The sequence below is a fragment of the Lagenorhynchus albirostris genome, chromosome 9 (genome assembly GCF_949774975.1).
Source record: "Lagenorhynchus albirostris chromosome 9, mLagAlb1.1, whole genome shotgun sequence".
Lineage (NCBI taxonomy): Eukaryota > Metazoa > Chordata > Mammalia > Artiodactyla > Delphinidae > Lagenorhynchus > Lagenorhynchus albirostris.
This window is the reverse complement of record NC_083103.1, coordinates 87874075-87946163: the sequence shown is the minus strand read 5'-3', so window position 1 is coordinate 87946163 and position 72089 is coordinate 87874075. Positions and strand designations below refer to the sequence as shown.

Below are 72089 nucleotides of genomic sequence, written 5' to 3'. Positions count from 1 at the left end.
TAGGCAAAGCCCAGGATGCTTCTTGGTCCAGGGAAGGTTGTTGGCTCTTATCCCCTGAGTTCTAGCTCCAGAGCTAGGCTGCTTAGCTTGGTCTACCCTGCCTCAGATGCAATTTCAGGATGAGATTGAGGTGCAGGTCATCTGATCTGCTTGGGATGATTTCGGAAGAAGCTTTAATATCTCCTGGAGCAGTCAGCGTCTGGTTTCTGCCAGTCCCCCAGGACTCTGTACCTTAAGACCTGGATCAGGGGCAGCTGAGAAGCCTGCCTAGGAGCTTCCTGTCCCTAGACAACTGGACTGCAGCTTGCTGGTTGAGCTCTGAGTGTCTCTAGGCCACTCCAGTTGTCTGCAGTGGGCTTGTTCCACCCCCAACCACTCCCATACCTGCATGTCCCTGGGCTCCCCTGCGCTGAGTCAGCAACATCCCCCCACTGCCGTCTTGGCATTGGGTAGCCAAGCCAAGCCAAGTCTGGTTGCAATGAGTCAGTTCACCTGGAACCTCACATCCTGTACTCTTTTCTAATATGACATTTAGCCAACTGGCACCCAACAGTGAAGAGCAATCCTGGGAACTGAGGCTGCTCAGGACTCATGACCCTGCACAAACCAAAAGCCAGGGCCATGTTGAGGGGAAGGCCGTCCTGCTGCCAGGCCTCTCTTTTTGCTCCATGTTGGTTCCTGTCTAGCAGCACATGGCTTTGGCTGGCAGTCAGCAGCCCACTGCTGGTGCTTGCTGGTGGCTTGGCTCTCTTCCATTTAGCCAGGGAATTTGGACCTTTTTCTATGTTCTGCTTAGGAGTTTGGGAAGCAAGCCAGTGGGCCTCCTTAGAAATAGCCTCCATTGATGTCATTTCCCATTGTAGTCTCGAGGGAGACATGTCTCTTTATTTTTTTCCACATCGACACCTCTCTTGCCCTTGGCTCAAACACAGAAACCTCAGGTAGTATCAGTGCTGGGGGGAGGGAAGTGATAAGGGGGCTCATGTAGGAGGTGCGGATGGCCAAATCAGGTTATGTTTGGTCACCTGTACTGGGTGAAGCTTTGAATCTGCAGGGTTGTAAGTCAGCCAAGAGAGGAGATAGTCACAGTCCTATTTCTTGGCTCCTGGATTGATTGGCTGTGGCTTTTTGTTTTGTTTTGTTTTGTTTGCGGTACGCGGGCCTCTCACTGTTGTGGCCTCTCCCGTTGCGGAGCACAGGCACCGGATGCACAGGCTCAGCGGCCACGGCTCACGGGCCCAACCGCTCCACAGCATGTGGGATCCTCCCGGACCGGGGCACGAACCTGCATCCCCTGCATTGGCAGGCGGACTCTCAACCACTGTGCCACCGGGGAAGCCCTGGCTGTGGCTTTTATCAGGAATTCACTGGCGCTTCTGTGAACACCAGGTTGACCTCTGTCATGAGCTGAATTTGGTCCCTTCCCACCCTAATTTGTGTGTTGAAGTCCTAACCCTAGTACCTCAGAAAATAACTTTGGAGAGAGAAACTTTATAAAAGGTAATTAAGGTAAAATGAGGTCATATAGGTGGACCCTAATCTAGTATGACTGGTGTTCTTATAAGAAGAGGAGATTAGAGGGAATTCCCTGGTGGTCCAGTGGTTAGGACTCCATGTTTCCAATGCAGGGGGCTCGGGTTCGATCCCCAGTCAGGGAATAAGATCCCACAAGCCTTGTGGCAAGGCCAAAGGAAAAAAAAGAAGAGGAGTTTAGAGAAAAGACCATGTAAAGACAAAGAGGGGAAGGCATGCAAGCCAAGGAGAGAGGCCCTCAGAAAAAACTAATGCTACTGACACCTTGACCTTCAACTTCTAGTCTCCACAGTATGAGAAAATAAATTTGTGTTGTTTAAACCACCCAGTCTGTGGTACTTTGTTATGGCAGCTCTAGCAAGCAAATAAAACCTCCTCCAGACATAGCAGAGAAGATTTGCGGAAGAGCCAAGAGAGCAGTAGATTAGGCGACCCCATTTTGACCAGCTTCTTCACGGGCTCTCCAGATTGGTGGTATCCCTCTGGCTTTTCTATTCTTTCTTCTTCAGGCAGCCACCAATTTCATCTTGTTTTGGTGGTTGGCCAAATAGCCACTGTTACTGGTGGCTAATAAATAAAACATTTCAACTTTTATTTCCTTTTTATGAAAACCTTATGGTATGAGCCGCAGAATATCACTGTCACCCAGTGTGGCTGGTCCTGCCCGCTGGAAGCTCACATCCTATGGGGGAGAAAGTCATGGAGATCATTTCACTGCAGCATGGTAGGTGCATGCTAGCGGTCAGCAGAGGGGACCAAAAAGGAAGACAATTAGAGCCTGCCTCGGGAGGTCCTGGAAAGCTTCCTGGAGTTGATGGCAGAACTGGAAGTCTGTTACTTCTGTGAAGGTAGGAACTTGGTCTTGCTCCCCTGCCTTCACCTGTGGAATCTGACACAGTTCTTTGCGTATAGTAAGTGCTCATCTAGTTTTTTGGGTGAATGACCCTCTTGAAGTCCCTTCCAGCTTTATGAGTCTAGGATTCTGTGATCTCAGAGGCCCACAGCAGTAAGATGGTGGAGAGTGCTACTGGCAGACAGCATGAGGGGTAAACAGAGACGGGGGTTTGTAGTATGCAAAGTCACTTATGAGCAGTTAAACTGGGAGGAGGGAGGAGAGCATAATGAGCATCCTTCCCATCTTGGTGTCTCTGGGAGAATCCTCAGGCATAACAGCAGGAACCCAACCAGTGCACCTGCCCCACGTGCGTGATCAGAAGCGATGTCTCACTCTCCACAAAGCAAAGGTTGGTCAAGCCCCTGACAGCTGTTTTTCACAGAGAGGAAAGCCCCTAAGTTCCCAGGCAGTGTAAACTGACCGTGTGTTTATAAAACACGCCGCAGGGCCCAAGCACGTGACGCCTCAGACACACAAACCGGCAGCTGGTGCAGCAGGGATTCAAGATGCTTGGGAGTGGAGAGGAGGGCGTGGGACATGGCACGACTGAAGGCCAAATCAGCGTGGCTCTCTTCTGGGGGACACCCAAACGGATCTAAAGCCGAAGCTAGAAAAATAACAAACATCCAAGCCCTTTGAAACCAAACCGTGCCCAGATGTCTCTTAAAGCCGAGTGGTGGACCCCCAGACAGTGCTCTGAGGGAGTGGGTGCAGACCGCCCAGCACCCAAAGAATTAGGGGCAGCTTCTGCTCCCTGTCTGAAGGCTCCAAGAGTTTCAATGAAAAGCCTTTCTGCCTGGCTGTTGCAAGATGGAACCGAAAGAGCCCACTGCGGGGAGGACAGGAGATTGAGGAGGGCTGTCTCCCTCCCTGTACGGGGGGGGGTGTGTGGTGCCTTCAGATGAGCTGTTTTGTTTCACGCTGAGCTGAGCTCACCTGGGCGATGACCTTGTGACAAGAATACCCGGCCGAGTCCAGATCAGCAAAGAGAGGACAGGAAGAGGAAGAGGAAGAGAAGCAGAGGCAGCCATGCGAAGCAGTGATTGGCAGAAACCTAGTCACAGATGCTGGTTAACGTCATTTTTAATCCTTCAACCAGAGTTGATAAAATTTGATATGGACAAGTCCTTGTAGTTAATCTCTCAATCTGTAGAAAAGCTGGTTCATATCCAGGGGCATAAGACAGAGGCGTTGGAGTCACCAAATTCTGCCTAAAATATAGGCCCACCCTGAGGCTGCGCTGGGGCCCGAGCCCCTCAAGTTTAAACTAGCATATGGCACCGTGTGCACACCCACATCCTCAAGCGTTCGCTGGGACTTGGGAAGTGCTGGGGGACCCGCATCCTCAAAAATCTACTTTTAGAGAATTCACTGCAGGCCCAGTGAGGCTACCGATCTGGGGGAAAACAATGATAACGGTAATAAAAATAATAAGCATGAGTATTATTTATTGAGCGTTTGATCTACTCAGGTGCCGTGCTAGGCATCACAGCATCTCATTTAGTCCTGTCAAGACCATTATTATCCCCTTTCTACATTTGAGAAAATGAAGCTCAGAGAAGTCAAATGACTTTCTCAAGGTCACAGAGTACATGGTAGAGCCAGAATGCAAATCCAGGGGCTCTAACCCGAAAGTCTGTGGGTCAGTGTGACGTGTTAATGGGCAGAGACCTTCTGTTCCTTCTAAGGGTTCCAGGCTATGCTGGGAGGAGGCATGGATATTGAACGAGAATCAAGGTGTGCTCTGGATCTATCTGAAGCACACCAAATTATTCCTTTCCCTTGGCATGACTGACAAATTCTTGAATCTATTCTTCTGACCTGACCTCAGGAAGCCAGAGTCCCTTGAAGTCTGGGGTATGTATGTCTGGGGACCCCAAGTGAGGGGCACACCTTACCTGGGAATAAATATTTAATATATTATATATTTAATATTTATATAATATAAATATTATAAATAAGTATAACCAAGAAGAGGTCAGAGAGAGAGGGAGACTCGGTTGTTTATATCCAGGGGCCAAGAAGGCCCTATAGACTTAGTCTCTCCAACCCCATTCCCACAGCCAGGCTACCCCATCAGGACCACCCGAGCTTTCCCTTCCGCACACCCTCCGAGCCCTTCTCCCTTAACAGCTAGATGTCCTAGGTGGCCTGGAATGAAAACTGTCCTGAAACTTAACAAAGGAGCTGTCAGATTCCATTGTATTTCTAACCTCTGGGTCTCCGCTCCTTTACCTGCCACCCACCCCCCCCATCATCCCCCTCCCACCCCAGCCCTCAGGACTGCCACATCCTCCCTTTCCAGCTCTGTGACCTGATCGACTTCCTTTCTGGAAGCCAGTTTCTCTTTCTTGTTTAATGAGGTTGTGTTTTGGGAAGCTGTTGGGCTGCCAGTTTGTGGAGGACATCCCTAGGCCATACGGGGCCACAAGCCACATTCCCTCCTCATCCCCTATTCTTCATGCCGGGAGATACATAAGAAATCTCAATCTCCCTCTCTCTTCTCAGCCTGACCTCTGGGATGTAAGGTCAGGAGGGCAAGATTCTTTTTATTTGTTTATTTATTGAATTTTATTTTATTTATTTATTTTTATACAGCAGGTTCTTATTAGCTACCTATTTTATACATATCAGGGTATATATGTCAATCCCAATCTCCCAATTCATCCCACCCCACACTTCCCCCGCTTGGTGTCCATACATTTGTTCTCTACATCTGTGTCTCTATTTCTGCCTTGCAAACCGGTTCATCTGTACTATTTTAGGAGGGCAAGATTCTTTTTAAACTAAGGGAGAATCTCTAATTCTTTTACCCTTTATCCTTCCAAGCCCTCTACACAGTGCTATCTTTTATATTCTCTCTCTCTGATTTCTCAGGAAACATTAGCCTCAAAGTGACTAGTATTACTAGCTGTCAACTTATAAAACAAGGGGTCTAAAGTGGAATGAAAGAGAAGGAGAAGCCTTGGAGGAGGAAGGAGTGATCACAGTTACATTTCCCTGCTGTGGAGCTGGCAGAACACACTGGGAATCAGCAAACCAGTCACAGGGTTGTACTGAGCAGGGCCAGTTCTGCACTCTGCACAGGGTGAGGCCAGCGGTCACTATCTCTGCTTCCAGCTGGGTTCCAGAGGAATTAGTCCCTCTCTTAGGGCATCTTGCAACTGAAATCCGAGCCCAGAGCCAAGGGTTTGTGGGCATAGCCATTTATTCTTTTTAGCTGTTTCTCTCTCTCAAAGGATATATGAGTTTGTATTCTCCTTCAAGGATATATGAGTTTGTATTCTCCTTCAGTCTTTCCAGAGCAGTCTGCTCGCCTCTTCCCAGGCCCCCCAAAGACCCCCACTATTTGTTCTCTTTTAAGTACTCATCTCCCCCGACCCCTTAGAGCCTGGAAGGTGGCGGCATCTCCGCAGCGTCAGCTTTGAGGCTCCCTCTGTGAGGTACCGAGTTGACAGCCTATCCACATCAGTTTTTTCCTGAAGAGCTTCTGAGGAGAAAGGGAAGCTCAGAGACATTGATCTTGCCCTGTGTTCTGGGAAGCTGCGTTTTTTTTTCGCTGCGGCTTTCAAGCGACCTGGATCTCATTACAGATATTGAAATGGGGCGTGATTCTCAGGAGGCACCTGAGAAATGGGAACTTGTCTTGCTTGTTGCCTTTGAGGGTCTGTGGGGGAGAACCGCAAGCCTGTCCAGATCTTATCTGCTCAGGAAGGGGCAGGAAAACAACACAGCAAAACAGCTGCCAGCCGAGAACACCACCTAGTGTCTTTACAGCACACACCCACGTGTGGTGAAGTTGCCGTTTCCCATGAAGATGAAAGTGAAGAGTGTGGCACGGCAGGGATTCCCTGACCCCGAATGAGGAGGGGCCGGTCCTGGGACACCGACTCACTTAGCAATCAGGACCCATCACCTCCACCTGTCGGCTCTCCTTGGAGGGACCTGGGAGAGGCTGAGCTGCTTTTGCTCTCTAGAAGGGGCAATCCATCACCCCACGCGTATTAAATACACACTGCCTTGTGGTCTGGGGGATCCAATTAAATACAAGACAGTCTTGGCCCACGGGGAACCTAGTGAAAAGCTGGTGGGGAGACCAATCACAAATAAAGGAAAAGTTAAATAACATACAACACACACACGCACACAGAGACATCACACACAAGAGCGGTTGCAAGTGGTACATGACTAACTGGCAAATTAAAGACATTTTCACTCTCGCTTTGCTCCCACACTGACATTTTGCTGAAGAACGGAACAGAAGGAGGACACGTTACTGCAGCCAGCTGCGCTGGTGGAGGGGAGGAGGGGGTGCTCCCAGTGTGGCAGCAGGTCATGGCTGGAGCTACCTCCACGGTCCCCTGTTGTGCTGTCGGAAGGTCTTGTTTTCCGAAACGGATTTGGGGCCAAGTTTGCCATGCTCTCAGAGGCCTGGCCGTGTCTCCTGACATCAGTCATACCCGCTCGCATCTGCCCTCTTTCTTTCCATCCCTGCTGCAGGGGCCTTTCTCCACTGTCCACTGCAACACACTTTAACACATGCCAGCAGCCACTTCTCTGTTCATGTCTTGGCTAGGCCACTCTTTTCTCAGACCCTTAGGATGGATTTCCATCAAATCATTCATAGAAATGCATTGAATTTGAAGCAAATTGGTTTGGGAACAAATCCCAGCTCTGCATTCATTAGGCATGTGGCTGTGACAGTGGGCCTCAGTTTCCCCATCTGTAAAGTGGGTACAAAAATGATACCTTTATTATACTATTATTATGAGGATCAAAAGGGGTCATGGACGTGAAATGCCTGGTGTGTTCGAAGTCTCTTGCTGTGGGGAAATTCACCACAGTCTATGCTAAAGCGGTGCCTCTCAGACGGACATGTGCATTCATCACTGGGGATCTTGTTAAAAATGCAGACTCTGATTCAGTAGAAGTCAGTGGGGCTTGAAATTCTACATTTCTGCTAAGTTCCCCATTGATGCAGATGCTGCTGGTCCAGGGATCACACTGAGTAGCAAGGTACTAAAGGACTTTATGGTCAGAATCCTGCACTTCCAGGATTTCCTTGTGTGTCCACTGCTTACACTGACTCATGCCCTCTCTGTATTTGGAACATCCTGCTTCATCACTCTGGTCTCTGCTTTGCCCCACCCCTGTTCCTGAGCTTCTTGGCACTTTGACCCCTTTGGCCTCTGACTCTACACTTCTCTCTGCTAGGCTTTGCCCCCTAGAGTGGCATTGCACACACAGATACCCCTCTTTAATGTTTCTGGCTTCGTCTCACAAAGTTCTCTTACAATTTGCCAGAGGTCACCTTTGGCTAAAACCCATCCCATTTCCCTTTTCCCCTGGACTGTTAGGAAGCTCACAGCTAAGTTTAAGGTGAGTTTTAGCAGAGTCCTCTCCCCAAGTTTTCTGATAAAGTTAGTTTTTTCCCACGTGCCATCCTCCTTCATCCTTCTCTTCTTTTATGACTTGTTTCTTAAATAATTTATTTCTTGTTTTGTTGTATATGTTGCCATTTGCTAGCAGAGTGATCTTGGATAAGTCACTTCACCTCCCTGGGATTCAGTTTTCTCCCCTATGAAGTGGGGATAATAACAGTACCTACCTCATAAAATTTTGGGGTTGATTAAATGAGGTAGTATCTGTAGAGTTCTTAGAAGAGTGCTTGGCACATGGTAAGCACCACGTGGGTGTTATTTATTGTTGTTGTTATTCTATAAAATACTTTAAATCCTTTGGAAAGCAAGATGGGTACAATTGAAATTGTCACCATCATCATCATTATCATCCTCATCAACAGCATCATCAGAAAAACCATGCTGACATTAAAGTGTTATACAATAGACCACGAAATTATCATATTATCCTGGAGTACTTGAGTTATGGGACAACTTTTAAACTAGAAAAAATTAATTTAGAACAAGTTAAATAACTTGTTTATAGTAACTATTTCTTATATTCTAAAATCAGGTAGTTCCAAGATGGGTTGTAATGGAATGGAATTTGTCCTCCCCAGCTGTGTGCCTTTAAACGAGCGCAGTCCATGGATGTACCATAGAACTTCCGCAGCACACTGGGCTTTGAGCATTGCAGTCATGCTTGGAGAAATTTTCTTGAACGTGTTCACTTCTCTTTTGCCCTTGCTCTAGCATTCTAGTCCATTCCAGCTCCTGACTTTTGGGCTCACCTTTCTTATAATCCAAACTTCATTGGCCCTACTCATCTCTTAAACCTAATGACTGGATTCAGCTGAACTGATTTGATTCCGTTGCCTTCTCTGGCTTATGGCATTTCTGTCTGCTTCTGGAAGTCAACCTGTTGGCTTCCACTCGAGCTCCTAGGACTTTATTAGACGGTTTTCTGGGGTTCTTGCCATGCTTTCTCCATACCCTCATGCTTCCCTGATTCATTCACTCAGTGAAATTTATTTTATGTCTCTTCTATGCCAATCACTGATATAAGTCACTAGGGAAGGTAGAAGTAAACAAACAAAGTTCTGGCTTCCATAGAGCTTTAGTTGGGGGAGAGAAAAAAAATGAACAAATTAATGCATACTACGTACTCTATGTCCTTGCTACTCAAAGCGTAGTCCATGGGCCACGTTAGGTTGGAAACAGTCTCTAGACTGTTGATCAAGGAGGCAGTTGCTTTCATGAGTTCAGATTTATGAGAGACTTTTACTGGACTGTAATGATCATCTCTTCCAACCACCTCATTTCACAGATGAACGAGATGAGTTGTGTGAGGTGAACAGGCCTTGAACAAGGGCACACAATTAGCTGGTTGCAGAGCTTATTATTGATCTTTTCTACTCATGACACCCCATCTTTTCTTACATGGTGTCTAGGTCAATGAATTGGTTTATTTAGGGGAACTCCCAAACCTTGTGGGGTTGTGGAAGTATAAGAAAAGCCATCTCTGATATTTCCTGTCAAAGCTTCATTTCTAAATCAGAAAGCTCATGGGTTGACTCCCACGAGGCAATTCTTGAATGTCTAATCACATCGGTCCTAAACAAGGAACACTTAGGGGTGAAGGACAGTGATGATGCAAGTTCTTTTCTAAGACACTTAAAGAGGGCTCTGGGCAAACTGAGATTAAGAAAGGTTTCAGAGAGACTCATAGATTCATATCCAAATAGGGAAATTGAGGCTTAGAGAAGTTAAGTGACTAATTCAAGATCCCACTGCAGGTTAGCAGCAGGCCCAAGCCCAGAGCTAAGTCTCCTGAATCACAGTGCAAAGTTTAAGATCTGGAGCTGGAAGATCTATGTTTGCCTCCCATCATTTCCATTAGCCAAGTCCCTTCCCTTCCCCCGTAGACCTCAGGTTCTTCATTTGTAAAAGGGGGGGGGGTTGATCAAATGAAATGATTTACATAAGATTGTTTTATGAAACTTATTTTTTCCTACCATAACATACAGCATTTCTTATGTCAAAACCATCCAAAAGACAGGAAATAATCATAATCCAAACTTCATTGGCATTAGGAAGAGGACACTGACACGGGAGAGATGCACGAACCTCACTGACATATCTAGTCAACTCCTTTTTCAGCTCCCTTCATCTCCTAAAGGGATGATTTTTAAACCCTACTGTTTTCCATCACCTCTTCCATCACTCTCAGAGAAAACATTGGCTGATGAATGACAGTTCCTTCAATCTCCTGTAACTACAGCTAACAAACGTCTGCATAAACCTTCATTTCCACCTTTTCCTGTTTCTGAAATGGCATTATCCTGCTTCTTCCCTTGGTTAACTCCAGTTTCTACGTATCCTTCACAACTCAACTCAGAGGTCATGGCACCCATCCTTATCCACCCTCCCTTGGCTAATTGGTACCCCTCTTCTGTTCTCCAAGAGCACCCTCTCCGAGCATGGATCCCATTGTCTTACATATTTGTTTACTCGAAAACCTCCCTCACTAGAAGGTATGGATTCTATTTACCTCTCTATCTACCTAGTGCCTGGCACATATATGTTCTCAATAAACGTGTTTTTGGGTAAATGAATGCATGTGTAATGCTTATTTGGGTTGCCCTGAAGATGACTTCATCAGCTTCTGTTTTACCATCCCTGGTGGGTTTGAATGTCCTGGTGAGAGAAGAGTCTCCAGGTTGCCCAGGCTCTGTTTTGCATCTCCCAGCCTCAGGCAGAAATGAATGAAAGCAGAGGGGCTCTCTTTTGACTATGCCCCACTGTGTGCCCTGTGTCTGAAATCCTCTCTGGATGGTGGAGGTGAGGATGTTGAGGATGGCTTCTGGAGGAGGCAGTTCTGGCCTGGCCAGGAGTTAGAAGCTCCTAGTTCTAAACGTATGGACCCCAAGGGCGGAAAGTGGTGATGGTGGGATGAATTGGGAGATAGCGATTGACATATATACACTAATATTTATAAAATTGAAAAATAATAAAAACCTGCTGTATAAAAAATAAATAAATAAAAAATTTTAAAAAGATTATAAATTGAAAAAAGAAAAAAAGAAGCGCTTGGTTTTCCCAGCCGTAAGCCTGCTCTTCCTCTTTCTTCTGCTGGGAACCTTCCCTGAGGAGCTGCAGCAGCCTCTGCCCTCCAATGCTCTCTTCCCAGGGCCAGTGAGTCAGGCTCTGAGTAGGTCGTGGTAATTGGTATCAGTGATTGGTATTGAAGCAACCAAGAGACAAAAGACAGTGGAGGATGTAGGAGAGACAGATGAGAAGGGGGCGGGGATGGCTTCTTGCCTCCTACCACTCTGTCAATCAAGTGTGGTCCCAGCTCCAGTGACTCTGCACACCCATTTCCATCTGTCTTCCGGGACATCCATGTGGTGTACAACATGAACTTGGAGGCTTCAGATGGGGAGCGTTGAGTATTATGTGAGCCCGGCTTCAATAAAGGTGAGACTGCAGTTTGTGTGTGGGGAGCCTTTAGCATACTTTCACTTGCGCTGGCAGAGCCCCTTTGCCCCAGCACTATTCTCCGGCTGTAGAGGCCTCTGTGTCCCTTTCCATCCTAATTCCCACACACTACATTTTTCCTGCCTTTTGACCTGCATCAAAAGTCACGTGTCCTGAGGAATAAGGCAATAGCTTAATAAGGTTAGGAACTTGAACTCTGGAGGCAGTCTGACCCTGGTGTGAATCCTGGCCCCGCCATGGACTGCTATGCAAGTTACTTATCTGCTCTGAAGATTAGTTTTCTCATCCAAAATGTGACAAATATTATCCACTCATGGAGTTTTCTGAGGATTATATTAGATAATACTCATAAAGGACTTAGTATGTTTTGAGCTCTTAACAAATAGTGATTATTACGTTGTTTTATAACTATATCTGTCTCAGATATACCTTGTCAGAAATAATCACTCTTTCCTTGCTGTTACTACAGAACATTGTAACAATAATACATATTTATTTTGAGAATAGTGTATGTAATAATATGCCAAATGTAGGCTATATGCTCTATAGCAGGGGTCCCCAACCCCTGGGCCGCAGACCAGTAGCAGTCCACTGCCTGTTAGGAACCGGGCCGCACAGCAGGAGGTGAGCAGCGGGCGAGAGAGCGAAGCTTCATCTGCCGCTCCCCATTGCTCCCCATTGCTCCCCATCGCTTGCATTATTGCCTGAACCATCCCCCCCATCACTCTCATTACCGCCTGAACCATTCCACACACCCCAACAATTTTTCCGCAGAAAAATTGTCTTCCATGAAACCGGTTTCTGGTGCCAAAAAGGTTGGGGACCACTGCTCTATAGTATATGTAGAGTATATACTTATATGGTATAACTGTATATAGTATATATGCTACATACTCTATGTAATATATCCTGAGTATATTTAATAATATATAAATATATAATATATGAAAATAATAGTCAACTTTTATTAAATGCTTACTATGTGCAGACATTATTCTATGAGCTTTATGTGTATTAATTAACTGAATCCTCTCAAATAGGTATAATCGTTATCCAAATTTTATAAATGAGAAACTGAGGCACAGACAAGTCAAGCAACTTGCCTAAGGATATAAAGTTAGTAAGAGGAAGAGCAGCATTTGAAATGCGGCAGGTGGCTCCAGTATTAGAGTTTGCTGTATGAGGGCTGTGCACCCACTCCTGGCCTGTAAGTCTCACGGGTGCATTACCTGTTTCTGATTCATCTTTGTAACCTCCCCAGCGCTTTGCTCCAGGTTTACATTGTTTTTGGATGCCTGTACAAAGGAGGTGCCATCAGCGAAAACACCAGCTCTTCAGTAGCTAACTGCCTGGGGAGGGAGGATGCTGGCTTCCTGGTGCTCAGGTGCCCACCGCCCAGTGCCCAGTTGTCGAAGTCCCCCTGCTCATCCCTGGCAGCAGATAGCAGATTTTCTCGCCCAGGGAAAAGCACTTAGAGTATGCAAGGCTTTCAATAATGGGGCAAAATGACCACCAAGCTAATTAGAACAAGAAAAATAAAGGTTCATTTTGCAGCTAGGGACCGTATTTGAGGAGTGAGCAGAGGTGAGATGTGGGGCACAAGCATGGATTTGATTATGCGGGGGTCAGTCAATAAAGAGAGACGATCCCAGGATTCTATCCAAGAGCAAAACCTATTCAGGCCAGTGGGGCCCTGTTGAGCCATCTGTCCCTGCCCCTCTCCAGGCCCAGCAGGATCTGACCATCATCTGAAGACCACTCTCTGCACCATCATCAAAAGACAAAATGGTGTGGCAAACTGAGTGTAGCGTTAACAAGTCATTTAAGTCTCCTGATTTTAATTTTTTTCATTTCTGAAGTGAAGATGATAATAAAATCTGTCTCATGAGTTTGTTGGGAGACAGTGAAATATCTTCATTGTGAAGAGTGGTAAAGATAATTTATGTCTGCAGAATGTTTTAATAATAATAAAAATAATAGCAATAATAACACCTAACCTATATACAGCACTTGTTATATGCCAGGAACTCTTCTAAGTGCTTTTGTATATTTAATCCTTACAACAATTTTATGAGATGAGTAGTATTATATCCATTTTACAGAAGAAAAAATGAGGCACAGAGAGGTTAAATTGATTGTCCAAAGTCACATAGCTGGTAAGTAGCACAGCTGGCATTCAAAGGCAGGCAATCTGGCTCCAAGTCTATGCTCTTAACCACCATGTAAAGATGAATGTGAGCATTTATAAAGTATGCCTTTATCCATCATCTCAGGTAATCTTCCCTGCTCCCCATACAGGACAACTCATTGGCACAGGGGAACTTGGGCAATTCCTGGCACTGAGATGAATCCGCCTCTTGGAGAAAGGTCTTGAGTCTGCTACAGATCCCAAACCTTGGGAAAGCTTGCCTGATGCTTGCAGAAAAATACTGAGGGTCATCTTTGTTCTTATAGGTAGGACAGATAATCTCTGCAAACTCTCTGGGTTCCCATTGTTCTGGCATCTCAGTGTCCATCAGACAGGAGCTGACCCTGGCTGAGTGGAGGTTCCTCAAAAAATCAGAACTCAGATGTTCACTGGGCACCTACACCATGCCCAGCACAGGCATGTATATATCCTGTATAAAGAAGCAGGATATGGTCTCCATTTACAAAGAGTTAGCAGTCTAGTAAGAAAGATCAAACAGATGAAACAACAGATTAATTAATAAACAAGGTAATACCATTAAGTAATAATGGGATAACATGAAATCGTTTGGTATTGAAAACAAGGCTGTGGGAGATGAATAGAACATGTTGCTAACTGTGTCCCATTCATCTCTTGGTCTTTTTCTCAAAGGTTTCTGTAGGGACACTGTATGCAGCATGGATAACCTGTCCTCCCTTCCCAGGGAAGAAAACAAAATTCCATGTAGAAGAACATTCTTTTCCCAGCAGCTCATGCCATACTCACCAAGATGTGTCTTTGCCTTTTCCTGTGTATTTTTCCATCAGAGATGGTAGAGAAGTTGATTTGAGGTCTGTTACCCCTGTAATAACTGTCATAGTGACATCAGCAGAGGGGACTTGATGTCAAAGGGTAAGTCAGAGATGGCCTTCCCTCTCCTCCTTTCAAGGTGTGCTCTTACTTCCCCAGGAAACTTGAAGCTCCTTCCTAACCCTGGAAATGTAGGATGCTTCAGCCAGGACACCATCTGAAATCTTTGGCGGGCTTCAGTCCTTTCTCTCCTAGCTGGGTGACATTGGGCAAGTTACTTAATCTCTTTCAGCTTTAATTTTTCTCATCTGTACAAAGGATATATAAACGTGAATGTGCACATTGATTCAAGATGGTGGAGAAGAAGGACGTGTGCTCACTCCCTCTTGTGAGAACACTGGAATCACAACTAACTGCTGAACAATCATCAAAAGGAAGACACTGGAATTCACCAAAAAAGATACCCCACATCGAAAGGCAAAGGGGAAGCTGCAGTGAGATGGTATGAGGGGTGCAATCACAATAAAATCAAATCTCATAACTGCTGGGCGGGTGACTCACAAACTGGAGAACAATTATACCACAGAAGTCCACCCACAGGAGTGAAGGTTGTGAGCCCCACGTCAGCTTTCCCAACCTGAGGGACAGCAATGGGAGGAGGAATTCCCAGAGAATCAGACTTTGAAGGCTAGTGGGATTTGATTGCAGGACTTTGACAGGATTGGGGGAAACAGAGACTCTGCTCTTGGAGGACACACACAAAGTAGTGTCTGTATTGGGATGCAGGGGAAGGAGCGGTGACCCCATAGGAGACTGAACCAGACCTACCTGCTAGTGTTGGAGGGTCTCCTGCAGAGGTGGGGGGTGGCTGTGGCTCACTGTGGGGACAAGGATGCTGGCAGCAGAAGTTCTGGGAAGTACTCCATGGCATGAGACCTCTTGGAGTCGGCCATTAGCCCCACCAAAGAGCCTGTAGCCTCCAGTGCTGGGTTGCCTCAGGCCAAACCACCAACAGGGAGGGAACTCAGCCCCACCCATCAGCAGAGAAGCAGATTAAAGTTTTACTGAGCTCTGCTCACCAGAGCAACACCCAGCTCTACCCACTACCAGTCCCACCCATCAGGAAGCTTGCACAAGCCTCTTAGATAGCCTCATCCACCAGAGCGCAGACAGCAGAAGCAAGAAGAAGTACAGTCCTGCAGCATGTGAAACAAAAACCACATTCACAGAACGATGGACAAAATGAAAAGGCAGAGGACTAGGTACCAGATGAAAGAACAAGATAAAATCTCAGAAAAACAAGTAAATGAAGTGGAGATAGGCAACCTTCCAGAAAAAGAATTCAGAATAATGATAGTGAAGATGATCCAGGACCTTGAAAAAAGAATGTAGGCAAAGATCAAGAAGATGCAAGAAACGTATAACAAAGACCTAGAAGAATTAAAGAAAAAACACCTAGAAGAATTAAAAAACAAAAAAACCGGCGATGAATAATATAATAACTGAAAAGAAAAATACACTAGAAGGAATCAATAGCAGAATAACTGAGGCAGAAGAACGGATAAGTGAACTGGAAGACAGAATATTTGAATTCACTGCCATAGAACAGAATAAAGAAAAAAGAATGAAAAGAAATGAAGACAGCCTAAGAGACCTCTGGGACAACATTAAATGCACCAACATTTACATTATAGGGGTCCCAGAAGGAGAAGAGAGAGAGAAAGGACCTGAGAGAATATTTGAAGAGGTTATAGTCAAAAACTTTCCTAACATGGGAAAGGATATAGCCACCCAAGTCTAGGAAGTGCAGAGAGTCCCAGGCAGGATAAACCCAAGGAGAAACACACCGAGACATACAGTAATCAAATTGGCAAAAATTAAAGACAAAGAAAAATTATTAAAAGCAACAAGGGAAAAACAACAAATAACATACAAGGGAACTCCCATAAGGTTAACAGCAGATTTCTCAGGAGAAATTCTACAAGCCAGAAGGGAGTGGCATGATATATTTAAAGTGATGAAAGGGAAGAACCTACAACCAAGATTACTCTACACAGCAAGAATCTCATTCAGATTCGATGGAGAAATCAAAAGCTTTACAGACAAGCAAAAGCTAAGAGAATTCAGCACCACAAAACCAGCTCTACAATGAATGCTAAAGGAACTTTTCTAAGTGGGAAACACAAGAGAAGAAAAGGACCTATAAAAACAAACTCAAAACAATTAATAAAATGGTAACAGAAATATACATATTGATAATTACCTGAAATTTGAATGGATTAAATGCTCTAACCAAAAGATACAGGCTCACTGAATGGATACAAAGACAAGACCCATATGTATGCTGTGTACAAGAGACCCACTTCAGACCTAGGACACATACAGACTGAAAGGGAGGGGATGGAAAAAGATATTCCATACAAATGAAAATCAAAAGAAAGCTGGAGTAGCAATACTCATATCAGACAAAATAGACTTTAAAATAAAGACTATTACAAGAGACAAGGAAGGACACTACATAATGATCAAGGGATCATTCCAGGAAGAAGATATAACAATTATAAATATATATGCACCCAACATAGGACCACGTCAATACGTAAGGCAAATGCTAACAGCTCTAAAAGAGGAAATCAACAGTAACACAATAATAGTGGGGGACTTTAACAACACACTTACATCAATAGACAGATCATCCAGACAGAAAATTAATAAGGAAACACAAGCTTTAAATGACAAAATAGTTCAGATGGACTTAAATAGTATTTATAGGACATTCCATCTGAAAACAGCAGATTACACTTTCTTCTCAAGTGCACACAGAACATTCTCCAGGATAGATCACATCTTGGGTCACAAAGCCAGCCTTGATAAATTTAAGAAAATTGAAATTATATCAAGCATTTTTTTCTGACCACAATGCTATAAGATTAGAAATAAATTACAGGGACAAAACCTGTAAAAAACACAACCACATGGAGGCTAAATAATACATTACTAAATAGCCAAGAGATCCCTGAAGATATCAAAGAGGGAATCAAAAAATACCTAGAGACAAATGACAATGAAAACACAGCAATCCAAAACCTATGGGATGCAGCAAAAGCAGTTCTAAGAGGGAAGTCTATAGCAATAAAATCCTACCTCAATAAATAAATCTCAATTAACAATCTAACCTTACACCTAAAGGAAATAGAGAAAGAAGAACAAACAAAACCCAACTTTAGTAGAAGGAAAGCAATCATAAAGATCAGAGCATAAACAAATAAAATACAAGCAAAGAAAACAACATCAAAGATCAATAAAACTAAAAGCTTGTTCTTTGAGAAGATAAACAAAACTGATAAACCTTTAACCAGACACATCAAGAAAAAGAGGGAGAGGACTCAAATCAATAAAATTAGACATGAAAAAGGAGAAGTTACAAAAGATGTTGCAGAAATACAAAGTATCATAAGTGACTGTTACAAGCAAGTCTATGCCAATAAAATGGACAACTTGGAAGAAGTGGACAAATTCTTAGAAAAGTATAACCTTCCAAGACTGAACCAGGAAGAAATAGAAAATATGAACAGACCAGTCACAAGTAATGAAATTGAAACTGTGATGCAAAATCTTCCAACAAACAAAAGTCAAGGACCAGAAGGCTTCACAGGTGAATTGTATCAAACATTTAGAGAAGAGCTAACACCCATCCTTCTCAGACTCTTCCAAAAATTTGCAGAGGAAGGAACACTCCCAAACTCATTCTACGAGGCCACCATGACTCTGATACCAAAACCAGACAAAGATACTACAAAAAAAGAAAATTACAGACCAATATCACTGATGAAAATAAATGCAAAATCCTCAACATAATACTAGCAAACAAAATCCAACAACACATTAAAAGGGTCATACACCATGATTAAGTGAGATTTATCCCAGAGATGCAAGGATTCTTCAGTATATGCAAATCAATCAATGTGATACACCATATTAACAAATTGAAGACTAAAAACCGTATGATTATCTCAATGGATGCAGAAAAAGCTTTTGACAAAATTCAACACCGATTTATGATAAAAACTCTTTAGAATGTGGGCATAGAGGGAACATACCTCCACATGATAAAAGCCATATATGACAAACCCACAGCAAACATCATTCTCAACGGTGAAAAAGTGAAAGCATTTCCCCTAAGATCAGGAACAAAACAAGGATGTCCACTCTCGCCACTGTTATTCAACATAGTATTGGAAGTCCTAGCCACAGCAATCAGAGAAGAAAAATAAATAAAAGGAATCCAAATTGGAAAAGAAGTAAAACTGTCACTGTTCACCAATTGACATGATACTATACATAGAAAATCCTACAGATGCTACCAGATAAATATTAGAACTAATCAATGAATTTGGTAAGGTTGCAGGATACAAAATTAATGCACAGAAGTATCTTGCATTCCTATACAGTAAAATGAAAGATGAGAAAGAGAAATTAAGGAAATTATCCCATTTACCATCTCAACAAAAAGAATAAAATACCTAGGAATAAACCTACCTAAGGAGGCAAAAGACCTTTACTCAGAAAACTATAAAACACTGATGAAAGAAGTCAAAGGTAACTTAAACAGATGGAGCGATATACCATGCTCTTGGATTGGAAGAATCAATGTTGTGAAAATGAGTATACTACCCAAAACAATCTAAAGGTTTAATGCAATCCCTATCAATTTTCACAGAATTAGAACAAGAAATTTTACAATTTGTATGGAAACACAAAAGACCCCGAATAGCCAAAGCAATCTTAAGAAAGAAAAACAGAGCTGGAGGAATCAGGCTCCCTGACTCCAGACTATACTACAAAGCTACAATAATCAAGACAATATGGTACTGGCACAAAAACAGAAATATAGATCAATGGAACAGGATAGAAAGCCCAGAGATAAACCCATGCACCTATGATCAACTAATCTATGACAATGGAGAAAAGAATCTCTTCAATAAGTGGTGCTGGGAAAACTGGACAGCTACATGTAAAAAATGAAATTAGAACTCTCTAACACCATACACAAAAATAAACTCAAAATAGATTAAAGACCTAAATGTAAGACTGGACACTATAAAACTCTTAGAGGAAAGCATAGGAAGAACACCCTTTGACATAAACCACAGCAAGATCTTTTTTGACCCATCTCCTAGAGTAATGGAAATAAAAACAAAAATAAACAAATGGGACCTAATGAAACTTAGATTTTGCACAGCAACGGAAACTATAAACAAGACCAAAAGACAACCCTCAGAATGGGAGAAAATATTTGCAAATGAATCAATGGACAAAGGAGTAATCTCCAAAATATATAAACAGCTCATGTAGCTCAATATTAAAAAAACAAACAACCCAATCCAAAAATGGGCAGAAGACCTAAATAGACATTTCACCAAAGAAGACATACAGATTGCCAAGATGCACATGAAAAGCTGCTCAACATCACTAATTATTAGAGAAATGCTAATCAAAACTACAATGAGGTATCACCTCACATGGGTTAGAATGGGCATCATCAGAAAATCTACAAACAACAAATGCTAGAGAGGGTGTGGTGAAAAGGGAACCCTCTTGCACTGTTGGTGGGAATGTAAATTGATACAGCCACTATGGAGAACAGTATGGAGGTTCCTTAAAGAACTAAAAATAGAATTAGCATATGACCCAGCAATCACATTACTGTGCATATACCCAGAGAAAACCATAATTCCAAAAGACACATGCACCCCAATATTCATTTTAGCACTATTTACAATTGCCAGGTCATGGAAGCAATGTAAATGCCCATTGAGAGATAAATGGATAAAGAAGATATGGTACATATATACATACAATGGAGTATTACTCAGCCATAAAAAGGAATGAAATTCGGTCATTTGTAGAGACTGTCATACAGAGTGAAGTAAGTCAGAAAAAGAAAAACAAATATCGTCTATTAACGCATATATGTGGAACCTAGAAATATGGTGCAGATGAACTGGTTTGCAAGGCAGAAATAGAGACACACATGTAGAGAACAAACGTATGGACACCAAGATGGGAGAGCGGGTTGGGGGGTGATGGTGGTGGTGTGATGAACTGGGAGATTGGGACTGACATATATACACTAATATGTAGAAAATAGATAACTAATGAGAACCTGTTGTATAAAAAAAATAAAATTAAAAAAAGTGAATGTGAGGACGAAGTGAAATAATTAATACAGAGTGCTTATTATAGTGAGTGGTACATTGCACGTTGTTCAAAAATGGTTTTTTTTTTTGTTAACAGCTCTACTACCACTAAGCTCAATCACTATCACCACCGTCATCATCCCCACCATCATTAGCCATATCATCACTACCTTCATCAACATCCTCTTCCTCACCATTACCGTCAATTCTATCATCATCATCAGCAGCAGCAGCAGCAGCATCCCCTTCATCATTTAGCCAGTACATTCCCATGTACCTTTTCTTAAGAACTTTTAAAAATGACTGGCTGGCTAATCTGATAAATATCAACCTCTCCTTGCATGACAATGGCTTAATTTGTCACCCCACTCAGATAATATCTTTATTCAAATTTTCAGAGACGAGGGAGGAGGGAGTGACTTGCTGAAAATGAATACTGACAATTTTAGTCCCTGTGGTGGGAGAGAAAGGAAGTTAGTTTTGGTTGGTTGGACTTTTGGATGCTCCTCAAATCGCCTCGTTTGCAGCTGTTAAGTCTGTCCCCGAGATAAATTCTTTCAAGGAGTTCTCTCTGTTTTCCCATGAATAACAGTGGAAACAATGCAGGTAAAGGAGACCTTAGCCCACTAAAATCATTTCCCTTTTCTCCATTAATTATAGGGTCCTGGTGAAGAGAAGACACTTCATTTCAATTTTAGTCCCTAATAGTGGGAGTGCCAGGAGGAGAACAACAAAAATGTTCGAGGTTGAGATTCTGAAGCAAAAAGAGCACAGAGTTAATTACATTTGGCTTCCCAGGCAGATTTCTATGTACACAGTTGTGTTGCATGTTTGGAACCATGGCTATACTTTGAGAGTTCCTGAAGTAGAGAAATTACCTGTGCTGTATCCAGAGTTAAGAGCTCACATGAGTATGGGAGTAAATACCACTTAAGGACCCCACAAGAGAAGCTCTTCCCTGGAGAGATGTTTATCCGGTAATTCAGGAGGGTAAAGGGACTCATTCTGCAATTTTTGCTTGGGGGCTGTCATGTAAAGTTCCATTCTGCAAAGAGCTATTCAGTTCCGTTGAATTTCTTCACCAAGTCAACATGAATTGCAATGTGGAAATGAGTGTAGAGACATTTCCGATGTGGTATTTCTTTTCTTGCCTTTGGTTAAAAACACAGTCAGACCTTTGTGTACAATGAGGATTCTGAAAAGCCATGGAAGGCAGAGTGGGAGAACCTCTAAGGCATCCCAGGGGAACACTGAGCACAAACACAGCACATGCCAACTTGCCTCAAGGCTGGGAGACAGAGGGTTTCTCTGCAGCAACCCCACTCTTCCTACACACTCAACTGAAAGGAACTGGAAGACATCCCCTTGGCAGGTACATGAGGTTTGATCCATTCATCCATTGAACAAATATATATTGAGTGTCAGCTCATGCCAAAGCTATTCCAAAACTGCTGAGGATACATCAGTGAGCAAAATAAGGCAAAAATCCCACCTGACATAAATTCACTTTTTCTCAAATTGGCTTAATATTTTTATAGTGCTCTCTTTGATTATATATATACACACACATATGTATACATTTTTTATATATGTATATTCTTAGATTTAACATATAAATCTTAGACTTCTCAGATTTATAAACAAATAACACATAAAAATATAAATAAAATAATTTAAAATATATCTTCTTAGATTGTATGTTCCAAGAATTCAGGAGTTGAGTTTATCTAATTATCTGTGTACAAAGCCCAGAATCACATCATTCATTCACTCTACACATTCTTTCTGAATGTCTACTCTGAGTTAGGTGATAGGGATACAGTGATGAACAAGACAGAACATCTCTTATACAGATTATAGTGTAACTTAGTGAATATGGAGACAAAGATAGTGATGCCATGGTTTTTTGACATTTCATTCAGGTTTAATGATGTATAAATTTAAAATCTTATGTTTAAAAAGATATGTCTTACATCCAAAGAGTAATGCCATATTCATTGTTAGTTGACACATTTTCAGCATTAATAACTTTGTCTATCCCTTGTAGTCTTTTTTTTAGCTTTTTATTTTGAGATAATTTTACCTTTACAGAAGAGTTGCTAAAATAAAGTACAGAGAATTCCTGGATACTCTTCACCCAGCTTCTCCTAATGTTAAGATCTTATATAACTATGGTACATTTATCAAAACTAAGAAATGAACATCGGTATAATACTGTTAACTAGATTATAGACTTTATTTGCATTTCACCAGTTTTTCCATTAATGTCTTTTTGTTCTGTACCTGGATCCAATCCAGGATATCCTGTGGCATTTAGTTGTCATGTCCCCTTAATCTCCTCTGAGCTGTAAAAATTTCTCAGGCTTACCTTGCTTTTATGACTTGGACAGTTTTGAAAAGCACCATTCAGGCATTTTGTAGAATGTGCCTGAATTTGGGTTGCCTGATATTTCCTCATGATTAGACCAGAGTTATGGATTTTGGGGGAAGAACGTCACAGAGGGGTAGTGTATTTCTTGTGGCATCAGGGGTGCACGACTTATCACTGGTTGTGTTGACCTTGGTTACTTGGTTAAAGTGGTGTCTGCCAGGTTTCTCCACCGTAGTTACTCCCCTCCTTTATATACTCTGCATGTTAGAAGCTAGTTAGTTTGTACTCAAAGGGAGAGGTATTCAGTTTACCTCCTGGAGGAAGGCTTCCTTTCTTCTTGAGTTTTCCTCACTTACATGTCCTGTCTTTCAGATTAAAGGCTTTAGGGATCATAGTATTATTTCTCCTTTAAGTGATGTTAAAGTTCATAAATCGAACCTCTTTGCACAGGACCTTGTTTAGAAAGTCCTTCATCATTTTACACAATCTTTCGGGAAGAGAGAGTGAATGTTTTCATTGGAACTTCTGAAGTTCTTGTTATTTGTAAATTCACTCTAGTACTACAGACGAAATACTTTGTATTCAGTTTAATGCAATTTTAGCAATCACTTATTGTATTTTAGGGTAAGTGGCTCAATATGAGTTCAATTGTGGAATCATAGAACGTCGGGCCTGTGTGATATAAGAATGATTTAATTCAGCCTCCTCAAATTACAGATGAGGAAATTGAGGCCTTGCAAGGAGGCATGGCTTTTCTGTTTCTTTTTTTAAAATTGAAGTATAGTTGATTTACACTATTATATTAGTTTAGGTGTACAACATTGTGATTCAATATTTTTATAGATTATACTCCATTTAAACTTATTACAAAATAATGGCCATATTTTCCTGTGTTGTACAATATATCCTAATTGCTTATCTATTTAATACATAGTAGTTTGTGTCTCTTAATCCCCTACCCCTATCTCACCCCTCCCTCTTTCTTTCCCCCCCGGTAAACAGTAGTTTGTTCTCTATATCTTTGTCTGTTTCTGTTTGCTATATACATTTGTATGTTTTATTTTTTTAGATTCCACATATAAGTGATAACATGGAGTATTTGTCTTTCTCCATTTACTTATTTCACTAAGCATAATACCCTCTAGGTCATCCACATTGTTGCAAATGGCATAATTTCATTCTTCTTTATGGCTGAGTAACAAAACCCACAATGAGATATCACCTCACCCGTCAGAATGGCTGTCATCAAAAATAACACAAATCACAAATGTTGGCGAAAATGTAGAGAAAAGGGAACCCTAGTACAGTGCTGATGGGAACATAAATTGCTGCAGTCACTAGGGAAAATAGTGTGGAAGTTCCTCACAAAACTAAAAATAGAACTACCATATGACTCAGCAATTCCACTGCTGGGTATATATCGAAGAAAAAATACTAATTTGAAAAGATACAAGCACCCTAATGTTAATGGCAGCACTATTTGCAATAGCCAACACATGGACGCAACCTAAGTGCTCATCAACAGATGAGTGGGTAAAGAAGATGTGGTGTATATATATACAGAGGCATGGCTTTTCTGAGGTTGTTCACCTGGTCAGAGGGAGCCTCGGCCTCCTGTTTCTCAGGGATCTTTTCCTGTAAACCCTCTGTCTGACCTCCTCAGCAACTGAGGGAATCTGTACCTTCTTCCCCTGACCCATCCCAGCTCTTTCCACAGTGCAAGGCCTTCCATTCTTTCGGCAAATCAGGAATGAGGCCTGTATTCAGGCCATCCTTAGCACAACACAGGATAAAGAGAAACACATTTTGCAAACACCCTCAGGCCCCACTCCCATACGGTGCACCTCTACGCCTCTGGGAGCACGAGGACTTCCTATCCTGCAGCCACTTTCTGGCACCTCCAGTCACACCAGCCTCAGTCCCAGTTTAGCCAGGCCCTGCCCCTGGCTGGAGATGCTGCAGTTTGAAAGTGGAAACTCTCTCTTAAATTTGGAGTTTCTTGTTAGAGACTGGTGTTGCAGGAGCAGTGAGAGTGGTTCCCTTAGAAGACTGAGCCGGCTTAAAGCCATGAAAGAACTAAGCTAATAGTTGAGGGGCAGTGAGAACACAAAGCTTGCATTTGGGAGAGGAAACTGGAAAAAAGTTGTTCCCTTTCCCCCATCAGTCACTCCAACTGGGGTTGAAAGGCAGTGAGATAAACATCTGAGTATGCTCAGCTAAAGAGAGCTGTCATTTCTCCTAATGAAAAAATAAAGCTGGGCTTCCCTGGTGGCGCAGTGGTTGAGAGTCCGCCTGCCGATGCAGGGGTCGTGGGTTCGTGCCCCGGTACGGGAGGATCCCACATGCCGCGGAGCGGCTAGGCCCATGAGCCATGGCCGCTGAGCCTGCGCGTCCGGAGCCTGTACTCCGCAATGGGAGAGGCCACAGCAGTGAGAGGCCCACATACCGCAAAAAAATAAAAATAAAAAAAAATAAATAAATAAAGCTTAAAGTCCACTCCCCTCCCATGCAGGAGGGGAGCACCAATGATCAAATCCATAAGGCAGTGTTCTCCAGGGGCTCCCTGGACAAGGAAGGGCACAAGAGGTCAGGGGCAGGGCCGGCCCACGGCCCGAGACTAAGCGGTATCCAGGGTTTCAGTCAGAATATCTGACCAGCTGGGTTTTGCACGTTGCCATTTTGATGGTCTTGGCCACAGTCAGTGAGCCTGAGAAGCAAAGTCAAGTTAGTGAGAGTGTCCAAGGAGGTGGCTGCAACCGTCTGGTTTAGGCCTGCTGCAAAGGGCTTTCACAGGCTGGACGACCCCCTTGGTGAGGTGAGTAAAGATAGTTTTGGCCGCCTCGGTTTCCCTCCCCTGGGTGTGCCTTATCCACACGTGTCCCTCAGTCTAGGGTCTTCAGTACTCCCTTCCCTCCACTAAAATCTCTCAGGAACTCATTCATACTAACATGTAAATCACTGACTCCACTGCAGTGTGTTAGCCCTTTAGAGGGACGATTGCCTTTAAACAGGGATAAACACTTACTTGTGGTTTTCAGTCTAGGCTGTGCATCAGCATCACTGGTGGTTCATTGAGAAATGAGGAAGCCCGGGCTCCACTCAAACTCTGGAATATTACAAAGCTCCACAGGTGATTCTCATGCACAACCAGGCCTGGAAACAAGTCCTAGTTAAGTGAGAGGTTCTGTGTGTGGTCCCTGGACCAGCAGCATCAGCATTGCCTGGAACTTAGGAATATTGCTCTGTGGGCCTGAGCCTGGCCTCCTGAACTGGAATCTCGGGGTGTGGGGCCCAGCCATCTGTCTTTCATTAAATCTTCCAGGTGATTTCAATGCATGTTAAGTTTGAGAACCACTGATTTCAGCAAAAGAACCAAGGTCTAACTGGTAGACCTTGGATCAGGAGTAGGGGAAATGTGGATGGAGGCCAGGGCTGCCCTCTGAAACCACATTCCATAAATGGTGGGCTAGTCTGTGTACACATAAAGCCATCTGTGGTTACTAGTTGCTCAATCAACTGAAGCTGTTTGAGATTTGCCGACCATCAGCTGTGTTAGAACCTTTTCTTCCAGTAGGAAAGACAGCTTTATTTAAAGTGGCAACAACATGCTGGGTAGTAGTATTGATTGGTGGTGGTTATGTTGGTGGCCATGACTGGCTCCCTTCCTTCCTCTTGTGCTCCACAAGCCACAGACCACAAGTGAGTCTGGTGGACAGGGCAGAGGCAGGGGATAAGATTGTGGTAGGGGAAGTAAATGATTTGATTTGTTAAGCTAAAGTGGACTGAATTAGAGGCCATGGAACTCTTCTGCACAGTAATTATTTCTTTAATTGTAAACTATCTCAAAAACAGTGATCCTAAAGGGCTCACCTGAAGGATGTCTTCATGGCCTGAAGCATACGTGGGAAAGATGTCCTGAACATTGGCTGAAATGTGAGGATGTTTCAGTCTTACTCAACCAGCACTATTCTTGGTACTGGGCATACATGGAGAGACACGTTCCCTAGCCTCAGGGACTAGAAGGAAAAACAAACGGTTGGGGAGACCGCTAATGAAGAAGAGACACAGGAAGGATGCTGTGTAAGCAACTGGCAGTTTCTCTGGTCTTAGTTCTGGGGCCCAGGTAAGTTCTCTCTGGGTAAGTGATGCTTAATCAGAAAACTGAAGATTTACCAGGAATCGACCAGGTGAAGCCGTGCAGGGGAGGGAAGGAAAGAGTGAGGAGAAGAACAATTTATAGACAGCGGAAGAGCTCATGTGAAGGCCTGGAGTCGAGAGAGGGCATAGTATGGAAGTTTTAAGAACTGCAAGCTGAATATGCAAATCCTAGAAAGCACAGCGGATGCGATAGAAGGTGAGGTTAGAAAGGCAGCAAGTCTGGATCATCCAGGGCCTAGGAAGTTAGGTGAAGGATTTGGACTAGGGCCTAAGGGCGATTGGAAGCCCCTGGGAGGTTTAAAGCAGTGGAAGAAGATGACAGATTTGCATGATAAATAAATCTCTTGGCTGCATTTTGGAAAGTGGATTGGAGGGGGGTAGAGAGGGTATTGGGAGACAGGAGACATGTATTATACAGACCAAACTTATGAATGTTTGCTTAGGAAAAATCAGAAATGAACTAAGAAATTATGAGATTAAAATTGTGTTTGCTCTTACATTCTTCTTTCAGCCTTTTTTTCTTTGGATGAAGCAGGTTTATGGCAACCATCTTCAAAGAGTGTGTAAGTATATAACATGTGGCGGACCTAGACAGTGCATGGGTAACACAACCAACATTAGTTAAATACTAGTTGTTTTCAAATCACAGTATAAAACATGGTGCTGGACACCATGGGGGATTCCAGGAAGGCTTGGTCCTTGACTACAAGAAACCAACAACTGAGTTATGGAAATAAACAAAAGCACTTCAATGTCCATTGAAAATTCAGGCAGTATGTGATTAATTATCACAATTGAGGATGGAATCATAAGTAGTTTCATGGAAGATGTAGGTCTTGGGCAAGGCTTTGAGGATCCTGGGAAGTGAGTAGACGGACAAACATGGGGAGGACGTTTGAGGTGGGGGAGTAGGATGGGCAGTGGGCCTTGCGGTTGGATCCACATTTGTGGCTTCAAGTTGTCATGGTTTTCAGGGAAAGTCAACCAAACCTCAGACATGACAGCAAAGCACACTAGCTCTTGGCAAAGAAGAAGGGAGTGGTGAATGTTGCCATCTTAATTAGTGGCCATTTTTCTGCTGTACCTGTTGGAACTGCAGCAGAACAGGGGCCTGTGGGTAGACTTGCTGGAAAGGGATTTGGGGTTGACTTGGAGGAGGCCTGGCAAGGGTGGGTGAGGGGCCTAGGCTCTGCTGCAGAGGAGCTCAGTGGGCCTTCACTAGCTGACCTTTCAACCCAGAAGTCAGAGTGCTCTGGTTTTTCGAGCATTACCTAATACCAAGGCAGTATAGAAGTTACATGTAACAGGAAGGCTCATTTCTGAAGCCCCACCCCTCACTCCCCCAGAAGCCCTAATGCGTTGCCCCTTAGCACTGAGGCAGTCTGCCTTGTGCAGGAAGCTCAACTGTTCTGAAGGGTAGATTGGGCTCTGTATTGCCCTCAAGTTTCAGGTGCAAAATGCCACTGGATGGCCACCTGCCGTCATCCTGGGCAGGGCGTAGGGAGGCGGTGGAAGGGCAGATGAATGGAAATGGGACCCTGTAACAGCAGAGTCAGGTCTGGACCAGGCTGGGAGAAGACAGGCGTGTCTCTGAGGTGCCTCCTGGGAGCCGTCTGTCATGGCCAGTGGGCCAGGATGAGAGGCTGAGCCAGGTGACGGGGGTGATGCAGGGAGTGTGTCTCAAAGTCTGTGAGGTGAGCTCAAAGGGGATGTTCTGAGGCAGAGCATTTCCAGCTGTGTGTGTTCTGTGCAGGTGCTTGTGGGGCTGCCTGGACTGAGGGCCAGGGAAGCTGAAATGTGGGGAGACCCAGAGACAGCCTACGGACCCACCCTGTTTTCACTGGAGTTGGTCCTCCTTTATCTGTTTTATACTTTGGGGATCTGCTTAATAACTCATTTGGGGGAAAAAAAAAGGATTCTGATGACAGAAATCAGTTAAAAATCTTTGTCAATTAAATGACTTTTCCACAATACTCTGCTTTGGTTCCTGCTTGAAAGAATGTCCCCCAAATAGGAAAGTGCTTGTTGAGCACCCTGACTCTGTGGTGCACACCAGGGTGGCAGTGCTGAGCCCCAAGGCTGGCTCAGCGTGTCCAGAGTGGTGAGGCTCTGCTGGGGTCGCAGGGGCAGCAACCGGGAGGAAGAGGTAGAGAGCTGCCGGCAGGAAGAAGAACAATGGGCCAGTGTGAGTGTGCCCGAGGGTCCGCGGAGGTGACAGTCCACCAAGACTGTGGAGACGTGTTTGTCCAGGCAGGAAGCCACAGGGGATCCTGAGCCAGCCTCCCTTGGCACGTCTCCTAACCTCAACTGCAGTGGAGCCCCGGGCACCTTGAGGATGGCAGGAGCTGTTGCTGGGAAGCCTGCCCCGGTCCACCTGGCAGGACCAACTCTTTCCTGATTTCGTGGTTGTGCTTGAGGGCTCCTTCCCGTCCCCACTCCAGGCAGGATTCTCCACTGCACTCAGGTTGCTCAGCCTTCTCCCTTAGTCACCTCATGGCCTCACCGTCCGGGGAACATGTACTGAGCCAGCTGGGGCACTAAGATCTAATGAAACAGCGGCCAAGGGGGAAGGGTCCGACGGGGACAGGGCACGGCGTAGGCTCTCCTTGACACACGCGGAGTAGATGGTTCTATGAGCATGCTGGGGCTCTCCCACCGTGTGAAGACTCTTGGGCCAACACAGGTCTAACCATATCTTGGTGGGTGGGAGTAACTGTATGACAAGACGACACCATTCCTGGCGTCGATGACTCAGGGAGGAAGCCTGCCTCCCAGACCAGGTATCGGGTTGGGCACAAGTGTCTGTGAAGGAGTAGGAGTGGGCCCACGAGGAGATAAATAATAAAAATGAAGGGGCAGTAGAGGTGGGACATGGATCTGGCATTAATCTGAACATCGTGTATGGAAAAGGCAGGGCCTGTGAGTCAACAGAAAGAGCTGGTCATTCACCACGGATGGTGTCTTACATGTATGTTTTCCATATAACTAATCTAACCCTCATAGCAATGTTATAACATATGTACTCAGAGACGATAAGTAACCTGCCCAAAGTTGGTGGAGGCAGGATCAAACCTAGGTATTTGGCTTGTGAGTCTGGACTCTCAACCACCAAGTTATATATACACCATTGCACAGCCTGGAATGCCTATTCTCCCCAAAGCTCAGAGCCAAGCAATGAGGGGTGACAGAGCCAGGCCAGGCCCCCCCGCCTTTTTTTTTTTGTTTAGAAAAGACAGCTACGTATTGTAGAGGGCAACTGGGTAAGGCAAGGCGTTCTCAAATGTGATCCCTGGGCCAGCAGCTGCAGCATCACCCTTTGGAGCTTGGTAGAAATGCAAATTCTCTGACCCTATCTCAGACCTATCAAATCACAAACTCTGAGAATCATGATTTTGACACATGACAAAGTGTGAAAATCACTAACCCATCTCTGCCCTTGTCTATCTAAATGACAATGGACAGGTAATTTCTGATCCTGGTTTTCTCATCCTTAAAATGAATGGCTTACTCCAGATTCATTTACTTTTTATTAATCCAACAAATACCTACCACGTGACAGATTCTGAGACTACAAAAACACTGTGCCTTCAGAATGGAAAAAAATGACAACCAGGTGGCTTGGGGTCATCTATGGTCACCACTCTAGGTTCAACCCTAGCTGATTCTTGCTGGAACAATTGTGAGAAACACTCTCTGTACCTGCCCTTTCTCCTAACTCCAATATATCTCAGCACTGTTGCCAAAACCACATTTAAAGGGAGCATAACTCTGACCCTATTTCTCCTCGGTTAAAAACCTCCAATAACTCCCTAACATCTATGCTTTCCAAGTGGATCACAATGAAGGACCAGGCTGCTTGTGATACTTGGAAATGTCAGAGGCCTCAGACACAACTCTGCTCAGGACACATAGGCCTGCAGGATGGTTAGGAGTAATGACTCCTGGCCAGTGAAGGTCCTAGGTTCTACGGAACATGCGTCCCGTGGATGAAAGAAGGAAAGGGTAAGAATCTTATGCAACATTTGGCAAAACTTTGCTCTTTCTTGGGGATCACATGACATTTCCCCAGGTAAACCTGATTAAATTTCCTGCCTGCATTTCAAAACCTACAAAATGTTCAGAGCAGAAGAAAATGGATTTGTTGGCTCAGTACTCTCACCAGCGTGTTTGGCCTGCTGTGGCAACTGGAGCTGTTGTGCTCATCAGTCGGCAGCCTGAATCAAGCCCCTGGGACTTAAGGACTGCAGTTAACCTCAATAGGCTGGGAACTTGCTCTCCAGGTTCAGGTGCAGCCGCTGCTGTCTACATGGATTTCTCACCCTCTGAAAAAGAACGAAGAACTGGTGATCAATGAATCCATGAGAGTTTAGTGAGCACATACTTTACAACTGGCATTGTGTCAATTTTTCTGGATAAAAAAGAAATCTGAGATGATTCCCCAAGGAACTCAACACTTCTTGCACCAGAAGAGACAGTCTTCCAAGGTTTCTGCAATCCACAGCTTGGTGGCATCTACACACCGGGCAATCTACGCTCTGGGACTGCTTAGCAATCTGTCTGGATGTTTGCTCTGAGTCTGTGCATCTTCCTGTGAAGGCCACCTCACTGGTACAAAATGGTCCCACTGTTTCAGAAAGACACGTGTTCTGAGTTGCATCTTTGGCTGTGCATGTAGGACTGGAAACCTTTGGAGAAAGAAGGAAGGCAAGGATGTTCAGGTTGTATTACACTGTTAGATTTTGGGCTTAGCATCCCCTGGTAAAATCCTTCTAGGCATCTGTGGCAGAGTGGGAAGCTCACCAGAGCACTGGCCCCGCTTCCTGCTTATCTGACTGAGCTTGGGCCTCCCTGAGCTCAGTTTCTACTTTGCCGCTGTGAGGGCAGTGGCTGGTGCTTAGTTGGTGTTTACGGAATTTGTTGAATGTAGAATATCTGGGTTTAATGCCATTGATGGTTTTATCTGTATCCCTTAGCTGAGTGTTTAGAAATGTTTTTCTAAATGTGCCCTGTGGAAATATAAGGCTGGAGGCCTCAAGACGTTTATTTGAAGAGATTCTTTCTGATCTACTGCTTTCCTTGTTCTGGTGAGAAGAAATTTGTGCTGTCTCTCTTCCACCTCCCCCCAACTCCCACGAAAGTGGAAGCTCTTTGAAGTCAGGGACCTTACTTTACTTGTTCACTGCTGTATCCTCAGTGCCAAATACAGACTGGATGATAGTAGGGTGACAGTCAACAAATATTTTCTGAATGAATAGATGGATGGACGAATAGATTGAGGGATGGAGGCATGAATCATTGGTTACGTGGGACTTAACTCTCTTGGGAGGTAGTGACATATGGTGATTAAGAGGTGTGGAATCAGATTGCCCAGGTTGGAACCCTGGCTCTTTTGATGAGTTGTATGTTTTAGCCAAGTTTCTTAACCTCATTCTATTTCTTCATCTGTAAAATGAGGCTAATACTTCAAAGCATTTCTATGAGGATTAAATGAAGTAATATGTGCAAAGTATCTAGAACAGTTCCTGGCGTATAGAAAAGTCCAGAAATCTTGGCTATCATTGGCTTTGTGAACAGGAAGGTACATGTGGGGTTCCTGGAGCTGTTGGATCTCTGTCTTCTGCCCCACTGCCAACACTTTTTTTTCATGGTGTGACTTTGTGGAACACCCTAACTAACTAAAATTTGTTTTGTTTTGTTTTTTTAAAGTTCTCATGACATTCAGTTTATATTACTGTGATCCTGTTACATTTCTTGCCCTGTTTTTGTTTTTTGTTTTGTATTTTCTCCCATAGACAGCGGTAGAAATGCTGGGCTCAAGTCAAAAACTTCCTTATTCATTGTTAATAAAAGTAATAATAACAACAATAATGGCTACCTTTTATAGAGTTTGTGTGCTGGGCATTGTATACTTTTCTGGCTAAGTAATCTGATCCCTGACCTCGATCAGGGGTCATGGATACCCAGGTACCGACTGACTGTCGTATCTGACTTTGTCTCTGGGTTTGCTGAGGCCAAGCTTAGCTTCGTTCACTAGTTTCTCTCTGGTGTTAGTTTGACCACACATGCCTCACTTAGAGTTACTGCTTGATTGAATTAACTGCTTTGTCTTTGGAGGCAGATCTTTTTTTCCTTTGGACCCTTGAGATGGCTAAAATTCTGAGTTGCCTTTGTCTCTTTCTTGTCTTTTCTTTTCTTCCATTTCCATTTCTATTTCTATCTCCTTTTCATCTTCTCCATGTCTTCATTCATTCATTCAAGTTGCTCTCCTACCAAATTAGAGAAGTGGCAGTTCAAAAAAAGCAGCACAGCTGCCCGCCCCACAGCTCCACCTGTGACCAAAAGTAGCCCAGGAGCATGGCACACATGCAAATAGACTTGTCCTGATGTGCTGGAACCTTTTCCTTTCTGTAGTAAACTAAACCTTTGATTCACAAGGAAATGGACTTTAGCTTTATTGTAATTCCTATTTCGATAGTGTTTGGGCACAAATCATGAACTACACTTAGTGAAAATACTGAGTCACTGGAGGGCTTGGTGTTTCAGAAAGAGGAAGAGGAGGAGGTTCTTTGTTGCATTTTCAGAAGGAAGGGTGGTTGACAAGCATCATCTCAATCATTGGACAAACTCCCTTCACTTTACTCCTTTGAGCCTTTAGCTCAAGGGGAACAGGGTCCAAAAGCATCCCTGATGTCTGTTGTTTTGGAGGCTCTGGTCACTTGGGGGACATTTTAACGCTACACAGAGAAGCAGTGAGACTGGGCAGTCTGAGTCACGGGCATGCAGAGTGGGTGCCAGGTCACAGGGTCACCTGATCACTATTCCCTGTAGGGGGGGAACTACAGGAAAGGGATTGTCTCTGGGTGCAGAGCATTCATGGTGCCAAGCTCCCTCCTGTGTGTGGGAAATGATGGTTGTGTGCTTAAGTAGACAAGAGATCTTCCATGCTACACTTCAGCTGGAGCTTTTTGTTTTTCTTCTTAATTAGAACTTTCTAGGGGCATTCCAATGAATAAGAGTTGAAAGAAGAGAGACAGAAAAAGAAATCTTGAGAAGGAAGGATCAGCTTTTGACTGCCTAAGTTAGTGCTTCCTAAATCCTGGGGCCCGGAAATGTCTCTTATAATTATTCCGTGTAATTGGAACTACTTACTAGGAGCTCTTGTGGGACTTTCCATTATTAAAAAAAGCAGGTTTCTCACACCAGTGATAATTGCTTGAGCACAGGGCCTATGTCTTCCTCACCTCGATATCACTGACATCTAGCATAATTCCTAGCACAGAGTTAGTGCTCAGTAAGCCCTTGTAGAAGTATCATGGAAGATATTTCTTGAAGGTGGCCATCAACTGTGCAAGACTGGTGGGGGAAAGTATTGTTTGTGATGTGGAGGTGAAATTAATTAAACCTATCATTTGGCGTGTACTGCCAAGTATTGGAAGGACAACACGGTGGAAAGAATAACCTGGAGACTTTTTCTTTTGCGAGGGCTGTTTTCCAAAGCTCATGGTAACAAGGGCATCAAAGGTAATAACCACTAGGTTTTTATGACTATCTTCCAGGATTATTTATGACAGTCTTGGGACATAGATCATAGTTATACCAACCTGACCCTTGGTTTTCTCATCGGCAAAAAGGGGGCATGAACACTTGCCAGCTACCTGTGTTGGAGAGAGTTTGTCAGTATGACTAGAGGCCATCTGTCTAGCGTCAGAGGGCATTCAAGTATAGCCATAAAGAGTTGGGCATCCTGCAGCCTGCCATGGAGGCCAGGCTGTTACATACAATAAAGCACTAGCTTCTGAACATTGGCATCCATTCAAGTCACTCTGACATAGGTCTCTGCAATCTTTATTTGATCAGAATGAGAGTGATTTCCTTTTATAATTGTTCTTAGTCATAACATCTAATTGTTTAAAGCAATATAAAGCTGGAAATCTCAACCATTAAGGACATTCTTTGATAAGGACCTGCCAAGTAGCTGTTGGCCATATTTGTAGATGGTGCCTGGGGACTGGGGATGCTGAGATGTGGTGTGAATCCCACTACTTCTTTGGCAGGGGTTGTGGGAACTGCTCTTCTCTTGGAAAAGTACAAATTGGCGAAACTTGAAGGGGTCCCTAGTGTGCATGAATTTGAGAACAAAAACATGAAAGGGAATTCAATTATGTAGTCTCTTGATCAAAGTGAAACAATGAAAACTAGTGTACAGAGATGACTCTATACTAGGCTGTTACATTTAATTGTTGTAACTATTCTTCTTCTTATTTTGATTTGGAAGAGGAGGAAACTAAAGCTAGGAGAGTTCAAACAATTACCCAAGGCCACACTGCTAGCAGTGCAGCCATATTTCAAACCAAGCTCTCTTAAATAATCTCTCTGTGATGCCCAGATGCCTTGACCAGAGGCAAATTCTGTGGAAGAATGAAATGATATTCATTTGCAGGAGAAATGAGAAATGGATTTAGTTGACTCAGTGTATAAAGGAAACACAGGAGATTGAGTATAGGCAGCAATGGAACTTGATATTATACACAGGGATTACTCATATCACTTGGGGTCTCATTCTTGTTCTAGCTGAACTTAGTTAATTTATCCTTCATATATTAAAATTTTTTATCTCATAATATTTATCCAAAATAAACAGTGGTTCTTAAACTTGGAATTCTTGTAAACTCTATGGATTGTGTCCCAAGGAAAATATATACACATACGACCCTTCCTTTAAAATCACCCAGGTCCTTCCCTCCTGTTCCACCACACCTCCAATGTCAAGAAATCTTTCTCCAGATATGTAACTTTACAAATTGCCCTGACTTTCTGGGCCACAGACAATCTTTATAGTCTAGGGGCTGTTCAACCCGCAGGCATCAGATTTTCTATGCTCTAGTCTGTTCTGGGTTCTTTTTTTTTTTTTTTTTTTTTTTTTTTTTTTGCGGTACGCGGGCCTATCACTGTTGTGGCCTCTCCTGTTGCGGAGCACAGGTTCCGGACGCACAGGCTCAGTGGCCATGGCTCACGGACCCAGCAGCTCCACAGCATGTGGGTTCTTCCTGGACCGGGGCACGAACCCGTGTCCCCTGTATCGGCAGGTGGACTCTCAACCACTGCGCCACCAGGGAAGCCCCTGTTCTGGGTTCTTATGGATGTATTTTCTCTTTTTTTTTTTTCTAGCCTTAAGAAAATTCCTACAATAAACTTTATCCAGGTGTTTGACCATCTTTTACTCCTGTATTTTTTGTGTCATCCTCCTGGTTGTCCTTTTTATCTGATTGCTTCCTCCAAGAGCAATTTTAATGTCAGGTCAGGTATGCTTAAGGATACTTTTGTTATGCTACAATATTTGAATGACAGTTTGGTTGGATTCAAAGGTATAGGTTCAATGGTCTTTTCTTCTATACTTTAAAAATATTTTTCATTGTCTATTTGCATCCAGTTTTGCTATTGTACTATCAGTATGATTCTTGTTCCTCAGCTGTTAATATGATCTTCTTATCAGAAGATCACCAAGAATAAAGTTAAATGGCAGATTAGGAGAAGAAATTTGTATTGAGTAAAACTTATTATGTCTAGAATTATACATATAAAATATATGAATAACTCCTGGTAATCAACAAGAAAAAGACAGCAACCCCAGTAGAGAAATTGGCAAAGAAATGAAAAAACATTTTAGAGAAGAGGAAATCCAGGAGGTCAGGAAGCGTATGAAGAGATGCCCAGATTTATTAGCATTAGTAATGTAAAATAAAACCACAATGAAATATCACTACATCTATTAGTTTGGCAAAAATTAGAAAGCTGGATGATACCAAGTTTGGTGGTGAAATGGAAATACATAAAGCCTCATGGAACTGCTGGTGGGAGTCCTGGTTGTATTTAGTCAACTTAAATACATGCATATCCTTTGACCTAGTAATTCTACTTCTGGGCGTATAATTCCAAGGAAATGTTCACATGCCTCTGTAAAAGGATGCATATCAGAATGTTGATGCATTGTTTGTGGAGGGAGAGGTTGGAAACAATCTGGTTAAGCATGATGCAGTGCTGCATTCCACTGAATACTTTCAAGCCATTAGGAGTGACAGATGGAATGTATACCTAGCAATGGGGATGGATCTTACAACATAGTTCTGAGTTAAAAAGTAAGAAACAGTATGAGCTCTATAACACAACACCACTTACGTGAATTAAAAATCTATGTGAGCAAAACAACACACATTGTGTAAGAACAGATACAAATGTCTACAGACAAAAGGATTGACATCAACCAGATGAAAATAGTTGCTTTGATTGGAATGGTGGGTATTTGGTGGAGGTGAAGGGAGTCAGAAAAAAGAATAAGCATGGTAGATAGGGAGGACAGTGAATTAATGAATAAATTAATGAACAAATGAATGAATGAACAAACAAATAAATAAATAAATAAATGAGTCATCATGGACCAATGATGCTAAAGTGCCATGGATGAAGAGGATGATTAAAGCCCAAATTAAAAGGGAAAAATAACCTAATATAGACAAGGGCACATAATGAGCACTTAGTAAATATTTGTTGAATGAAGAAATGCAGTCTGTGGTGAATCATTTTTGCAAAGCTAAGAGTTCTTTACTGAATTATTTTAGGAGCTTTGATTTTGGCATATCAATTTTTAAAAATATGTGAACACACTGGTATTTCAAGACATCTGGTTGGCATTAACAGAATTTTTTTCTTCAACTTCTTGAGGTATTGCACAAACATGGACACCTTGTCCTCTTTCAAACTATGCCATGTAGTTTGACTTTTGATTCTGACTTATGGAAAATGTCTTCCCAGCAAATATTTGCCTTTTTGATCAAATCTTGGTTCCCAAATGCCTGCCTATATGTGGTCATTGATATCTACTTCGATATCCACTTTCTTTGCTGGAGGCACTGAGTTGTACTCTGCTTCCTGAGCTTTGAGGTTGTCAGCAGTGGCAGGGTTTAAAGCTGGCCATGACGGTGGATGTGCTGACGTTTTTTTCTCTGCCACTGTACAAGATTTGATTTCTTACAGCTCCTCCGGGTTTGTCCTCGTCCTCCCCTCGTTCCAGAGGATTTATCCCTGGGGATATAAACTTCTAATGATCTGCTTCAGGTTTTAATATTAGCGATCCTATATTTCTGCTAATAAACATAGTTCACATTTGGCTTTCACTGATTTCAACTTAACGAATATATATTTGTGTTAATTATTTAAAATTTCAGCTCTAGTCAGATGAACTTGTGTCTTACACCAAGCTTATCACCTAGTAGCCCTGTGATACTGGGCAAATTAAATTTCCTAAGCATCTGTTTGTTCTTCTGAACAATATGGGTAGATGTTTTCTCATAGAGTTGTGGTGACGAGATAATGTAGTTAAGGCTCCACATGGAGCTTGGTACATAATAAGTTGTTATTATTACTTCATGGAAATCATTATGCTAGGCCTGTGAGGAGACACAAAGATGAATAAGAAAAAAGTTCTTAATTTCATGGAACTTGGAGAGAATAAGACAGATGCCCAGACTACAGAGCAATGTGAGAGAGGACCATTGAGGTCACATATCCTCCTAAGAAGCCTGTGAGACATTCAGAGAACTGCTTCTTCACTTTATAAACAAGGAAAGTGAGACTCAGAAGAGATTTGTGACTTGGTTAAGGGGACATAGCTAGTGAGTGCCAGAGCCTTGTTGGGAACTCATGTCTCCTCCGATGGAGCCAGGCCTGATGGATGTGTCCCTGTTTCTGTGGATACACTTCAGTGTGGCCCAAGGCCTTGTAGCACTGCTACCTGCCAGGCCACTGACTGGAGCCTCCATGTCCTAAAGCCCAGAGGCTTTGTGCTGAGGGCTCATAACTCAGCCAGGAGATAGACTTTGTTTTTTGAGTGAGTTTGGTTGGTTTATGTGGCTGGTTTATGTGGACAACATTTCTTCTCAAGACCTCCTTTCAAACAAACAACCCATTAGAGACAGTAATTCATTAAATTTATCACTTCATTTGAATGAACTTTTATTGAGAGACAGATATGCTCCAGGTCCTTTGTTGGCACTGGGGAGACAAAGATGAAACCTCCTTGCAGAGCCTACAGCGGCATGCAACAATTTACTGCCACATAACAAACAGACAAAGTGCTCCAGGACCTGAGGAAAGAGGGACGGATATTTTCTGGATGAGGAGGTTTGGTGGGTCAGAACATTTTCCACTGGAAGGATCCTGAAAAATGAGGAGATGATGATTTTCAGGTGAGGAACTGGAGAACAGGAACCGAGACAGAGAGGACAGCAGTGTCAAAGGCAGGAGCTGCACGGGTGCAGAGTGGTGCTTAGAAGGCACTGGGGACCAGTGGCAGGGGTGGGCGCAAGTGGGCCACGAGCCTGGGAAGGTAGACAAGGATTAGATTGCCAGCGGTCTTCTGTGCCTCCAGCTCTGTGGCTGAAGGGACCAGGTGAAGGCTTTTTAAGCTGGAGAATGGCATGATTCAATCTAGGTTGTGTGAGACGGCTCTGAGGCAGTGTGGAGGGCAGAGCAGCAAGGCCCCAGACCGGCCAGAGGGGGCCCAAGTCAGGTGGTCTTGACCCCAGACTGATGGGGTCATTAGGGCCTGAGCATGTGGACTTCAGGTACCCAGTGACAGAAGGCAACCAAACTGGGAAGAAGTCCATGGCCTAACACCCCAAACACTATCAGAGGGTGAACCCCATTTCTTTTCCGCCGAGTCACTTCATGTGGACAGCTGCTGCCGGCTAGGAGGGAGGCTCCGTCACATAACGTCTGCAAGTTCTCTTCGAGTACCCAGCTCCAGTTAAAGAGCCTGGGAGTCTTCTTTCTGCGCTGAGGGAGCTGGCCTCTTTCTCCATGGGCATGTGGACCATCAGAACCGGTGTTCCCCCTATTTAAGCATGATTAGGCCTGGCCATTTTGGTCGTAGCTGGGGGGCAAGGGGAAGCGCTAACCTGGTTCAAAATGGAATGCACAGAAAAGCAATATTAAAAGAACAAGGAGGTTGTTTAGTGAGGCTTGAAGAGTCTACAGGTGTTTCCTCCTGTGTTGAGAACCAGTGTCCCCTGGGAATCGCATTTCCCGTCGAGCAGGGCCCAGGGCGGACTGAGCACTGCCGACACCCCGGTGGTGGAGAGTCCTGAATGGGTGCCACAGAAAACCCAGAGTTTTCCAGGGGGTCTTAGGGCCCATCGCAGCGCGGAGGGGGGCACGACTGGACACACACGCTCACGGAGTTCACACTCACGCACACTTGCCCACGCCCCGCGCACCCTGGCACCCCGTGGGGTTGCGTCCCGCGGCTCACGGCCTCCTGGGCCGGCTGGTTGTGCAGATCCAGCCGGCTGGCCGCGAGCATGGCGCATGGAGGGGTGGGCCGCCGGTGGACCCGTGAGCGCGCGCAGGGGGGTGACGGGCGCCCCGCTGGAGAAGAGGGGCGGCGGCGGCGCCCGGGGTGGGAGGATGTGATGACGCTGTGCCCCCGCCGCGGGAACTCAGGCCTTTAAAAGCCGAGGAAACAGCCTTGAGCAGGCGGTGGCTCCACTGGAGGCAAGCACACCCGGGTCTCACATTAAAGAAGCCAAACTGTCTACTTCAAAGAGAAAAGGCAACATCCTGTCGCAGGCCATGCTCTGGCAAAAACGTAAGTGGTTTGGCTGTGGCTGTCGGAGCCGAGTCAGCGAGGGAGGGCCTGGGCTTCGCCAGGCATCCAGGAGCCGGGGAGGTGCGGGGTGCGGGCGGGGGGGGGACCGGCAGTGGGGTCCCGGTCCCCAGCCAGGGGAGCAGCAGGGGCGAGGTAGGCAAGATGGAGCGGGGTGGAGAAACCAACCTGTCAGAGGTGATGCTGATTTTCCAGGCTGGAGGGGAACGAACTAGTGTTCCAAGGTGGGACAGCTCATCCTGTCTCCGCTGCCTGCATGAATCACTGTGGTGAAGAAAGGGCAGCTGATGATTCACAAAACACAATTTAGGGGGGAAAGCGTGGAGCTCTTTACCAGAGTGTCTTTACTTTTATAAACAGCTACTCTACCCTGTGGTTCAGTTCCGTGGGCCTGTTTCTCTCTGAGTTACTGAGCTTTCTGACAAAGGCACGATGTGTCTCTGTGACTGCATCGGGACGATGTGGAAACTTGGCTTGTCAAGCCTGTCCTCACCTGCTTTGCTGTCTTTCTCCTGTCATTCTTCTTCCCCTCTTGTGGCAAGGCTCGTGTGTCCCCGCGCAATGGGGCGCGGGTTTACCTCTAACCTTAATGTTTATCCCTGGAGTTGGATGGAACATCTGTGAACTTTATTTTCCATATGTGGGACTGAACAGAGACTCGTGTTATTAATAATTGAAATCACACAGAGATTATCAACAACATTCCTTTCTCAGAAAAACAAAGTCAACTCAATGCCCTCATGAGAGTTGAACCTTCCTGGGGCTCAGTTCTGTACTTCCTCAAGAAAGAAGTAGTACCAAAAAATTTCTCTGTCTTTTTAAAGGTGCTTAGGTCTTTAAAATGCCCTTTAATGAATTCAGGTACACCCTACCTCAAACAAACTTAATATAAGAGAAACTAGATTTACAGAGAAAGATACATTAGGGAGTGTTTATTTATTTTACAAAAGATATTCTAATGGAGACCTTACAGTTCTGAAAATATACCATCATTGATTAAGTCATAACTTACAGTCACTTATCAGCAGTTCATTGTTTCCTTTATTTCTTGTGTAAATTCTTTGCAACTGAGCTTGTTAATGTGTAATGTGAAGGAATGATTTCAAAATTTCTCAGATTGTGAAGTCTCATCATTGTTCGATGTTGGCAAGATGCAGTTTTTTTCTTCAATGAAAGAAGTGAATTCTAATTTGCATTTGAGAGTTATGGAATCCTTCCAAGGTAACTAGGGATATTCTAGTATGGGTGGTGGACACCGCTCCCAGGAGCAGGATAGAGCAAGACCCTCCCCTGTGGGGGCAAAGGCAGCCGGCCCTGTGGGAGTGCATTAATGGTGGTAGGTGGGCATTAATGTCCCTACTGGGAGCTGCTGAGTGTCCATATGCCCGGACCCCGACACTTAGAGCCCGATCTGTGGATTTTATGTAAGCCCCTGGAGGGACTTCTGCCTTTATTCTTACCTACGCAGAGAAAGTCACTTTCTTCTTTCTTTAATCCTCAGGTTTCTTATATGTAAAATGGGGTAAAAATGATACCCATTCCACAGAGATACCCTTAGTAAGATGAGATGCCACCGAGATGATGTTGATTGCTCTGGTTCTGCTTCAGTGCCTGAGATATGGGTTGCTTCCTTGCACACATGAGCTGCCATATTTCCCCCTCTTTGTTACACACGGCATTTTTTCTTCTTTAGCTCCACCTAAGAGATTAACAATTGTTTTTTAAAGGGGATGCTAGAGGCACGTTTCCTGCTCACTCCCTGGAGGTCAGTCAGGTGCAGCAAAACTCCATCCTCAGGGAGGCCACGTTGTAAATTCATCAGTGGAAAAACTGGGGTGAACGATTCTACCTGTTCAGATGCACATAATCAAAATTCTTTTTAATTGCTCTTTGACATCTTAAAGGAAATTAGGAAAAGCCCTGGGTACTGGGCCCATCCCCTTACCCTAAGTGAGGCCCTGTCTAAGGCACTGAGGGCACGTGGGTGACTAAACCCTGTGGGAAAACCAGTAAAAACAGGGCAGCATTGTCAGCCCACTTAGAATCACCTGATGGAAGGTCAGAATTTGAAATCAGGCACCAAGAGCGCTGAAAAGGCACTTTCTTTTTTCAGAAAACACCCTTGAGGCCTGAGCTGAAATGACTGTACTATGGGGTTCTGGAAAGGGTTAAGAAAACATTCACTTTGTAGATGTTGCCTCCTCCCTACCTGGCCCGTGACCCCTGTTTGTGGACTAAATGTGAACATGGGCTTTGGTTCAGATCAGCTCAGAACTGGGAGCACACAGAGGTAGAAATCTTCAAGTCACAACCATGAATTGGAGATTTGCTTGACCGGCCAGTTGGACAAAGAAGTCATGCTCCCTGCAGATCCACCCACTGCCACCACCCCTCCCCGCCCCGCTGCGGTTCTGCACTTGGTCCAGCAGGTGCCGCGTAGATGTGAAGAACTGACATCCACCCCAGCAAGAAGCCCTTGTTAAGGCCAACTAGTAACGGTGCCCTAGAAATAGCAGGCACGATGGAGTGAGACAGGCCTGGGTTTGAAAGTTGGCTCTGCAGCTTAATTATTTAACCTTTTCGCATTCTTACAAATCTGGAAAATGGGGGTTCTAATGCCTGCCTTACAAGGTTTTTGTCGAACTAAAGTAGAGAATGGGGAAAGTGTCATCATGTCTCCTGAGAATTAATGACAGTGGTAAGAGAGCACCTTCCCTCCTGGGACACCTTTTGTGGGCCCATCTCGAGTGATTAGGGCTATGCCAAATCCTTTCTAATCATTTCCCACACTTTGATTAGCATAGTTAAAAAGGCACATCAAAATATTTTTGAACGATAGGTCCTTACATACAGTTTTCCAAGGGTCTAAATCAGAGGTCTGCCAACTATGGCCTGAGTGCCAAATCAGTCCCACCGCCTGTTTTCATAAATAAAAATTGATTGGGACATGGCCATGTCTGTTCATTTACATATTGTCTAGGGCTGCTTCTGCTACAATGGAAGAGTTGAGTAGGTGCCACAGAGACCATATGGCCTGCAAACAATATTACTATCTGGCCCTTTACAGACAATGTTTGCCAACCTCTGGTTTAAGATGATTTGGGTAGTACTTAGGATGTTTATTTCCCTAAGTCACTGGGTATCATGGACTTGCACAATGCCAGCACCAATGGGAGACAAAGCTTGCAGTCAACTGATTACATGATTTGCATGATGCCGAAATTTGACTTGGTTGACTTCTTCCTTAAAAGCAGTGGAACTGTGTATAATAAACTCACACCACTTGTTAGAAAATGAATGAATTGAACAACTGCTTTTTATTGTTATTTATGTTAGAGAGAGATCTACATGAGAAGAGAAGGCCTGCTTGACTGATTTTCTTTGAATTGACTTGTTTGTCTTGATGCCCCATAGACTTGGTCTTGGTGTTTCTTTGCTGTAGTGCTCAAGGAGGCATCTTAAGAACAGGAAATACTTATTATCAAATTATTATGGCATGAATGTTTACTCTCAGACAACTTGAACGGAGCAGAGATTCACCAAATAGATAAATTAAGGTCTCAAAATTCTCATTGACATAGAACTCTATACTTTCTCCAAGCTTCCACTAAATAGCCAACTTTTTGAGGACAGTTAAAAGTTCAGTTAAAGATAAGAAAAACTTGTAATATACATATAATTTTTGGAACTCTATCTCCTGCATAAATTCAGATGAACTTACAATAAGAAGTAATTTCGGTCTGTGGACTGCTTCTAATATTTCTAATCTGTGTTATAACCTTTGCTTACTTAATAAGCCTAATAAACACCTTTACTTCTTACTAAGTTTATCTATTGATGCAGTGGTTCTTGTTGATTAGGACAATTAGGATGCAAAAGATATTCACGAATTTACGTGCACAGGGGGAGGTGAAATAAGTGACACACATCTACTAAGCGCACAGATTAATCGGTAAAAGAGCTGATGAGTTTCAAGGTGGACACTTTACTTCTTCTCCCTATATTAACTAAATGAAAAACCAACCATGTCCCCCTCTACAGCCCAAAAGTTTATGAGTCAGAGGTTTTGAAAGCTCTCTTCTGATTCAAAGCTGCAAATCTGTTCTGTTGTGAGGAACAAAAAAGGACCAGGGCTGTCCACACTTATTAGCTAAATATCTGGACATTTAATTCACTTAGAAGTGCTGTAAATTTTTGCTTTTAAACTTTCTCATTACAAAGTAAAGATATTAGGTTTCTGTCCTTCTAACTTCTTTCTAAAGTGGCTCGTTTCCCACTAAATGAAGATGTCCACCAATTTCTCACTTTGAGCCAAAGAAACCAAGGTTGGCTAATTGGTTATGATCATTAACATATTTTTCAGCTTTATGAAATACTCAGTAACATTGTGGCTTTCTCATTTTTGTAGAGAAACTGCTTGATAGAGTGGGGCTGCCTGGGATGGAGAGGCTTCCTCTGAAACCCTCTTGTCCTGCTTGTGTGATGCTAAGGCAAAGCGTTACTCTTGCAGGCAGGAAACATGGATTCTACTTTCCAAACTCTGGGTAATTAGGTGTGGGGCCTCAGGCAAGCCACCTAACCACTGTGGGTCTCAAGTGCTCCAGCTGTAAAATGGGACTTCTGTTTTCCTGGCTGAGGACAAGGAGACTGGACTTGACTGAAATCCTTTTCCACCTTGAGTTGCTGAGTCTTCATGAGTGCTTATAAAAAATAAATACATATTTTCAAATGCATCCCAGGTGATTCTAATGGGCAGTAGAGCTGAGAATTGTTGACCTGGAGGCTGAAATTGATGGCTTATAATATACTTTTGGACATTGCACCACTATGAGCAGAACATGTTCAATCCTTTTCATAGGGATACATTTCAGTTGAGTGCTTCCCTGGTGCCATGCAGTATACCAGATGTTCTGCTGGATCAGTGTGGATTGCATTTGGTGGTTATTGAAGAGACCAGAAAATACATGGATTTAAATAAATAAGACAGTGGTATAGTTTCTCTCACACAAAAAAGTCCATAGTAGTCTGCAGGGGCTGTATGGAGGCTCTAAGTGCCAACAGTGTCTCAGGCTACGTCTGTCTTTCTGGTCTGAGGTCCTTAGCATGTGGCCTTTGTCCTCAAGTTTGCTTCATAGTTGCACTGTAGCTCCAACCGTCACATCTGTGTTTCAGACAATGAAGAAGAAGAAAAGGGAAAGGCAAAAAAATCATGCTTCTCTATCATGGCATCTCCCCACCAACACACAACTTCTGCTGACATCGAATGGCCACTCCCATCTGCAAGGGAGAATAGTGTAATTGTTTAGCTGGGCACATTGCCAGCCTTCCAAAATGTCGGGGTTGACAGTAAGGAAGGAGAAGGCAGATGCTGGGTGTGGCAACCGCCAGTCTTTGCCACACTTTGAATGTATTATCTCATTTAATCCTCATAAAAATTCCATGAGGTAGATTCTGTTTTAAGCTATATTTCATAGATGAGAAAACTGAAGCTTAAAGATGAGGTTAGTAACTCACCCTGAGTGCTGTCTTGCTAAGCTGTCCTGTCTCTCTACCATGGTGCCCGTCTCACTCACAGGGCTTAGGAGGATGCTCTTGGTAGAAGCACAGGCCTTCCATGTTAGATAAAGGACCAGTGATAAAATGAAGTGCACCAGCTGGCAGATGTCTGTTCATACTTTGGAAACATTTTTGATGCATGTGTTTCAGCTTGCTTATTGAAGGAAATGAAGTTTTTGCTTTCCTGCTATACCTCCTTCACTGGACTCTTTGCAGATACTTTAGCTGAAATGGAGGGTTCAAAGGGGAGGGAAGGACCTAGAATTGCCCCAAAATAACATAGCCTGCCTGTTTTCTTGGGAGCCCTGTGTGGCAGCCTGTGCTGGAAGCCAAGGCTTCTCGGCACTTCCTTCATTCTGAACTGTCTAGAGTTTGGAAGACTCAGGCTCTCCCTTCACGTGTGTGTGTGTGTGTGTGTGTGTGTAAGTGAGGTGTGGAAAGCAAGGTAGAGGGGATTATTTTGAATTAGAGAGTGACAGCTCTGTTCTTTCTCTCCCTTCAGCGGTTTAAAGCTCAGCCTCTGGGGCAGGCAGATCTGAGTTTGAATCCTAGATTTATGCCTCAGTTGTTGTATGAAGCCGGCTTTGCCTCACTTTGCTGCCATTTCCTTGTATGTACAAGGGGGAATGCAGTTCTTCATAGGGTTGTGGTAAGTGTTTACTACTGTGCTTGGCATTAAGTCAACACTCAATAGCTATTAGTTACTATTATTATGTTCCTATTCTCACTCACTCTACCTCTGAGGACAAAGTTTATGCAGCTAAGCCTAGATTACAATTTGTATGGCCTCTGAGTTCTGCCTTTCTTGTGAAATAGCAGGATGCATATTTCCAGTCTTGTAACTCATGGTGGGGTTAGTGATCAGGGCTTACATGGATGGTTAAGCTGGCCATACTGTGACCAAACTTGGAACTTGGACCACAATTTCCTACCAGCCTCATAAGGTGGGATGGTGGATGGCTTGTATTGACTGGCAAACTTGTGTTTGTTTTTTAAATTCACAAGATAGGACTTGAGGTGTTGTAATCTAGCTTGAAGTATGCAAGAAATAGAACAAATGATACTGAAAACTGAAACAACAATGTGCTGCCTCCTTTTCTCAGTAATGGTTTCATTAGTATCACTTTCTGGGAAGAGCAGGTAGCCAAAGAATTACAAACCAGAGTCATACTCAGACCAGGTGTTGGGACCAAAAAGGATTTGACCACACTTAAGAAAGATGAATTACTTTTTAATTCTCTAGAAAGAATCATAAATTTAATTGGAAGAGGAGTACAAAGATTGCTATAACCTTCCAGGACTGAGAAATGCTGGGAAGACAGAAAAGGAAGGAAAAAGGGAGGCCAGAGAGTTGAAGATAGAAACAAGTTTTAATGCTGGATGAAAGCAGCACCGATTTAGGAAAGAAAAGGTATAGAAGGAAAATCAACCATCCATTTATCATCCCATGCAAGCATGCATCCATCCAATAATGGAATTATTTCCAGCTAGGGAAATCAACGAATGAAGTAAATCCCTTCAGCAGGAGGGAGAGGAAAATGGAATCAGAGAAGGTGTCATGGAGCATATATATGGCTTCAGATGTGGATCCTCAAGAATAAATGGTAATCAGCCTTCTTGCTTAGATTCTGGGGAAGGAAGAGCATCTTAGGATGTAAAATATTATCATTGGGAAGAAAATCCAACTCTATCTATCTCGGCTGGTGTCTAAAACATTTTTGTCACCACCCCCTTTATTCAAACCAAATCTACTGCAGACCTCTGATACAAAAGTAAAAATGGAGCACTTTTGGGAGGCTCTTGGAGCTCTGATTGCTCATTCACCCCCAGACTCCCCCACTTCCTTCCCTTTCTTGGCAAAAAATTCCCTTTATAGGCACCTTTACTCTATTCCAGAGTTTTTGATTACAGCCTGACAATCCTGACCTGGACCAGTCCTCTGCTCCTTAGCAAGAACTCTGATACCTGGTCACAGATCCTTGGTTTAAGTACTTCCAGGGTAAGGACCTCACTCCTAGAGAAAAGTGAGTCACTGTGAAGCATGTTGTATTCGTTTCCATGAAGCTTTGAGACTGTGAAAGTCGTGTTTTCAGTCTACATAGGTATCTTGTGAATACGGAAGGAGGTACATTCCTCAAAGATTGACCTAGTGACGTCTTTCCCAGGCTTGCTGTTCTAACTTCTTCAGTGTCCTTCACAAGGGATTTCCCCCACATCATAAGGCCATTGTTTAGTAAACCCGAGACTTAACAAAAAAGCTCCTTTTGACTGGCAGTTACATCTCACATCATGAATCAATTATTAGGGCTGCCTTCACTTATGTAGGCTGTACCCAGGCCACCATGAGCCTTGAGTCTTGGGCAGTTGGGTCTGACCCCAAATATATAGCTGATGCTGGGTCTGAAGAGTCCTTCCTCCAAGGAACTGTTCCCTACCTGAGGGTCTCAGGAAAATTTTATTTATTTTATAAGAGTCTTTGGTCTTGGAAATCCTAAACTAGATATTGCTTAAATCAAGGAACAAACAACTGAATGTCCTCAGTTCCTAACCACAGGTTTTTCCTGTTCTAGATCATACTGGTAATTAGATTTAGGCTTTGTATCTCAGTCTAAAGAGGGTAGATGTATCTGCCTCCTCTGCTCCATCTCCTCATTCTGGTGCTGCCTTTCCATAGAATTTGGGTGGGAGCCCTGGGTTGGTTCACTCCCTGATGTGGTCTTGTGCTGTCAGTGTAGGTCCCTTCTTCCCCCATTTTGATCCCTGTTGCTCTAGGTAAAGCTGAGGCAATACCCAATATGTCAGCCAGAAGCCTGTCTTGCTCTATAGCTGGTAAAACTTCCCTCTCTGACCACTGAAGAGCCCTCCCTCATCCACTGCCATGTTTGCATCCCATATGTGATATGTGCTTCTAGGTTTCTAGTCCCTTGAAGATGTATCCATGACTATGGCCTCAGTCATGGCTGCGTCCCTGTCCTTTTGGAGATACATACAGGTTCCTTGAGGGGCTACATCTTACTCTGTCTGCCACTCAAAAATCTCCAAGGTACTCCTTCCTAGAGTTGTCCTTTAAAAAGTCAGATCTGCCACAAACCTAATCCTCTGTTGGCTTTGGAAGAAAACAGTCCTCCTGCTCAGCTCATGGTATCTTTACGACAGGTCAGTGCCAGGATTTTGATGTCTCCTCTCCAGGCTTGCTCTGTTTGCATGTGAGGTCTTTGACCAGTGTCTCTGCAGCATCATTGGCCTCCCCGTCTCCTAAACAGGGCCATCCTGCTGCTGGGGACATAGGCCCAAGTACCTGAGGGATGACTTCCAGGAATACAAGGAAGGCAGACAGGCTTTGCTGGAGGAAGAAGGCCCTGGGTATATTGAGGATAGAGACATTCGGTATCAGGATGCAGCAGGATGAGGGCAAGTTAGGGTCACTGTACCAAGGCTACTTCTCTGATGAGTGATAGACCACAGATTTTTGGCTGAGAACAAGGAGAAACAGCCATCTCTTGAAAACCTATTACATGCTAGGTGTTTGGTTAATTTCATACAATCCTCATGATAACCCCATGAGATGGAGATCATTATTCTCATTTAACAAATGGAGAAACTGAGGCACACACAAGTTAAATTATTTGCCAAGGGTCACATAGTGATAAGCTATGTAGTAGGCTTTCCAAACTAGATCTGCTTTGGTTCCAAACAATGCCACACCACTTTTCAATGCCAAGGATTTTAGGGTTGCATTAGATGCTTCTTCCCTTCCTAATTAAAATAAATGCACCATTAGAAGGAGGTGGTCTCTGACTTCACTGAGAGTAATTGTAGCCTGACTCAAAAGCCCCTGCAATTATGAATCTCAGAAAGTTAGATCTGAGACAGCCTAGAACTTCTGAAGCCAGCTGCTTTCCATCTTGGAATCTGAATTCCTAGGACTGGTCTTCCCCTAGTGAGCTAATCAGCCAAGATAGGATAAGTGAAACGTCTTTGGGGTTTATCCAGGGTCCCTAGGCTGAGGAAGGATCCTGAACATCTGGGGCTCCTTTGTTACATCTTGGGCAAGGCTTCCATTCACGGTGTGGGCTGAGCCTGACCACAGAGCCATCTCCTTGCACTGGAGACAGAACAGTCGAGCCTCATGCACTCTTCTCTTTATACAGCCCCAGGAGGCTGGGGCCCCTGGCTGGCTGCTCATTCAAGCCCAACTGAATCAAGTGAGGCTTGGACTTGACATGCTACAGAAAGGCTTTCCCACCCAATTTACACTAGATTGTAGTTTACTTTTTTTAATGTAGGGCAACAAAGAAATCCCATATACATGTAAATTTAGGTTTTTATTAAAAACCTGATTAGGTTATTATTATTCAATCAAATAATAATTATTATTATAACAATGCAATTACGAGGCAGATGCAGCTCTGTCACCATTTGTAATTCTAGGTTTGCTTGTGCAATTATTTGATTAAATCTATATTCCCTACTAGACTAGACAGTAAGCTCCATGATGGCGGGGGCATGGTTTCCTCCGCTCTGTTCACAGAATGCACTGCCAGGGGTCTCCTACTGTTGACCCCACCCTGGGACATGGTATCTGAGACGGGAGCTCTTTCTGCTCTGGTGACCCCAGTTTCTGTAAAAGGCGGGCAGATGCAGCTGGTTTCTCAGGTGGACCTATCCGCTGTCATTTCAGTCGAAAAATACCAAAAATAAAACTTTGCGGGGAATTGTGTGGGTCTCTCAGTTCTCGCCACTCCTCATGTGAGCAGACTGCTGGTAAGCTTCTCATGGACTTCTCTCTCCCTCCTCGGCTGGGAGACGCCCTCTCTTGCGGGAATTGGCAGTCAAGGGAGATTGGATCAGGGTGGTGCGAGCCCAGACCCCCAGCGTGGAGGGAAGAGGGTTAGAACTGAGCAGGGGACCATTCAGTGGCCCACCTCCAGTGTACCCCAGAGAAATAAATGGGATTTGCCGGGGCAGAGAGGAGGCAGGATGTGAGGCAGAAGCGGACTGCACTTGGAATCAGAGGTCCTGGGTTTAGTTGATGACCCTGCTGTTTACAAGCACAGTCCTCAGGCAAATCACTTAAAATCTCTGAGCATCACTTTCCTCATCAGTGAAAAGGAGGGTAAGAAGAAGACCTCCCCTGCCTATTTCAGAAGTTGTGGTGAGTCTTCATGTGAAATCATTTGTGTCAAATTCTCTGTGAGCCACAGAACATCTTGCAAAGGTGAATGTGGTGATTTCTGAGTTCCTAGGAGTTAAGATCATGACCAGGAATCACACAGACCTTTGGCAGCCATGCATTCAACATACCTGCGTCTCCACAGAAAAGAGATCTCACACTGACACTGTCTCTGGGAGTAGGGAGCAGTATCCAGAGCCTTCCGTGCTCCTCTTGTTCTGTGGGAGGGTTGGAGGGAGGATGGATGTGTGGTTTGAGGGGTGCTGAGGGCTCTGGGGGAGGGACGCCTTAGCAGCAGTGCCTGTGAGGGAAAAGTCTGAAGGCTCTGTCACTAGAGGCCTTGTGGCTGAGTCTACCCAAGGTCATGGGGTGGGACATCCAAAACTTTTGGCCTGGCCAGGTCTGGGGAAGTCCTAAGTGACTGTGGCCCTCGTTAACTTTCCCAGCGACCTGCCTATGGTTGATCAGTGAGCTCTGTGTGGGCTGATGGGGATATGCCTCTTAGAATGGGGACACAGGGAGGGGAATGCCTACTGTTCCCTTCCTTTCTGTGACCAGACCAGAGAACGTGGGCTCAGCCGCCATCTTTGAGGTCTCCTGATGGAGACATCCTACTCTACACATGAAGTTGTCAAGACTTACTCTCGATTGGCTGCCCAGTAGCCTTCAAGCAACATCAAATCCTAATTCAGTTGAGGTTCCACTTTCCCATATCTTCTGTATACCTTTAAAGCCACCCTTTTTGTCCGTCTATCTTTTTCTCCTCTTCCCTGTTATGCAGATTGCTAGAATACGTGAGTGACACTTCAATATTTCCTGGCTGCAGGGTCCTCCTCTGTTCAAACATTAGTGAATAGAAAACCTAAATTTACATGTAGATGGGATTTCTCTGTTGGTCTACATTAAAAAAAGGTAAACTACAATCTAGTGTAAATTGGGTGGGAAAGCCTTTCTGTAGCATGTCAAGTCCAATCTTTGGCCAAAGCCCAAGTTTTTTCTTCCTGTTTGGAAAAAAATCAGCCATTGTCCATGAATGCAAAGAACAAATTTTAAGACTTTGACTCAGACCTTCACCAAGAACACTTGCAGTAGTGTTTCAATTAAAGATATGAATAATCCTTCAGCTGAAAGGAGCTAAACTTTCCTGGGAGCCCTCTTCTGTCTTAGGTCAAGAACACAAGCAAGCTTGTTTACATTAAAGTGAAAAGTGTCAGCAACTTTTGTGACTTTGTTTTCAGTTAGAAGCTAGGACAAGTTTGTTAGCCCTAGGCTTGAATTCCTATTGTTCAATTATTTGTTTTTGGTTTTGCTGTAAGTAACAAGAATATTATTATATTTCTCCTCAGTGGGTCTTTTTTATTTTTTAAAATACTACTGAAGGTTCAGCAGCAAAAGTGAATCATATGTACTGTGGTTATTTGGACTGATCCATAATGTGTTATGTGTCCTTCTGGGCTAGGAAAGCTTTGTCTTTCAAAATGGGCTCGTGTGGTTGCATCCTCAAGTTTCAACTAGACAGTTGTAAATGGGAAGCGCTTTCAACGAGCTAGACTGTCATGATGTGTGGGCTGGGTTCCTCTTCCTGGTTCCCTGATGATGGAAATGTAGGCTTAGCATGGATCCCACCTTAGATTCTAAACTTTAGAGCAGCAATCCTGACTGGTGACCAACTCACTGCCTGGCCCTGGTGGCTCATGGGAAATCTGTAACAGGACAATGGCTGGGAGAAGAGTATTCTTTCAAGAATATATTGGAGGCTGTTCTAGGTACCACCTGCCTGAAGAGGGCTCTCTTAAAGCTGCCCTGAGGAGATGCCTGGGTGTTGGCTCCACTAGGACCTACCTGCTTAGCCTAGCTTTCTCACTGTGGTGTGAACATGGTTTGCATGGGGTCATTAAATAAACAAGTGCTGGCAGTTTTGCATATTTCCTTGGTGATGTTAATTATACCTTATCAAAGGACCGAGGGCCATGTTTATTTAAATCTGTAGAATCCTATGTTCCCGAAGCTTGGTGCAAAGCAAGCGCAGGACCCACATGCAGCCAGAGTGCTGTCTCAGGTGACCCTTGGGCTTGAATCTGTCATGGTCTGTGCTTTCCAGTGGAACAGCAGCTGCAGGACTCTTATTTTTGTGATGTGAAGCATGTCCGGGTATGCGGCAGGGGGAACTGAAATAGCCTCTGCTGACTTTTTATACCTTCAGATTTTTTCGTTGCTCATTTTGGAAAAGGGAAGCCCTCACTGGGGCCAAATTCATAGGTTTTTCTGTAAATGACTGTTGTTTTTTTTCCCAAACAACATTGGTGACGGACTTGCCGTGGTGGAAAGGTAATATGGCTGAACTTCTCAGACTGAAAAAGGAGATGCCCAATGAGGGTCAAGAGGCTTGTGTTTAGGTGGAAAGATTTTTCTCAGTGCTGGACACTTGGATACCCACAGGGGACTTAAAGGACCTTCGAACCACAGGATAAATTGTGAGAAAGCTTCAGACTTTGAAAGCGTGCTGCATGGAGCTGCAATTCGACCGGTGCTATGAAAATCTCTGGTCAACTCTACTTTGGGAAATTGGACTTTCATCTTTCTCTGCTTGTGTATTACTATTTTGATCTCCTGTTTTATTTTCCTTGGCTCTTCTTTTATTTAGTATTATTATTTGAAGAAATTATTTTAATAATCTTAAATTTTTCTTTTACATATTTTAGTTTAGTTTTTTTTATTCAGGGATCCAGAAGACCCAAGGCAAAGCAATCATGACTGCGGACAAGCTTCTTTTCCTTTTCCAAATTTGAATTTGTGGGCTCATTTCTCATGCTAGCAGCAGTAGGGAGTCCAGTGTTTACTGTGGAATTAGAAATGTTTATCGCTGCTTCACAAAGGTTGGTGTGAAAGGCACCAACTGCGTTTTCACCTTGCAAGTACACTTGGCCGTTGGGGTCCTGTGGAAATTGTCTTGAGGCTTCAGATTTTGATATTTCATGGGCACTTTGCAAAGACACTGTCAGAAGTGCCCTCACTCTTGCCTACTCACCTGGCAGCAGTCACAGGATTCCTTGGCAGCTGGCTGGGGACTCCTGGGTGGGCAGTTGGGAGGTCCTTGGGAGCTGTAGGAGTTTCATGACTGCAGTAGGAAGAGGTGGGGACTTTGAAACTGTTCTCCATATGGTGGTTGTGCCAGGGCACACCTGTTGACACTGTGGGTTCCAAGGGAGTCCAGACATCAGAGGGTGATGACCTCTGCTCACAGCACCTCCCCAAGCCCTCTTTGTTCATTGATTCAAAAACAACAGGAGGCAGGAAGCTCTCACTTGCCAAGAAGCTGGAAGTGCCCAGCTGTCCCCTTTGCAGCCAAGTGGTCCATGTGTCCACTTCCCAGGGGAGAGTGGGATTGGAAATCCTCTGGGCCCTTCCCCAGAAGTGTACATGCAAATCAGAGGGGCATGAGCCGTATACCTGTCTTTGATCTGGTCTGAGATGTGTGCATGTGTGATGGGGCCTTTCTTGTCCCCCAACTGAGTTAAGAGTGTGATCACCATGCTCAGACCCCCAAATAACCCTGTCCCTTGAGTTTCTCCCAAATGCACAAGGCCTCAGGCTGCACTTTATGCCTAAGAATAGCTGGAAACCCAACCGGAGACAAGTGTAGGTTGAGTGATACGGGTGTGAACAAAAGCTGGTGTAGTTGTGGGTGACCCTGAGAATGAGTGAACAGAGTGCAGGAGGGCAGGGGCCCTTGTTCTCTGCCATGTCAGGCCATACCTGGGGTCTCTGGTCACCCCTGGGCATCACCCATCATAAGGGGAAGTGGCAAATGAACTTGTGGAGGAGTGAAGCAGCCAGAAGGAAGGTTAGAGGGATTCAAAACATGTCGTTAAGAAATAGCTGAAGGAATGGAATGTTTGCTCAGACTCTACAGGGGACGTGGGAGTCTGTCTTCAGATGCTGGGAAGGGATACTACTACTAATACTAATGATGATATTAGCTCACATCTTTTCAATGCTTCCTCAGTGTAAGCTCTATTCTAAGCATTTACATGTAATTCTCAAATTATCCTACCGGGTGTATACCACTATGATCCTCACTCTGTAGATGAGAAAGCTGTAAATGGATTATGAATTGTGAGTTTCATTAGAAGGTAATGCCAGGAAAAATGGTGCTTGTCACCATGAGGCAGGTCCAGTAGGAGGAAGAGCTTTCTGACATTTGCACTCTCCAGAGGAAGGTAAACATGGGTGGAGGAAGAGGAAGGAAAATAACGTGTGTTGAACATCGACCGCCTGCCGGACATGGCTTTGGGAGCTTCCCGTGTGTTATTTCAGTTAATCCTCACAAGAACCGTGTGAGACAGGAACTATTATCCCTATTTTACAGATGAGAAAACTGAGGCTTAGAGATGTAAAATAAATCAACTGAGACCTTTCCACCAGAAACTGACACCCCAGGTATCTTGAGCTCTTAAGTCCATTGTCACTGCTGTTTAAACAAAGATGATGGTGCACAGGTGGCCCCAGGGTGCAGGTACCAGTCTGGCTCTCTCTGCTGTACACTCCTGCTTCAGCCTGAATTTCACAAGTTGTAACTGTTTTATTGCTTGCCTGTCCCACTAGACTGCAAGATGCGTGTGGGCAGTGGCCACGTCTATCTTGCTTAGTGCTGTATACCTAGTGCCCATCGATATTTGAAAGAATGAATGGATACCAGTAGAGATCCCTTGTTATAACAGGGCAAGTTAGAAAGAGGATGTTTAATCTCCTCTTGGGATGTTAGAGGGAGATCAGGGATGCATTAGCAGTGGTCCTAATCCCAGCAGAGCTTCAGAATCACCTGAGGGATTTTTATAAATATAGATTCGTAAGTCCACATCAGACCCCTGGAATCAGACACTCCAGGAGCAGGGCCTGGGTATCTGTATTTTGCATCACTCCCTGGTCGCTCCTGCTACTTGGCCAGGTTAGGAAGCCCCCATAAATGCATCTGAGTCTGGGGTTCTCTGACTCTCACGTGTTTCTGGGGCTCTTGGACAACGCTTCTCTCTTCCCCCTGCTTCTCTGCCTGGGCTTCCAGGCCAGGCCATGTGTGTGCCTGGAGCATGGTTGGAGGTCTGGTGCTGGTCAGGCTTGGGGTCTTATCAGGTGGGTATTTACTGAGCAAAGTTTAGTTAGGGCAGCACTGCGGATCCGGCTTTAATAGATACCCAGGCTTCCGGGCTTTTGATTCAGAGCCCAGGTCCCTGGGCCCTTATCAGTGGATGATAATGGACTCCCATGTGAGTCGTAAGGCCCAGTGCTACTTGCCTTTCTTGGCTGACCCAGGCCTGCCCTCCAAGGGCCCAAGGCCTCCGGCTGTGGGCCGTCTGGGAGGGTAGATTGTCACTGCCCAGCCATGGCTGCTTTGGACTTCTCCTGCCAGGGAGAGCCCTGTGTTCCAGCTCATGGTGCTTTGGTTTCCTGGCATTGATGGCAAAGGCAGAGGGAACCCTCTCTCAGAGGCAAGGCTGGATACTCTCTGGCCCCAGGGCACATGGATCACCATTGGGTATTTGTCCTGGGAGACACAGAGAACCTGGGAAGCATTCACTGCAGCCCATTCTAAAGTTCCAGGAGAGGTGAAGGGAAGATGAACGGCAGCACATTTTGAATAATCATCCAACCAATTAATCAACAAATAACTTACTGAGCTTATTATGGACATGCTACTTGGGATGATATAGAGAAATAAGGTAGAATATTTCACCTTGAAAAGTTTATAACCTAGCTAGGGGCATAAGAAATTTACCCCAAAAAGGATGACTAATTATTACATAGCAGACTACAAATTTATTGAATGCTTACTCTGTACCTGATTTTATACTTAGCATGTATTATGCTTCCCATTTGCTATGTCAGTGACTCCTTACGACACTCCTTTGTTAAGAAACTGCAGGTTAAGAGGCACAGAGAGGTTTAGTAACTCGCCCAGGATCACACAGCTAGAAAGTGGCAGGGGCAGGTTTTGAGGCATCTGACTCAGAGTCCCTGCTCTTATGCCATCCTCTGCTGCCCCCTGTGATGAATACTAACCTGTCTGGAAGTGTTGAAGAGGTTGTAGGATGAAGCAAATTCTGTGGGCTCTGTGGTCAGCTAGGAGGCTTGCAGTAGTAGTCTTGGGTCAGGAAGAATCCAGAGGTCGAGAAAAGTGAGAGGGAATCCTCACCACGGGAAACTGCAAGTAGAGAAGAGGAGGGGAGACCTTCAAGGTGGGTGGAGAGGAGTCTAGGTGGACCTTCTGGCTGGAGTCAGGCTTTCCATAGTGGTTAGTGTACAAAGAAGTTGGGAAAATGGGTTGAGATCACCCGGTGGTGCTCGGGCCTTAATCCTCTGGGTGCAGGGGAGCCGTAGAAGTGTTGGGGCAGGAGGAGTGATAATACTGGGAGGAATACCCTAGGAAGTCTCGTGTGGTCCTGCACATTCAGGCACAACTTTGGTGAGCAGGCAGACCCTCGAGGAGAGCGGGCACATTGGGGTGGGGCCTGTCTGAGAAGGGAGACCGAGTACCAGTGATGCTTTCTTCACAGCCACAGCTCCAGAGCAAGCCCCGGCCCCACCCCGGCCGTACCAGGGCGTGCGGGTGAAGGAGCCAGTGAAGGAGCTGCTGCGGAGGAAACGTGGCCACGCCAGCAGCGGGCCTCCGGTGGCACCGACCGCGGTGAGGGGGCCGCTGTGGCCAGAGTGTGTGTTTGTGTGTGTGTGTGTGTGTGTGTGTGTGTGTGTGTGTGTGTGTAGGGGGCTGGGGGTAGTCAGGTGGCGGTGTATGTCTTGCTCCACGGGCTACTCCTCGAGGGCACGGAGGCTGCACCTTGCCCTGGTGTGGCTGCCAGAGAATGGGCCCAGGTAGAAGTGCCTTGAAGTGGGATGAGGAATATGGGGCGGCTGGCTTGGTCCACTGAACAGCAAGTGTCTCACATGTCCTGGTGTGAGTTGAGGGCTCCCCCTGGGACGTTGATGAAGCCAGTTCCCTCAGTGCAGAGCCTTCTTGCTAAACGGGAACACCAATCCCTCGAAAGTATAGGTGGTGATGGTTGGGACATGAGGCTTAGTTCTAACAAGGGGGGTTCTTGCGCCCCACCCGATACCCTCCTGCCCTGGGGCCCTCTGGGCGAGCTCTCTGCAGTGGGCCAGCGGGAGATGGCTGAACCCTGATCCCGGTCTCCCTTCTCCCCTCTAGGTGGTGCTGCCCCATCAGCCCCTGGCGACCTACACCACAGTAGGTAAGAGCTCCCCACAGCCCTGGCCTCCTCCCGGACCCGCATCTGGGAGACACCTGCAGCTCTGTAACTTCCTCCTTCCCACAGGTCCTTCCTGCCTTGACATGGAGGTCTCTGCTTCCACAGTGACGGAGGAGGGGGCCCTGTGTGCCGGCTGGCTCTCCCAGCCCGCCCCGGCCACCCTCCAGCCCCTGGCCCCATGGGCACCCTATACGGAGTATGTGTCCCATGAGGCTGTCAGCTGCCCCTACTCAGCTGACATGTATGTGCAGCCCGTGTGCCCCAGCTACACGGTTGTGGGACCCTCCTCGGTGCTGACCTACGCCTCCCAGCCGCTCATCACCAATGTCACGGTACGTCACACAAAGGCCTTTCTATACCCACCCATGCTGAGGGCACCCTTTTAGAACCAGGGCTGACTTCCAGACCCCTGACCTTCCTTGCTGTTGATTCCCAGGATAATCCCATCATCTAAGCCCACCCCATCCTCCAGGGAGGCCTACTTTCATTCCCAATGACTTCAAATATCTTTCATAGAAAAGGCTTATGGCCTCCTTTGCCATGCTTTGTGGTCCTCGGGGTTGGCACGTCCTCCTGCCTCTCTGTCCTAAGTCTCCCCTGCTGCCCCATAGGGAGTGAGTCTCAGTGATGAGTCTAAATTTTTATTGAATGGTGATACTTGTGTGGGGTCTCTTGCCAGAGGCAGCCTCTCCTTCCTACTCAGATTATTTAGGGGGTGATCGTTCACCCAATAATGGGATTTGCTAGAACATTTTTAGGCTGATCAACAGGTGACACAGTTTTTCAGAAAACTGTACTTTTGATGGAGTCAGACCCACCTGCAGGGTAATTTTTTGAGTTCCACCTCTAGTGTCAGATTGCCTGGGTTCAAATCTCTGCCCCTTCACTCGCTAGCTATGTGATCCTGAGCTTGGTGACTTAATGCTCTGAGTCTCAGTGTCCTCATCTGTAAAATGGGTTGATGTCAGGATCAATGACAGGATGCACGTAGAGGGCTTAGAACGCTTCCTGGGCTCAGCATAGCTCCTAGCATACAGAAAGCACCCGATAGATGCTAGTTATTATGATCGTTGCCCCGTTGGCCAACAACACTAACCAAGGGCCGTCTTCAAGTGCCAGATAGGAAAGGAAGTGCTTGCTCCCCCAGGAATGGAGGAAGGAAGAGAAACAGTTTTATGTGAATGATGCCTGTTTGACCAAAGGAATGGGAATTCTCCAAGTGTTCAGAGGAGAAAAGACCTGTGGTTACAGCTACATCCAGCTCCAGTCCAAGGAAAACTGCGGGAGGTAGAACAGGGGCCTCATGAGTCGCTGCAGAACCACACTTGATGATGGAACTTGCTTTGGTTCCCCAAATCCTCTCTGTTTACCTCAAGGTCCAGTGTCACCCTGATGCTCCTGCCCCTCAAGCACCGTCCAGGCACAGGCTGCAGGAGCCCTCCCAATCCATGCCCACCTGGCTACTCAGCAAACCAGTTGTGGGGCCTGAAAGATGGTGGATGGGAAGGAGTTAATTCAACACCTCTCCCAGGCAGCTCATTTCCATATCAGAGGCCTGGGGTGAGGGTGGGGAGTGGTAGACACAATGGTTTCCCAACCATTTCAGGACCGAGCATTCCTTTCATTATTTATCCTTTCATCAATCTCACCTCTTGCTTTGAAAGGTTCTGTGTAACAACCAAACTATATTTATTAAGAAATAATTTATTTGTTTTGCCATTTTGTAAATTAACTCATCAAAGCTGGTTAGAGCTGCCAATCGCTACTCCAGATCGGTGGGAGATAAGACCTGTTATGATGACAGTTTGATGTAATTCTATCCCTGAGCCAAGAAACCTGCAGTCGCAGTTGACCTGCGCAGGTTTATGACTCAAAACTGTAGGATATCTGTTTGGATTTTTGAAATACTAGAAATAACAAGGCTTTGCTGGGAGGCTGGAAGTCCTCTGAGACCCTTTCCAGCTCTATCATTCTATAGAAAAACATCCTAAAGCCTTGCTACTCAAACTGTGGTCCCTGGACTAGCTGCACTGGTGTCAGCTGAGATCCAATTAGACATGCAGTATTCAGGCCTGACCAGACCTCCTGTACCAGAATCTGCATTGCAACATGGTCCTAGGAGATTAAAATAAGCTCTTCCCTGAGTGACTCCAATAGTTTGCTCCCAAGACACAGTGGCAACTGGAGGAGCTATAACAGAGAAGGGAGTGTGGTAGGGGGAGGTTTTGGCCTCTCACACACACATCTTTCCATGCAAAGACCTTCCTCCCTCACCTGCTTCCTCAGCAGTGGAAGATAGTAAGAATCCAGACCCTGGCTTTGCAGGCTTGAGCTGGGATTCGTAGGGTGGCTGCTGTGCAGGTGAAAGATGTTGTTTACAGAGGACCTGGGAGAACGGCCCTGACCTTTGGAGGTCCCTGGGTTGGCCACAGAGGGCCCAGCTAAGAGGCAGCAGAGGGTGAGGTAGTGGGAGGCTAGTGGAGCTGAGTCCAAGGGGTCCTTAAAATGCCAAAGCTGCTGTGTGGAGCCTGGACAGTCTCTGTGTCTGGGCACAGCAGTGGCCGCTTTGGGATATAGCTGCTATGCCGTGTGATGGGCTTGTTTAACATGCTGTGTTTTCATTGATTTTAAGATGCACACCTCCCCCCTCCTCACACATATTTTAATATCTCTGAAATCGGGATGCATTTTATATTCAGTGAAATCTGGAAAAGTATCTCTAATTCACTCAGCTCTATGATGTCAGTCCTCTGTGTAATCTATCTACAGACGCTTCAGATGGGGAAGTAGCATGAGCAAGGACATATAGCTAGTGAGTGACAGGGTAAGGGATGCGGAAGCTTGTCTGGCTTCTCCCTTGGGGAAGACCTTGAGCAGGGAGAGACGGAGACCTCTGGAGTGAGACGGCAGGAAAGGGCTGAGGTGAGGGAAACAGAGATCCCCGTGGGGACCAGGGTGGGCAGTGGATATACCCCAGGGCTGCTAACCAACAAATGTCTCCCCCATCACAGACAAGAAGTGCTGCCACACCCACAGTGGGACCCCAGCTGGAGGGCCCAGAGCACCAGGCACCTCTCACCTATTTCCCGTGGCCTCAGCCCCTGTCCACGCTGCCCACCTCCACCCTACAGTACCAGCCTCCAGCCCCAGCCCTGCCGGGGCCCCAGTTTGTCCAGCTCCCTATCTCTATCCCGGAGCCAGTCCTTCAGGACGTGGAAGATCCCAGGAGAGCCATCAGTTCCCTGACCATCGACAAGCTGCTTTTGGAGGAAGAGGATAGCGATACCTATGCGCTCAACCACACGCTTTCCGTGGAAGGCTTTTAGGGCTGGCTCCCACCCGAGCATCCTGTCCCCTGAAACTGGGATTTGAAAACGAGCCTGGGATTGAGCCTCAGGTTCATATCTGTTTGGAGTTTCATAATTACAAACTACAGTTTCTACCCCAAACTAGAATTGTAAACCAGACTTCCTTCCTCCCTCCCTCCCTCCCTTCCTCCCTTCCTCCCTTCTTCTCTTTCTTACTCTCTCTTTCTTATTTCTTTTTCCATTTCTGTTTCCTTTTGGGAGGGAATTATAGGGATTTTAAAGATAATATTTGATGCCAAGTGTTGCCTGATCTGTGGCCCAGGGTTTTTATTTCTGCCACGTTTCCTTCCTGGAGAAGGCCCCTCTCTCCAATGCCCACTGCTTCGTGGGAGCAGCAGCCCTGCTGAGCCGTCTTCAGGCAGTGATGCCCTGTGCTCTGTCATTTTGAGATGGATGGGGTGCCCTGTGAGAAGACCAGCCCTGCCAGCATCTCCAAGGGCAGAACCAATGCCAGAGGCCTTGAGCTGTCAGTTCCCACAGTTGCTCCTTTGTTTGCTGTTCTCAGCTTTGGCCAGATTTACAGTCTTGACAGCAGGGTCTCAAGGCCTGGGGCTCAGTGAGGTGGTGGGTGGAGGATCGGGGAGGGGCGGGGGGGGGTGGCAGGAAGGGAACATCAGAGTGTGTAGGGGCCGGGTCAGAGGGACAAAGGAGGGTTGGGGGCATGGAGTGTGGATGTGGGGGGAGGGGCGAGCAGGAGGGCTGAGGAATGGTTTTCTTTAGATTACTTGGTTATTAAGAAGGGGAATAAATTTAAGAAAATATGGCTTTAATAGGTGGTTTTGCTGCTCTCCTTGAGGATGCTTGCAAGGAGAGCTGAGCTTTGGTCAACAAGATGATGGGATATGTCTGACTGTATCTTTCCATGTCCAGACCCTCTTTGGGGCTATGTGCAGGCCAAGACCCACTGAGGCCCAGGGATGACTGAGACCTGGTTGAGTGTGGCCACATGTGCTTCTTTAGTGTCTTAAGCCTCCATGGACCATGCTTATGTGAAGCCAGGACCGCCTCCCCAAGCACCATCCTTCCTGGGGGTTCTAGAGCCTCAGCCAGAAGGACCATTAGGTTTCATTTCAATTTTTATTTTTTTGCTGGAGAAACATCAGATCTGCAGGGGCCTGAGCACAGCTGTCACCAGGGGTGCACAGCTCCTGACAGAGGCCATGTCCTTCGGGAACTAGCACATCTGTCTGCTAAGGACACCATTGTCACTATTAGGCAGATGCATTAGTTGGAGGACTCCGCATAGAAGTAATGGACTTTTCTGGGAAATGACCCTTTCTTTGATATATATATATATCAAAGACTTTGGAGAAAAATTGCCTTTTTTGGATTTTTCTGCTTTGGGTTTATTTTGACCCAAATTTCTGGTATCTGCCTAAAATCCCCAAACAGATATCTTGAATTGTTTTTATTTAGACAATTTTTAGATTTAAAAGGTTAAGATATCATTTTAGATAACAAATTTCTATCTTTGTTGGCAGTGATGTGAGTAGGAAAGGGAGGGGGGGTCTCAGGCCTATTTGATCAAAAGCCCTGGCTTCCTATAAAAAACACTATGCAAGAATTTTCCGCTTACTGTTTGAGGGTTTGAGAAGATGCAGAACCAATCTCCATAAGGGAGTTTAAGCTGAGAAAACAAGCAAAGAAATAAAGTACTTGACATATTTGCTAAGATTTAAATGGTGTTTTCTTTCTTCTTATCTTGAGGTCATGGAAATCTTGGTTGCAGCCATCCATCTAGGTTTCTTCCTGGGTTTTTCTGTTAAGATGGAAACATTTTCAATAAAGATTTGCTCAGACTTTTCTGTGCTGAAGTGTTTTATTTCTTATCAGATTAATCCCCTTAGCTTGCAGTCCCATGTCAGGCAGTGCCATTCTAGGAAGGAGCTTATACTAGTCTTGTTGATTTTGCAATGTGACTGGCTGCCAGGGAAGATAAAACCAGCCCCACTGTGCTTGCAGCCCAGTTATCCCAAGCAGGACATGTGAGGCCAGGAGGCTTGGTCTCCAGGAGAGTAGGGATCTGAGGAGAGGAAGAAAATCTTTGTAACCGTATTACTCTTCCTGTTATTCATGGTACGTGAATACCTGCTCATGATGCTGGGGGTCCAGGGATAAATCAACCATTGGCATTTCCACAGCAGGTTCTTAGAGTGCACCAGTCAGAACCCAGGGCCGTACACGGTGCTGAGTGCTATGCGCAAAGGGAGCCATCTCTTAGGACCAGACATCACAATGAAATGGAAACTCAAGACGCCAGCAGCCTCCTCTAACACCAGTCCTTGGAATGAGTAACAGTTTGGAGGGATCTCCTTTTCCTGGCGATTTTCTGAGTTGCTGAGAACCTCTGAGCTCATTGCCTTCACTGGTAATATTTACAGGGGTGATTTTTTTAATGATCCACTTTTTTCTGCTGTGTGTCTTATTTCTAGTTTAGGGGGACAAAAGTACATCCAGTTATTTACCTCAGTTTAGATTATCATCACCATTGTCTTTTTTGTTTATTCTCCATATAGATCATAATTCAGAAAAAAGATACAGAAAGAAAGGGATTTGAGGGTTTTTTTTCTCCAGCTTTACTAAGGTACAACTGTAGGGGAAGCTCTTTTTAAAATGCACTTTGCAGGGGCTTCCCTGGTGGCACAGTGGTTAAGAATCCACCTGCCAATGCAGGGGACTCGGGTTCGAGCCCTGGTCCGGGAAGATCCCACATGCCACGGAGCAACTAAGCCCATGTGCCACAACTACTGAGCCTGTGAGCCTATAGCCCGTGCTCCGCAACAAGAGAAGCCACCGCAATGAGAAGCCATGCACCGCAAGCCCCCGCTCGCCACAACTAGCGAAAAGCCCACACGCGGCAACGGAAACCCAATGCAGCCAAAAATAAAAATAAATAAAATAAATAAATTTAAAAAAATGCACTTTGCGGTCCTCACCTCCTTATGTGATAGAAGGGTGAACCACTTGCTGTACGATGTGAAGAGGGTGGCCAGCTTCTTATATATGTATATTTAGTAGTTTTTAAATTGTATCCCTGAACTATTCTATAAATATAACATCCAATATAAAACAGTCACGATAATAGAAATTTAAAAGATGAAGTAAGTATAAAATAGATAATATTTTAATAATTATTTTATTAATGGTATAAAAGTACTTTTGACCTCATTTACTATAAATAATATTTAGAGGGAGAAATGTTATTGAATATGTCTAATTGCTTTTAAAAATCTTTGTAATATGCCAGTTTGAAGATCTGGGTCTTAGTTCAATTGATTTCAGTTCTCTGCTTGAATAGATGTTATAGGTGAAAAAGATACCATACAAAGATATTTAAATCCAAATAAAATAGTATATAATTGGCTGTGCTAAGTAAATTACAAAACTCATTTCGAAATTCCTTCCATCAATTTTGCAAAGGCTTTATTTTAACATTTGGCTAGTAAATTTCATCTTAGTTTATGTCAGCTAGTCTTGCAAACTAGTTAAGGGGGTTGACTTTATTTTTTAACACAGTGAGTTAAAACCACGCAAATTCTTTATTTGGAAAATTTAAAATAAACTAAAAAATTCTGCTTCTACTTTTTAAAAAAGTGTAAAGATAAGGGGTTTTACAGGTGACACATACCTACATTGTTGTTAGAAATAATATCACATCATGGTGGAATCATTCCTAAACATGCACTAGACTTCACTTTCTAAAGTTTTCCCCATTCATTTACTTTCTAAAAGTACTATTAAAATGTCATCTATACCTTGATGGGCTAGATTAAATGCAAATTGTGATTATTACTTAAAAAAAATCTGCAGGTAGCATATTTTGGACAGTCAACTTATCAACCAAAACAGGTCAGAAAATTTAGTACTATTGCATTTTTAAAAAATTGCTAATAATTTATTTTTAAGTTTGACAGTTCTTTGGAGTTTTTTTTGCCATGAGATAATCAGTGATTCTCTTTGTGGTGGAAGAATCTCATATCATTATAAAGATTATATCATTTAAAACTGTTGCACCTATAAAATTAATCACATTTGTAATTGCCCTGTAAACTTCAAAGGTTGCCATATGATATGGAAATGAATAAGCTGAGCAAGGGCATCACCATCACCCCTGCTCTCGCGCATAACTTCCACTTGTCCCCGCAGACACTTTCAGAACCATGGATCACACATAACCAAGTGGGATGCTAGCATTAGTCCATGTTAGGTGACCAATTTGTCCTGGTTTGCCTGGGACCTTCCTGGATTTAGTCCTGTGTTCCAGGAAATCCTTTAGTCTGGAGCAAATTGGGACGTTCGATCACCTCAGTCCACATATTAGGTACAACTAGATATTAATTTCTTCTTTTCTCTGTTTTTTTCTTATAAATTAGTAGTTTTTTGGTCTGCACGCCAATGGTTTGTCTCATGTGATTACTAGGATACATGCGTCCCACTTCAGAGCTTGTAACTGAGATTCTTGCTGGCTAGAATTCTCAGTAAAAGCTCCCCTGGGGACCACAGGAGGGAAGCTGGCTCTGGCCTGAAGAACCTTGTCCTAATGGGTTCTAAGTCAATATTAGGTCTAGAAACACCAGCGATTCTACCAAGGAATGATCCTGGGGTTTCTCATTTGAGTGGTAATAGCATGAGATACACATTACATACTGTCTTAAAACTAAAATCAAGTTCTCACAAAAGGTTTTCTTTATGTAACCCGATCTTAAAGCAACACCTGTACGAATATGACAATGTCAACTCATTTGGGAAAATCTTAAGAGAAGGCACATTTTTCCTAAGGTCAAGGTGATGCCTTCTTCTACCCAGTTCAATCAGGCGGGACACTTTAACAGCGGTCTCTGCCTAGCCTGCATATTAGAACTTCTTGGGGAATTTTTAAAAATCCCTGTGTCCAGACCAAGACTTAGATCAACTAAAACAGAATTGCTGGGAGTGCGAACTGGGCATCAGGAATTTTAAAGCTCTCAGGTGATCCCAGTGTACAGCCCAAGCCCAGAACCACTGCTCATCTACCCTCCCCTGCCAGTGGTTTTGGGATAGCTGTCATATCTGAAAGCTGAAAAAGAGATCTCAGCGACTTGTGCATGACATGTAGAATTGACGCTGTTCTATTTAATTAGCGTTGTTTTTCTACCAAGCCAGGCAGGGGTATAGTACTGCACCATCTCTTCATTAGAGGGTGAAAGCCCAGTGGTCTTAGCAATCACTATAGGAGGGCTCTAGAGTGGATACATTCAGTTAAGAGATAGCAGCTAAAGTCATTTCATATGCCCATTATCTGATAGCACATGGATTTTCTTTTAATATGTGTAGTTCCCACGAGCAAATGTAAGAATGAAACATAAAGGAAAGAACAGGATATTAGAATCTTCTCCCCTTGTCTCACCTGTGTGTTTTAAACTTCAGTAATGGATTGATATATTCAATATGGAGCTGCTTGGACCAGATGAAAAGATAACAGGGACAACAGCTATGGTAGAATCCCCCATAGAAGCCTATGCTTGTGGTCAAGTCAAGGGCCTCCCTGGGCAGAAGGCTTTATGACCTTCAAACCAAACTAAACCTTAAAGGATGAGCCATGTAGGACCGAGAAATCTGCTTCTTCCAGTGATGGAATATAACTAAGCCTTGACCAATGTCCTTATTTGCTATCTTAGATTCTATGTATTTTAGTGGAGAAAGATCTTGATGTCTGGAGGGCCTGAGAGAACTGGAGGACTTGGGGCCCAGGAGTGTAAGGAAGGTTGTCACCAACTGCTGGTAAATGAGACTGGAGACCCTTGTTTTGTTTACCAGGTGCAATAGCATTTATGTGCCGGGTACTTGTGGAATTCCAGGCCCTGACCACAGGAAGCTCAGAGTTAGTGGGGCAAGTGGAAAGTTGCAATAGAGTGAAATGAGTGGTAGATCTAAACACAGTTGATTTACCTGTCCCTCCTTTACCAATGAAAACGTTATTACCATCTCATTTAATCTTCACGAAAAGCAAATAAAGACTGTACAATTTTAATTCCCATTTATGGGAGGAAGACATAGATTTAAAGAGGCTAAGTAACATGTCCAAGTTCACACAATCAGTAAATGGCCCTGCTGGTGTTCAAACCCACCATGCCCAATGCTCATTCTTTTAATCATTTTGTCATACAGCCAACAACATTGGCTCTGGCCTGAAGAGCCCTGTCATAATGGGTTCTAAGTCAGTACTAGGTCTAGGAACACCAGGGATTCTAACAGGGGATGATCCTAGGGTTTCTCATTTGAGGCAGAGAGTAGGGATGGAGACCAAATATATCTATTTCTTACTATAAATCACAGTATCGTAGTGACCAACTAAAATGTCCAGACTTGGTGCTGGGACACTTTACAAATCAAGAATTTGTTGCCTTCTTGGTTCCTGGCATACTTAACACAAATCAGAATATTTAAAGGGCTGAAATAAAATGTATTAATATTTTGGTCAACTTCAACACAATATTCAGTTCTGTTAAAGTATTTGTTAGAGTCTCTTAATCTGTAGATTTGGCTAAAAATGACTTTCAGAGGAAGGATATGATTAATATGAAGTTTTTACAGAGATAATTCGAAATATGTATTTCACTTGATTATGAAAAGGATTTTCTTGTGTTTTTCCCAAAGACTTAGATTTACATATTCACATTACCCCTTTTAAACAGAAATCTGCAAGCCATCTATTAAAAAGAAATAGCCTAATTCTTTCTGCACATGCCAGTAAAGAGTCCAAGGGCTTTGGGGCTAAGATGCACTAAAAATGCCTCAGTGCCGTGGCAGACCTGGATTTCTAGAGGTGTGCTTTCTTTTTTTATTTTATTATTATTATTTTTTGGTGTGCTTTCTTTATGTCTAGGGAAGTAAGTCAGGATAAAGAGTTTTCAGAGTTGCAGCATTTGGCCCTGTTCACCCCTGGGAACAGTGACTCTGGTCTTTGTACTTCAAAAACAAGGAGGCAGACCGGAGATCCTCGTGATGCTGAAGGGGCTTTTGAGCAGACCTGTCTGCTCACCACAGTGACTCAGCACCAACTTACAGAGACTAGCTCAGACTGCTGTGCATTTGCTGCTGTGTTTCATGTCCAAGTGTTGATTAGGGGCACTTTTGACATGGAATAACTGTCTCTTTCACATATCAAAAGCCATTGTTACCTCATCTGAGGCAATGCAGCATAGTGGAAGGGAGAAGAGTTTGGAGCAGACAAAATTTGGTTTGAATGGGGATAATATACGTGATAATATAATTAAAGAGACCACTGTAATGTCTGACATTTCATAAGCCTTTCATAAATGTTAGTACCTCTTAAGTAGAAGGTTAGAAGGTCCTGCCTCTGAAGCTTTTAAAATTTAAAAACAGCTCACAGTTTTGATAGAAATACTTTATATAAACAAAATTTAGAGGTAAATCAGTTTTCATATAGCTGATGTTGAAATAGAATCTCCTGACTGGGAAATAATTTGCCTTCCTGTTTACAGTTGTCATTTTTCACCAATTTTAGGTCTGAAATAAGAGTACTTTTTACATAAACAATGTAGTTCTCATAAGCTTTACCATATTAGTAATCACAGTTTTTAAAATTAGAATGTACACACAGACTTGCTGAAGTAGTAATGACTTGCTGTATATTCTTTTTCTGGGAAAGTTCAGTGCAATGAATGAGCTGGGTTTATGAGAAGTCTGGGTGTTGGATAACCCCTGCATGGCGCAGATGGGCTGATGGGCTAGTATGCAGCACGGAGAGCACATCTTCCAGGGGCTGAATTCCTCAGGGTTATGTCCTGAGGTCACCAGGGAGAGTTTTGATCTTTCACATCAGTGTTACTTTTTTTCTACCCATCATCTTATTATGCAAATGTTCAAACATGCACAGAAATTTAAAGAATTGTACAGTGAACATCCATATACTCACTGCCCAAGATTCTACAATTAACATTTTACCACAAATCTGTCTAACTCATTTACTCACCCTCTATTTCTCCTTTAATCTGTCTTGTATTAAGATAGATTTCAAAGTGAGTTGCTGATACCAGTACACTCACCCCTAGATACTTTACTATGCATACAAGAAGCTGATATTAGATTAGGGTTTTGTTTTTTTTTTTAATTGTGAGTTCAAATTTGTGTATGGTGAAACAGATAAATCTTAAGGGTACCATTAAATTAGTTCACCAGTGTAACTCAAATCTCTACCAAGACACAGAACACTCCCATCAACCCCAAAATTTCCTCATTACCCTTCTCAGTTAATCTCCATACCTACCTCCTTAAAGGCAACCACCAATTTTTCTTTTCACCATAGATTAATCAGTGTTGCCTCTTGTAGAATTAACATGAATGGAATGACAGAGTGTGCACTCTCTTGTGTAAATCTTCTTTTGCTCTGCATAATGTTTTTTATATTCATCCGTGTTGTGCACATATAGGCAGTTTGTTCTTTTTCATTGCTGAGTAATATTCCATTGCAAGAATATTTACTGTAGTTTGTTTATCCGTTTTCCTATTGATTGACACCTGGGCTGTTTCCAGTTTTAGGTTATTATGGATACAGTTGCTAAGAACATTCTTGTACAAGTTGGTTTACTTTGTGTGTGTGTGTGTGTGTGTGTGTGTACATACATTTTTATTTCTCTTGGGTAAATACCTAAGAACAAAATTACTGGAGCATACAGTAGATATATGTTTAGTTTTATAAGAAAACTGTTAGATCTTTTTCCAGAGTAGTTATGCCACTTTACACTCTCACCAGAAATGTATGAGAGTTCCTGTTACTTCACTGCCTTGCCAACATTTGGTCTATCTCATTTTGGTTTTAATTTGCATTTCTTTGATGACTAATGATGTTGGACAATTTGTTCTACATTTATTTATTGATCATTCATCTTCCTTTGTGAAATGTCTGTTCAAATCTTTTGTCCATTTTTAATAGGTTAATTTGTCTTCCTTTTACTGAGTTATAGGAGTTCTTGATATACTGTGAATACAATTCCTTTGTTAGGTATATATTTTGGGAATATTTTCCTCCAGGCTGCAGCTTGCCTATCATTTTTCTGATAGTGTCTTTTGATGAGGATAAGCTTTTAAACTTGATGCAGTACAATTTATCATTCTTTTCTTTTATGGGTGTTTATTTCTGTGTCTTATCTAAGAAATCTTTCCCTCCCCAACCCCAAGTTGTGAAGATATTATCCTGTTTTCTCACAGAGGCTTGGTAGTTTTATGCTTTACATTGAAACCTAAGATCCGTTTGTGTCTGTGGTATGATATAGGAGTCAAGGTTCTTCTTTTTTCCTACATGAGCATTCAGTTTATAGGAGACAAGTTTCTTTTTTTTTCCTACATGAACATTCAGTTTTCCTAATACCATTTGTTGAAAAGCATTTCCTTTCTCCATTGTATTTCTCTGATGTTTTTGTTGAAATTAAGTGACTATATAAGTGTGATTCTATTTCTCAACTTTATTTTCTGATCTTTTGATACTTTTTATCTATTCTTATACCACTACCACACTGTTTTAATTAATGTAGCTTTATAGCAAAACTTGAAATCAAATATGTAAGTCCTCCAATCTTGTTTTCCTTTTTTCAAGATTGCTTTGAATATTATAGGTCCTTTTCATTTCCATGTACATTTTAGAATCAGCTTATCAATTCCTACAAAAAACCAGGTGAGATTATGATTGGGTTGCATTAAATTTGTAGATCAACTTGTAGAAGATTGACATCTTAAAACATTGCATCTTCTAATCCATGAACATAGTACGTCTCTCCATGTATATAGACCTTTAAAGTTTTTCTCAGTAAGGTTTTGTAGTTTTCAATGTACAAGTCCTATGCGTTTTTAAAATTTATTATTAAGTATTTTACGTTTTTGATGTTATTATGAAATAAATTGTATTTTAAAATTTTATTTTCTAATTGCTACTAGTATAGACAGCACAATTATTATTTGTGGATTGACCTTGTATCCTTCACCTGCTAAAGTTACTTATTGGCTCTAGTATCTATTTTTTGTAGATTCATAATGATGTCAC

At 44.0% G+C, this 72089-nt stretch overlaps 1 protein-coding gene across 1 annotated transcript; it reads left to right on the top strand.

The window, feature by feature from the left end:
- The first annotated feature begins 40393 nt into the window (after positions 1 to 40393).
- POU2AF1 (POU class 2 homeobox associating factor 1) lies at positions 40394 to 62008 on the top strand. The gene is made up of 5 exons (XM_060160882.1): positions 40394 to 40484; positions 57972 to 58102; positions 58622 to 58664; positions 58749 to 59014; positions 61694 to 62008. Exons 1-5 carry the CDS (start codon positions 40394 to 40396, stop codon positions 62006 to 62008), a joined length of 846 nt encoding a protein of 281 aa, XP_060016865.1.
- Positions 62009 to 72089: the final 10081 nt, after the last annotated feature.

Coding starts and splice junctions, on each gene's coding strand:
- POU2AF1 (XM_060160882.1), top strand. CDS start 40,394: ATGGAGGGGTGGGCCGCCGGTGGACCCGTGAGCGCGCGCAGGGGGGTG. Junction 58,103..58,621: donor CTCCGGTGGCACCGACCGCG/GTGAGGGGGCCG, acceptor TCTCCCCTCTAG/GTGGTGCTGCCCCATCAGCC. Junction 58,665..58,748: donor GGCGACCTACACCACAGTAG/GTAAGAGCTCCC, acceptor TCCTTCCCACAG/GTCCTTCCTGCCTTGACATG.